Below are 67,310 nucleotides of genomic sequence, written 5' to 3'. Positions count from 1 at the left end.
GCAACCCATCTTAGGAAAACATCCAAAGACACTCATTCACACTCATACACTAAAGACAATTTAGCTTACCCGATTCACCTGTACCGCATGTCTTTCGACTGTGAGGGAAACCGCAGCACCCAGAGGAAACCCACACGAACGTAGTGAGAACATGCAAACTCCACACAGAAACGCCAACTGACCCAGCCGAGGCTCAAACCTTCAGTGACCTTCTTGCTGTGAGGTGACAGCACTACCTACTGCACCACTGGGTCTCCTATTGTTATTATTGTTTATTATTATTATTATTATTTTGTATTATTATTATATGTTGCTGTTTTAAACCAAGTAGATTTGTACATTTTTGACTAATATATTTAGTTTAACATGTCCTCGATGTTTAACAGAGCAAATAATTGTTCATAGTATTTCCTATAATATTTTTTTTTCTTCTGGAAAAAGTCTTATTTATTTATTTATTTTTCTTTCAGCTAGAATAAAAGCAGTTTTTAATAATAATTCAACAGTATTAGCCCCTTAAGGAATAAAATTTGATTGGCTACAGAACAAACCACAGTTATACGATGACCTCTAACTTTTCCCCTAAATAATCTTTAAATGGCTCTTGAGGTTGAATACTACACTGTACGACCCAAACAGTTAAGTTAACTCAAACCATTTAAGGAAACCGATTGCAACAAACCATTTAACTTCAAAAACTAACCCTAATGTGTGCTGTGGACTTAATCCATTTGAGTAAACGAAGCAATTTGAGCACAGTAAAACCCAATAAATGAAGAGAACTCAAACCGACTGTAAAACCCAATAAGTTAAGCCAACTCAAACTGTTTGAGGAGACCAATTGCAACAAACCATTTGAGTTAAACTTATCTATAAGAGTTCTGTGAACTTCCTTCATTTAAGTTGAAGTAATGAGGTATTTAATTAACTCAATACCTTCAACACTGAGTTCAAAACTCTTTTCAAATGAGTAGAATTAACTTTCAGTCAATTTTGAGTCAACTAAACTCATTTGGTAAAGCTAAATCTGACTTCATCTGTATTCCTGCTCCATGTTTAGCATGTGTTTTCTCTCCCTCAGTTTGAGTTGTTAGTTGTCATCAGTGTTTACTTGCATTGCGATACTCCTGTGTTTTTCCTGTGCTCCTGCGTGTCTGTTGATTTGCTTTATCGTTAATGAAAGTGACTCCTGCACATAGATCCCGTCTCTCTACTCTTCTTGCAGCAACCGACTGTGACAGATTATTGGTATCAGTATTTTCATAACAGCGCAATTGTCTCATGCACAATATAACCATGAACGTGCGTTGAGAAAGTAAACAGGATTGATTTTGATTTCACGTCGAGTTTAGAAAAAAATCCCGAACACAGCTCCTCGGGGCTAGATTCATCAAAGCTCTTCTGTGAACTCGGTGTTGTTTATATGTGTATTTTTAGTGCTGCGATTAATGCAGGAGTTCAGGAGGTTACACAGAGAATGAAGAATGAGAATGAATCTTGAAGGGGATCTATTATGCAGTTTTTACAAGATGTAACGTGTATAAAGATGTAGACGTGTGAATATTTTAACATTTCTTTGCATCATTCGTGTGTGACATTCACTTCCCAATAGACACGGATTGGTGTCATGGGCAGGGCTTGTGTCTGCCAGGTGACTCTAGTTTCGTTGCTAAATGGCTAACATGGATTTTATTGAGGGAATACCTGTGTTTATCTGCTTTAGGAAGGATGAAAAACACCATAAATATTCATTTGGCGTGGTGTCTGAGTCCACTTGATCCTATCAGTGGTGCACCCTGCTCTCTGAGTTCATCATCTCCTCCAGAAACAGTTCCTGGATGATGGAGGCTTTCAGCCGTCCTTCTGACTGAGCCGAGCTCAGTTGATGAGCTGTTGTCTGGTGTCGATTAAAGGATTTCCCCTCGGGACACCAACAGCAGGCACTAATCACGCTCCTAAAGGAGCCCATAATGGGCAAAACGATTAACTCGTGTTGATTCGTTCGCAGCCCCAGCTTTGTTTCCTTCTTCAAAACTCTTCTAGGAGTTGTTGTCATAGCAACAGTTCTGGTAGCTCAAACCTGCTCAGGAGCAGGCTCATTTTATATAAACAGGATTAGATTGAGTCTTTTCAAGCCAAGGTAATAAAGAACGTATGTACCAAATGCTGATATGTTCTTACAGTAGTAGTTATATACACTTGGGAATATAGTAAATAATAAAAAAAATTAAATAAATAAATTATATATATATATATTTATATATATATATATATATATATATATATATATATATATATATATATATATATATATATATATATATATATATATATATATATATATATATATATATATATGAACACGGATAAGAAAATCAAACACGGTGAGTCTAAAAACTAGGGGTGTCAAAATTACAGTGTAAAATGCAGACACGCACAATTTGGTTTCGACCACTGCTCCCCTTAAAGTGCACCTAGGTTACCCCTTTTTTCAGATTTAATATAAGTCTTTTGCGTCTCTAGAATGTGTATATAAAGTTTCAGATCAAAATACCCATCAGATTTTTCATTATACCTTTTACAAGATGCTGTTTTATACTGATTTCCAGCAGGGGGTGGTTTTGTCGTACTGCGCCTTTAAGACGATTCTTTCCCGCCCACTGTTTCTACATGCCTCCTCCCTCAGCTGCGCCAGACAACAGACAGACAAAGGAAGAAGGTCTCACGTAGCGTTTGTGAGATACTACAGTAAGAACTAACCTTTACTAATCAGTATTGTGAAGTTGCATTGATGAGTCACACACAATATCGTTACAAAGTTAACGCGCGCACACACACACACACACACACACACACACACACACACACACACACACACACACACACACACACACACACACCACACACACACCACACACACACACACACACACAGGCAGGCAGACAGACAGAGCGTGCTTAGCTTAGTTAAGGCTAACCTCAAGTACTGTGTGGATATCTGTTATGCTAATGTACAAAATAAATCTGATTTAACTTCCACAAACCGGGATTGAAGCGTCTTCTTTTATAATTGTTCTGACACGCGGCTGTGCTGATGAAGTAAAGCTGAAGTAAAACGCTGTAATTAATTACACACATACTCTGTTTTAAAACACTTTAAACATGTGAAACTCACTCTTAATCACATTTGATGATGATTGCTGATCCTAGCGAACAGAACAGAGCTTTTATTCCCGGTTGCTCTGCGCATGTCTGCCTGGTCTTGTTGACATATTCACGCGACTACCGGAACATGTTAATGCGTGCAGCTGTCAATCAATTCGGTGGGCGGGGGGATCGCACACCTACGTAATGGTGCGATCGATTTGAAAACAGCTCCAATTGGCAATTGAAAAAAAAAGGACTGGGTGTGTTCATATCCCCCAAGTATGACGTTCTATACACTATACCAACACACAGATCTGTCCAAACAGCTTGAAAAGTAGATTTTTTACCATTGGTGCCCTTTAAGGCCTCCCAATAAGCGTTAACACATCTGTTTAGCTGTGCCTTTACTGAATGAGCACTGTGCTGCGTCTGACAGATTGCACTATCATGTTTTTCTCTTCTTCTTCATTCTTTCATATCACATTTTACCTGTTTTTATGTTTTGTTTTGTTTTTACGCATTTTTATTATTTGTTTTTATTTTACTTGTTTCTTTTATTCTTGTTTATGTAAAGCACTTTGAATTGCCATTGTGTATGAAATGTGCTATATAAATAAACTTGCCTTGCCTTGCCTTGCCTTAGCCGGGAGAGATCGCGCGTAGCGGAGCTCTCAGTAAGGGACCGTCAGAAAAGTGCTACTTTTTTTCCGCTCTGCTCAGCGCAAGCTCTCCCAGCTAAACACACCTCCCCTCCCAAAAAAAAAATAACACTGTGTATGTAAAGCATCATCAATGGACCGTGATGCACTGAGATATCGAATCGAACCGAATCGATGGCATGATAATCGTAACCGAACCGTGAGACCAGTATAGGTTCACACCTCTACTAAAAACCCCTTTTTATTATTAGGAACTACTTTCTTCCGTCATTCATTCACATCTGCAGCTGACATCAGAACAGCAGAAGCCGTTACTAATTCACCAATGAATGATTCTCTATAGCGTAATGTCTAAAGTGAGGACAAAACAGCTGATTTTGCTTAAGATTATAAGGCTGAACGTAACATGAAATGCCATCCATCTACAGAGATATCTTCTTACAGTGTTACACTCAACAAAATTTCCCTCTTGCAATCGGGATACCACAATAATTAACTTCGAAAAAAGAAAAGCAATCCCTACCAGACTGCTGTTGTGTTTGCGATAAAGAAAAACGCTAAACACATGCGGACATGTTCTTTCTTTCTGCCAACACAACACACATTCCCGATATGCGCGCAAATCTGTATAAATACAGCACTACAACATACTCTGAAAATCCAAGAGGCCGGGGGCAGGGGGTGGGGGGGAAGGGTTGGTGTTCAGGGAGTAAAACATACTAGTGTAAACAAGGCCTCAGATCCAGACATTTTAATCTGATTCACAAACTTGTTTGAAGAACCAAATTAGCTAGAGATAAGTTATCAAGACTAAAAGATCCAGGATCTGCCAAATCATCTTACATCGTTTAAGCGAGGTACTGTACAAAGAACGGACCCCAGATCTGAGAATTTAAATGAAAACAAACAAGAAGAGCATTTTCAGATTTTAATTTTGGACTACAAGGGCAAATTTTTTTCTTAATGACACACACAGATGAATTGTTCACCAAAAAACTAGCAATGTGGGTTCACAAAACCAATATGTTTAGTTTTGATTTCATTTGTACTCTAAGGTGAATCACACTCAAAGCGAACCACAAACAGTTTCTGTCTAGTGACGGCAATCCTGATAAATGGCTGGTTTACTTTGAAGCCGTTCTGGACACCCGGTTATCTTGATCAAAGCCTTGAGGTCATGTGCTCTGGCCCGCGTCTGGAGTCACGCGTGACGGCTATTCTGTGTGACATGACACTTCTTTGACATTTCATTTCACCCATCAGATAATAGCAACGAGGGGGATTGCAGCTCATGTGCGGCACTTTGGAATAAATCTGTATAGTAAAGGCAGGTTTGGTGGGATTAAAGCGGTTTCAGTCACTGAAACAGTGCACAGTTGAGCTAAATATGGCTCTGGATGTCTTTTGTTGAACAAGATCAGTGCCTCAAGAAATTTGCAGGGACATTATATATACATGTCTGTGTTTTTGAGGCTGTTTGCTCATTCATTCATTTTAGTCTCATCGGTTATATACCCGATCGCTCAAACCACATCAGAAGGTGATCTAGAACGCATTCCAGATGAAACTAGACAGGTATAATCATTTTTTAGACAAAATTAATATAAAATAAATAAATTATGACCTGGAGAAAATCTGGCCTGCGCCTGAAACACCTTCACAGCCAAAATTCTATTAAAACATGTTTACTATAAGCATAAAACATGTGCTCTAACTCTACAGGCCTATAGCCAGGGGGGTTCGGAAGACGAGGCCCTCACTGACAAAGGTCCAGAATTTGTCCCATACATGAGCTCATTTGTCCTATTTTAACTGTTATGCCATCAAATATAATGAAAATAATCCATCGAAAAAGGCTTTAAGACCAAACGGAATCCTCTGCGGGCTTTTGCTTCGGTGGGACTATAATCTGGTGCAAGAGAAGTCTTCTTTCACTACTGTATTGTTTTTAAACAGAGAAAACATTTTACAGATCACTTTTATTATAAATCTTGGACCTTATTCCTGAAATAAAAATGAGCAAGAAAAAGGTGTGAAGCACCAGAAGCGGACCATATTAAATTAGTTTGAAAACATTTTGGCTATTGTTAACATCCAGGAATTTTTTTCTTTTTTTTTTCCTCCAAAGTGGCTAGAATAAATCTGAAGAATTCATTATATTTGTTTTATTATTATGTTTTAATTATAAATGTATGCATATATATATATATATATATATATATATATATATATATATATATATATATATATATATATATATATATATATATATATATATATATATATATATATATTTATTTATTTATTTATTTATTTATTTATTTTTAAATTTATTTATTGAAAGGGCCAAATTGTGACTGAGGACAGTTGAATGTGCTGGCCAGATTGTTTTTTGTCTAATAAATGAAGGCTACAGTTTTTTTTACTTTAAAACTTTAACAGATTGCTATTTTTTTCCTATTGATATATGATGTATTTTGTATTTTAAAAATTAGTCCTGTTTTAGATTTTTTTTATTTAAATTTTTCAGGAAATACTTTTAGTACATCAAAAAGTGTGCTTATGATGACATCTGACTAGCAAATCTAGCAAAAAAAAAAAAAAAAAAAAACACTAATATGCAGTACTTAAATCTCATAGTTATATAGAAACTGTGGTGTATAACTGCAAAAAGGTCCACTTTTTGAGAAAAAATAACCACCCCTTTCACCAGGCTGGCTACGGGCCTATATAAATATTAATATATATCTTTTTACTCAAAATATAACAACAGCCAAAATATATTCAAATTAATTTAATATGGTATATATATATGCCCAGTTGAATACAACTCAAAAGTATTCACCCTCTTGTGAATTTGTTTCTTCTTCTTCTTTTTCAAATATTTTCGAAATGATGTTTAAAAGAGCAAGGATTTTTTTTTCACAGTATGTCTGATAATATTTGTTTTATTTCTGCTAGAATAGTAAGAAAAGTTGTAATTTTTTTTAAAAAACCATTTAAAGTCAATTTTATTTGCCCTCTTAAGCAATATTTATTTTTGACCGTCTACAAAACAAATGTCAAAATTAAGCAAAATTTTCATTAAAACAAATGAAATAATCCCACAGTGGGGTTGACAATATAAGATTTTATGATTAGAATTTTTTATTGATTTTCTTATTTGCAAATGATGGATATGAATATTAAATACAGAGCATTAACATAAAAACAGAAGAATAAAATACATCAGATATCAGCTCATTCATTTTCTTTTCAGCTTAGTCCCTTTAATAATCAGGGATTGCCACAGTGGAATAAACCGCAAACTTATCCAGCATATGTTTTACACAGAAAATGCCCTTCCAGCCGCAACCCAATATTGGGAAACACCCATACACACTCATTCACACACACATGGCCAACTTAGTTTATTTAATTCATCTATAGCGCATGTGTTTGGACTGTAGGGGAAACTGGAGCACCCGAAAGGAAACCCACACCAAAAAACAAAACAAAAAAACAAAACAAAAAAAAGAAGAAAAAAAAAATTTAAAATTAATATCATATAATTGCATGTTTTTTAGTACTTTTTCAAATGTTATAAATGCCACCTCAGAAATACAAATAAAGCGATGCATGTAAAAAAAATATTTAGATCTTTGTCTTATTAAGAGGAAAGGGCAAATCCCAGATACATACACAGTAATCTGCACGTTGGTGGACAATAAATGATCTGGCATTTGTGGCAAACCTTAGCTGTGCTGTTTTTAAAGAGTTGTGAGTCATCCTTCTCTCGCAGGACTAAAAATAGATCCAATCATTTGGCAGTTCTGGGCTTTGGATCATTTAAACAATAAAGCACTAAATTAAACATTACTGATGCATGCGAAGGCGACAAGAGGGTCGCAGAGAAAACTGGAAAATGGACAAAAACATCTGAAGCTGAGCAGAATACTTAATTATTCACAATGCACTTTAACTGACGGGTTTGTTGGATTGTAACAGCGTCCTAAAGCTAAATTAAAAGAATTAGTTGGTATTTACAGTATGGTTTTATTAATTAAAGTTAATGCGTTTATTAACATGAGCTAAAAAAGAACAATAATAGTACAGGATTTATTCAATAATAGTACAGCAATACTAGCCTAATCTCACAAGGAAACATAAGTTACATTTTGTCAGTTTAGTGGCTAATTCGTACGAATTTAGTTGTACGAAAATGTACGATTTTAAAAAGGAGGCGTGGCACCAAACCCCACCCCTAATCCCAACCATCATTGGGTGATGAGCAAATCGTTCTAAATAATACGAATTAGATCGTACGAATTCATCCGAATTAGCCACTAAATCAAAAAGTTACGAATTGCCGTGAGATTGTGTTGGCAATATTGATGCATTATTAAAAAAAATATTAACACTTGTAAATGTAGTTGTACACTGTTTGATTATGTTATTGACTAATTAACTACATTATATAATGACAGGGCGGTTTGGCGGCTTGGTGGTTAGCACTGTTGCCTATGTTAAGTGTTGAAGGTGTTTTAGTGGGATGCTGTAACATTTAGGTGAGACAGGTGTAATCTATGCGACAGATCAAGGATGAGGCAGGAATCGATTCTCTTATTTAAGCTTTTAACTTAATAGTTGAAACAATATGAAACAATAATAAACGGGGAAAAAAAGAAATAAACATTTATAATTATTATCTTTAAACAAAAACAATGAGTGTAAGCCAAATCAAAGAAATCAACTAAACCAAACAATCCTTAAATCTCAAGTCTAAACTAGGCGACAAAAAGAAATACAAATAAAAACCGAGACCTTCAGTGTATACGACACCCGAACTAAACTAATTAAACTACAAAACTCAATGTACACAGGTGGCAAAACACTCAAACTAATCTAACAAAACATCAATCTAAACTAAAACAAACCGGATAAGACGGTCAAAGCTTTGTTTAGAATCACACAACAACCATCACATTAAGTTACTTAAAGCCAACGAAGTTCAACAAGCAAACTCGAATTACCACAGTAAACTGAGATAATAGATCACTGAACAGACGAAGCATTGCACAATCAAATTGTGTGGAGCACAAATGGTACGCTGAGGCAGAGCGCACACCACACACTGGTCTGTCGGAGCTTTAAATCCTTGCAGCGCGTCTGGGGATTGGTGGAACAGACACTGTGATAATGATGATGGACAGAATGGTGAACCAATAAGAAACCTAAGGGCAAACGGAGATGAGGGTGAAAAAACATAGACAAAGAAAACATCAAAGGTAACACCTAACAGTAAAAGGTCGCTGGTTCGAGCCCTGGCTGGATCAGTTGAGGTTTCTGTGTGGAGTTTGCATGTTCTCCCTGTGTTGGTTTCCCCCAGGTGCTTCAATTTCCCCCACAGCCCAAACGCATGCGCTATAAGTGAACTAATTAAGCTAAATTGTCTGTAGTGTGAGTGTGTGCAAGAGTGTGTGGGAGTTTTCCAGTGTTGGGTTGTGGCTGGAAGTGCATCCATTATGTTAAATGTGCTGGATAAGTTGGCAGTTCATTCCGCTGTGGTGACCCCTGATTAATAAAGGGACTAAGCCGACAAGAAAATGAATGAATAAATGTATATGCATATTAAATATTAAATGTAAGTGATGTTAATATACCAGTTTAAATAAGTGTAACCAAACCAAAACACATATAAAAAAGAGAGTGGGGGGGGGGGGGGGGGGGTTGCCAATATCATACCCATAATTGTTATATTTTTGTAATAATATCCCTCCATAAATAACGAAGATGAATGTGAAATACAGAGCATTAACATAAAAGCACAGCAATGCAATATAAATAAATAAATAAACTAGTGGTGGGCCGTTAACGTGCTGCGTTAATGCGAGACTCTTATCAAGTGATAAAAAAATATCACTATAATCACCTAATCTATTCTCAAAGTTGGGTTGGGAGCTGGGTCTATTCTACGCAAGCTATCATGACCTTGATATTTTAGCGCGGATGTATACCTGACCCGTGAGCCGTCTGACAAAAAAAGTGCCCTTCAGAATCAAATCAGCAGGATTCTCTTCTGGATCTTTCACTTACTTCGAAGACACTACTGACTTTGCTCACATGGACATCTGTAGTGTAGTTATTTGCCTTAATAGACAATAATATAATTAAGGTGTTTACGTGAAGTGCTTTCATATAAGAGTTTCCTGTGATTTTAGGTGACTTTAACTGCAGTTCGGCAGTTTCACTTTCACTCATGAACATTCATCCATGCCCCTGTGACAAACTGGGGTATTAGACGCAAATAATGAGTAAGGACTGGTGAGAGTGTTATAGAATTTAATAACGCACATCAAATGGAAAGAAAAAACTTCTGCATTCCGCAATGTGTGTGTGTGTGTGTGTGTGTGTGTGTGTGTGTGTGTGTGTGTGTGCGGTCTTTTACTGACAGATATGAGTGTGGATCTTGTTGGAAAATATAGCGAATCAGTCCTACATTACGATAATAGCTTGATCGCGGTGTTTACTTCAATAATGACACTAACTTCTGCATACTCCACATGTCTTAAATCCATTTCTGTTTTCAGTTATGACTTTAGTTGGATTAAGGTGATCAAAAATCGCTGTTTGGAGCTCATGTAGGCCTACGGTTCAGCATTCATGTTTACCTGAATAAATTGTTAGTATACAAAAGTAAATCTTATTGAACATCATATATTTTTATCACCAATTATTATTGTAGAGGAGTTCCCAAGCAGTTTGTGAAGCATTTTGGAAACAGGAGATGAGCCCTGGTCTAATGCGCCACCTGGCTTGAGAAACCTGTTCTCAAAGACTTACTTTTAGTCATTATTTGGGTAGCGCACATATTCTGAATGCCTTCGGCAGAATTCAAATGAGCCATTTTTAATCTAGAATAAGATTAATTCCAAGATTACAGTGAGATTAATCTAGAATAAAAAATATATATCCATGCCCACCTATAAAATAATCTAACATCTTATTACCATAATTGTTTTTTGTCTCGTTACATGTTTGCAAGCATTGTGGGTCACAGAAGTTTAGAAATTTACCCCATTTCTTATTCTTCTTCCTTAATTAAAAAAAAAAAATATATATAAATAAGAGTAAAAAAATTATAAAATAAATCAGTATTTGTTTAATAACTTTAAGACTCTTATGACTTTCTTCATGCAATACAAAAGCTGTATTTATAACTTTTATGTTGATTTTTTTTGCCATTATTTTCTCCATTCACCATCATTTCAATAAGAATTTAAAAAGGATATTCTTACAAAAAATAAATAAATAAAAACATCTGATCCATATCAAAGAGAGCGTTTTTAATGTGAACCGAGCCTAATTGATTAAGAAACCTGCGGATTATGTGTCTGCATCAGATTCACGAGTTATTCTCAGCTCATTGTGTTCCCTTTTAAAATGAGAGCACAGCACGTCCGTTTTGTGCACTTTGTCTTCAAACACCTGATAGCAAACGCTCCAAAAATGCACCTTTGAAAGTAAAGGGTGATGCAGAGGGAGGCAAACCGCTGTGGCTTTTCATCATTGTTCGCCATCTCTGTCCACCGAAAGCTCTAAAATTACTGAGGGTGAATAAGGCCAGCTTCATGCAGACAGAAACACAGACAATGCTGTGTCAAACCTGGCTTAATGCACAATCCCTGTGGAAGACTCGCTTTTAAAGAGCCACATAAAGAGGATTAGCTGCTTTTTGTTTGGAGATATTTGTTCTCCTGTGTAATAATTCGACTCAAAGTGAGACACTTGAAAGTGAAAATGACTTTCTGAGAGTGTTAAAGTACAGAGTTCTGGAGTCTGCTTGTTTGTGTTGGGTGTTAACGATGAAAGGAGTTTTTCAAGCATCACAATATACAAATGTAATGCTTACTAACCCCCAGGGCCGTTTATATCGAAGTTGATATTTAGCCGCATCATATTTGGTGTTTCATAACTTCTCATTTTTACGAGCCCAAGACTCAACTCCCAGCCTGGGGTCCGTTCTTTGTACGTGGACTACTCAGTTAGCTGGATTTGGATATTGACGATTTAACATGATTCAAGATCGTTTCGTTCTTCAAAACTCATCCGAGAGTTGTTGTCATAGCAACAGTTCTCGTAGCTCAAACCTGCGTAGGAGCAGGTTCATTTTATATAAACAAAATTAGATTGGGTCAGTTTAAGCTAAGATGATACTGAAATGTACCAAATGCTGATAATTTCTTACAGTAGTTGTATACACTTGGGAAAATAGTAAATATATATTTTTAATTATATATTCATTCATTCATTCATTTTTTTGTCGGCTTAGTCCCTTTATTAATACGAGGTTGCCACAGCGGAATGAACCGCCAACTTATCCAGCAAGTTTTTTACGCAGCGGATGCCCTTCAAGCTGCAACCGATCTCTCGGAAACATCCACACACACACACACTACGGACAATTTAGCCTACCCAATTCACCTGTACCGCATGTCTTTGGACTGTGGGGGAAACCGGAGCACCCAGTGGAAACCCACGCGAACGTAGGGAGAACATACAAACTCCACACAGAAACGCCAACTGAGCCGAAGCTCGAACCAGCGACCATCTTGCTGTGAGTTGCTGTCTTGCTGTCACTGCTTCGCCCTAATTTTATATATATGTATATGGGGCATGATGGGTGGCACGTTTGCCTCACAGCAAGAAGGTTGCTGGTTCGAGCCTCGGCTGGGTCAGTTGTAGAGTTTGCATATTCTACCCATGTTTGCATGGGTTCCCTCCGGGTGCTCCATCCCCCCCAGTCCAAAGCCATGCGGTAGAGTTGAATTGGGTTTGCAAAAAGTTGACCGTAGTGTGTGTGTGTGTGTGTGTGTGTGTGTGTGTGTGTGTGTGTGTGAGAATGAGTGTGTATGGATGTTACCAGTGATGGGTTGCAGCTGGAAATGCATCCGCTGCGTGAAACATGTGCTGGATAAGTTGGCCGTTCATTCCGCTGTGGCGACCCCGGATTAATAAATGGACTAAGCTAAAAAGAAAATGAATGAATAAACATTTTTATTATTATCATTATTGTTATTATTATTATTATTATTTTCAGGGGCAGACTGACCATAGGGAACACCTAGACATTTCACGCCCCTAATTATTATATAATGATAAAAACAGAACCGGTTGCAGCTGGAAGGCCATCCGCTGCGTGAAACATATGCTGGAAAAGTTGCCGGTTTATTCCACTGTGGCAACCCCAGATTAATAAAGGGACTAGTAGTAGTAGTAGTAGTAGTAGTATGCATATTTTATATTTATCAAAAACATGGTCCTATTTAACTTTTACTAATTTAAAAAAAACTTTTAAAAGTAAAATGTTTTATATAAAATTTTCTAAATTAATGGATTTAATTTAGGAAAGGAATAAATGGTATTATTAATATCATGCAAATTAAATACCTTTGTTTTTTTTTTTGTTTTTTTTACAGATATGAAAATAGACAACTTTCTGTACATCTCCCAGTGGAAATTGCTAAAAGTGAAATGCTTCGCATAAACTCTCTTAAACGGTATTATTAATGTACATGCAAATGAAATAGCATTACATTTTTTAGGATATACATGAAAATAACAAACCCAAGCTCATTATAGATATATTATTGATACATACCCCTAGATACATATCCGGAGATCACGAAATATGTCCCAGTGAGGTTTTTTTTGCAATTTTTGTTTTCGTGAATCCACCAGAGGCAGCTGTGTACGTTTTTTCAGATCTGAAATTTCTTTTGCAATTGCCATTCGCGCCTGCTGATTTCTGCTGACCGACCAACCAACAGATAACACACCCACCCTCTTCCCTAAACCCAACCAATAGTGTTTTCAAAAGCAATCCTGAAAAACAAAAGCCCTTATGGCGGCCTTATTTTTACCACGTTTTAGATCTTACCATCTTCTCTTTTTACTTGTTTATTTTATTTTTTGCATGTTGTTTCGGTTTTTGTCAGCTTTCTGGAAAAGATCTTCGCCAAACTTGAACCCTGCCATCGTGGTCAACTTCAACAGAACAGAAGCCGTCAGTGGCATCATACCGCCTCGTAGCATTTGTTTTAAAGACAAAATGCAGCCATATGTACCTCTGGCTACATAATTAGTGCTCTCCAGAAATGTATACAGGGGTACGTTTATACAATGAGCGAACTTTCACAACTTTCTGTGCATACTATGCATGTGAAAAATCATTACAAGTAAAATGCTTCCCATAAACGTTCTTAAATTGTATTATTATTATTATTATTATAAATAATATACTTGCAAACTAAAGAACATGACATTTTTTAAATATATACAAGACAATAGCCAACTTTCTGTGCATGCCTGTGCAGAGACCTGAAGTCATTGTCTATTCCTGAGCTCAAACTGATGCATGTAGCACCGCAGGCCACAGTCTCATGAGAATAATTGTAGTTTTATCAAGGTGTCTCACCGTCAGCTCAATGCCACTCATTCTGACAGCAGACCCGTGGCCTCGCAATCCCTGTATTTGTCTTCTTCTTTGACAGTCTGCGAGAGGCCTTTCAGCGAATGTTTTATCTTCAGGAAAGAATTGTTACTGTCAAGGAGTTTGAAGCCATGGTCAACGGTCACAATAGTAAGACCCACATTAGACTTGAGCGCTTTCAGATAAGAGAAATGACCCTAGTGTAATATAAAATACAATATCATTTACTCGACTGTCCTTGATGAAAACGGTCGAAATCAAGAAGGACGGCTTTTTGGATAGAACAGGATATTATCATTTGCAAAATGCTCTGAAATAGAGCTTATCCTTGCAATGCAACTATTGCGGATTCTGTTTGAAAAGCCATAGAGTGAGTGGAGCTCTTTTTATATTAGAGCCAGTGTTTTGTGCCTTTCAACACTTTCTGGCAAAGGTAAAAAGACTTCTTTTTACACACGTCTCCTTTACTTGCCCTGCTCCAAGCAGCAGGTCTTTGAAAACCTTGGGAACAAAAAAAAAAGGGGGGGAAAAAAGGAGTAAAAGCCCTTTAAAGCGAATACCCACGGAATAGTGGCTTTCTGAGAGAATCTAGGTAAGATAAACCAAGACTGAGACATTTTCTCCCTGAAGTTTTTAGCCTGAAACTTTAACTCAGGAAGGAATATTCAGAAATGCACCTGCTTTCAAGCCTATTTCTGCATGTGTTTGTGTTTTAATGTAATTTTACTTTTAGCTCCCTTTTGCAATTACGCCTGGAGACTAGTTCCCGTCTTGTTTGTCTTTGACTTGCATCAGACTGGAAAACAAGGCAATTCTTATTTTATTATTTTTACACACACACACACACACACACACACACACACACACACACACACACACACAAAGATGCTGAGGGAGCGACATAAATTCAATTTTGTGCTAATCTCTTTGATTTGACAAATATGCCTTTCGGTGACAAAAAAACAAAAAGCAAAAAGTAACTCCATTTTCCAAAACTCAAGCTTTTTCTGAAAACGTACCCCTATATGCACTCTGGAGAGCGCCAAATACATCTCAGGAGGTACATTTTTTGTTTTTGTGAATCCACCAGAGGCAGCTGTGCATGCTTTTGAGATCACAATTTTCTCTTACGAGTGCCTTTCGCACCTGCTGTTATTGTGTAAATCCACCAGAGGCCACTGTCGACTGACTGACTGACTGATCCACTGACAAACACAACCGGCAGTGTTTTGAAAAGCAACAATTGACTCGACTACTCAATTCTCAATATCCAACTGACAATGTTTTCAAAAGCACCAACTGACCCAACAACCGCCTTCCCTAAACCCAAGCGGCAGTGTTTTCAAAAGCACATATTGACCAGTGCCCATCAACTTCTCTTAACCCAACCGATTATGTTTTCAAAAGCACTAATTGACCAGCGCCCACCGCCTTCTCTAAACCCAAACTATAGTGTTTTCAAAAGGACCGATTGACCAGTGCCCATCCACCTTCCTAAACTTAACCAATAGTGTTTTCAAAAGCACAGATTGACCAGTGCTCATCCACTTTCCTAAACCCAACCAATAGTGTTTTCAAAAGCACCTATTGACCAGCGCCCACCAACTTCCCTAAACCCAACCAAGTGTTTTCAAAAGCACAGATTGACCAGCACCCACCTCCTTCCCTAAACCCAACCGAGTGTTTCCAACATCACCAATTGACCAACGATTATCCACATCTCTAAACCCAACCAATAGTGCTTTCAAAAGAACAGATTGACAAGCTCCCAGCTACCTCCCTAAACCCAAGCGACAGTGTTTTTAAAAATACTGATTGACCCGCCCACCCCCTTCTCTAAACCCAACCAATAGTGTTTTCAAAAGCATTGATTAACCAGCGCCCACCTCCTTCCCTAAACCAACCAATAGTGTTTTCAAAAGCACCGATTGACCAGCGCCCATCACCTTCCCTAAACCCAAGAGACAGTGTTTTCAAAAGCACTGATTGACCAGCCCACCCACTTCCCTAAACCCAACCAATAGTGTTTTCATAAGCACTGATTGATCAGAGACCACCCACTTTCCTAAACCCAAGCGACAGTGTTTTCAAAAGCACAGATTGAAAAGCGTCCACTACCTTCCCTAAACCCAACTAATAGTGTTTTTAAAAGCACCAATTGACCAGCGCTCACCACCTTCCCTTAACCCAAGTGACAGTGCTTTTAAAAGCACCGATTGACCAGCGCCCACCCAATTCTTTAAACCCAATCAACAGCGTTTTCAAAAGCACTGATTGACCCACCTACCCATTTTACTAAACCCAAGCTATAGTTTTCAAAAGCACCGATTGACCAGCGCCCACCCACTTCCCTAAAACCAACCAATAGTCTTTTCAAAAGCACCGATTGACCTGCCCCCACCACCTTCCCTAAACCCAAGAGACAGTGTTTTCAAAAGCACTGATTGACCAGCCCAGCCCACCCACTTCACTAAACCCAACCAATAGTGTTTTCATAAGCACTGATTGATCAGTTTATTTTATTTTTTGGTTTCTGTTTTAGTCTTACCAGCTTTCTGACCGGACTCTAACCCTGTCATCGTGGTCAACTACTCACTGCATCTCATGTCCGCCAACGTACATGGCGAGCTACTGGACAGTCCACACAGAGGTAAGCGGTCAGCTGGTAAGCGTGAAAAGGAACACATCATACCGCCTCGTAGCATTCATTTTATAGACCAAATGCAACCATACGTACTTCTGGCTACATAATTCATGATCTTCAGAAATATTTCTAGGGCTACATTTTCAGAACGAGCCTATGTTGATTTTTCATCTCCAATCAAGAAACACCTTTCCACCAACATTTAATTGCACTTTACACTTCCTCGAACAGTTCTGTCACACTGCAGCACGCTCTCTTAAGCCGCAACGTGGTGTGAAATAGCACGGATCCTCAGATTATCTGGCCAAACTCAGCGAGACAGTCTTAAAGTCTAGAGTTAACCTTACATGACCAGAGGATGAACAAAAAAGAGCATTTTAGAATTGTCGGGGTTTGATGTTCATTTTTTCCCCCCTTACTGTGAGCACACACACCACACACACACCCTTGCTTTGAAATGTTTTTGACCAAGTTTCTTTCACAGGAAGCGCTGAGGTCAATACTCGTCTCTCTTATCCAGAGAAAATCTCCTATTCCTTTTCAAATGTGCCTTGTAAATCCCTGACCCATATCTCATTCCCTTTCAATCGCTGCACACTTCTGTAGTAGTAAAATAAATGAATGTGAATGCATACACAAATAAGTCAATTGAGAGATGAATGAGTTTCATTAAGGGTAATAGTTTGTGAGGTAGAACTTTACTTGAAATGGTGACAGCTTTATAATCATGACATGACACTTTATAATGCATGCTTGTGACAACTGTCATTAAGTGTCATTTACTCACTTAAGTCATTTTAAATGCAAAGGTGACACTGTTTGAGATGTCTGTTATGATTACTTGACATAGTGTGGTTTATTCATAAACTAATTCGAGAGGATCACGTGCTTATGATCAACACTTCTGGCTCCTCATTAGCTCCGTAATCTGCCCAAAACCAGAGTTTTTCACTCCAGCTATCTGCGTCTTGAAGCTTCCACACCTTCCACCCCTACTTTCCCCCCTTTTTTTCCGATAGGGCGGCACGGTGGCCCAGTGGCTAGCACTGTTGCCTCACAGCAAGACAACCGCTGGTCCAACCTCCTATTGGTGTTTCTGTGGGGAGTTTACATGTTCTCCCTGTGTTCGCTTGGGGTTTTATCCGGGTTCCCCGGTTTCCTCCCACCATCCAAAAACATAAACCATAGCAATCGACTAAACCAAATTATCACCTAAGACAACCTTAATTTACACTTCTCACACGGAGACAAGCAGGGGAGTTCTCGAGACCTACCTGAGCCCGAACTCCATTCTCCCCCTTCTAACGGGAGGGAGCCCCTGGCTCGAGGATATTACGAGCTCAGGACTCTATCCCGGGACAGCATGCCAAATACGCTTTATTGGTTATCAGTTAACTCTTGAAAACAAGTTCATCATACAATATCTTTGTGTTTTAAGGTAGGAATTGTTTTTAAAGGGGCAACTGGTATGGTCTGATTTGGTTTTCCCACTAAGTGACAAACATGACAGGAGCGAACATGCTTAGAAATGTCAGACTTTAACCCAGGCCAGAAAAAATATTGCATAAACAGATGGAATGCTTTTGTTACTCCAAGACGTCCTGATAGAACACTCTCATGAGCTAACTGTAGAACATGAGGTCGATAAACAGCAGGCAGAAAAATCTGGCGAACTTCTTGCCACTTTTCGCTATAGTGTAAATGTAACGGAGGCCAGCTAGTGTGTGCTGTGCAGGTAAACCTCACTCCTCTGACCTCTAAAGGTGCTCTAGCGACAGACGCTAGAGGTCATGGTCTTTATCCTCCTTGGTAGAGCAACCGACTCCCATGCGGAAGGTCGCCGGATCAAGACCAGCTGGGAGCGGGTTGGGTGGCGTAGGACCGGCGGGGTTACATTGGTGCCGTGACCCAGATGGGAGTGAGGTTTAGGGGAGTAAGTGTAACGGAGGCCATCTAGTGTGTGCTGTGCAGGTAAATCTCACTCCTCTGACCTCTAAAGGTGCTCTAGCGACAATCGCCAGAGGCCATGGTCTTTAGCCTCCTTGGTAGAGCAACCGACTCCCATGCGGAAGGTCGCCGGATCGAGACCAGCTGGGAGCGGGTTGGGTGGCGTAGGACCGGCGGGGTTACATTGGTGCCGTGACCCAGATGGGAGTGAGGTTTAGGGGAGTAAGTGTAACGGAGGCCATCTAGTGTGTGCTGTGCAGGTAAATCTCACTCCTCTGACCTCTAAAGGTGCTCTAGCGACAAACGCCAGAGGCCATGGTCTTTAGCCTCCTTGGTAGAGCAACCGACTCCCATGCGGAAGGTCGCCGGATCGAGACCAGCTGGGAGCGGGTTGGGTGGCGTAGGACCGGCGGGGTTACATTGGTGCCGTGACCCAGATGGGAGTGAGAATTAGGGGAGTAAGTGTAACGGAGGCCAGCTAGTGTGTGCTGTGCAGGTAAATCTCACTCCTCTGACCTCTAAAGGTACTCTAGCGACAAACGCCAGAGGCCATGATCTTTAGCCTCCTTGGTAGAGCAACCGACTCCCATGCGGTAGGTCGCTGGATCGAGACCAGCTGGGAGCGGGTTGGGTGGCGTAGGATCGGCGGGGTTACATTGGTGCCGTGACCCAGATGGGAGTGAGGTTTAGGGGAGTAAGTGTAACGGAGGCCATCTAGTGTGTGCTGTGCAGGTAAATCTCACTCCTCTGACCTCTAAAGGTGCTCTAGCGACAAACGCCAGAGGCCATGGTCTTTAGCCTCCTTGGTAGAGCAACCGACTCCCATGCGGAAGGTCGCCGGATCGAGACCAGCTGGGAGCGGGTTGGGTGGCGTAGGACCGGCGGGGTTACATTGGTGCCGTGACCCAGATGGGAGTGAGGTTTAGGGGAGTAAGTGTAACGGAGGCCATCTAGTGTGTGCTGTGCAGGTAAATCTCACTCCTCTGACCTCTAAAGGTGCTCTAGCGACAAACGCCAGAGGCCATGGTCTTTAGCCTCCTTGGTAGAGCAACCGACTCCCATGCGGAAGGTCGTCGGTTCGATACCAGCTCGTAGCGGGTTGGGTGGCGTAGGACCGGCGGGGTTACATAAAGGTTTCCATTTACGCATGAGTATTCAGTCTTCCCAAAATTATGCAATCCTAATGTTGGGTACTTGAGTAATGTCAACAGCAACATCTCTTCAAGTAGCCAAGGAAGGATCAGAATTTTGAGCAGCAGCTAACTCCGACCTACCCAACTTAGAAGAAAGACTGATTACCAGAGATGGCTCACTGTCCTCTGCTACAACCTTGGATTCTGGTTCTGCCACCTTCCCTAGTGGAGAGAATATCACAGTGTCAGAAAGATCAAGAACATCTTTGAACTTCTGAGATTGGGCACGAGTTAGAGCGCAAACAGGAAATACAGAAGTGATTTGTGGGTCAAGTTCAGGTGTTTCAATCGTGAGTAGTCGCACTCCCAGCTGACCGCTTACCTTTGTATGTACGGCTTTTTCGATGTTACCAGTTTTCCCAGTGCCTCACCATGTACGTCGGTGGACTTGAGATGCAGAGAGGAGTTGACCACAAGAACGGGGTTTGAGTCTGGCGAAGAACAGTTCCAGAAAGCAGGTAAAGCAAAAGCAAAAAAAATTTAATATAGAGGTAACTAACAGGGAGAGAATGTGGTAAGATCTGAATATGGGGTAAAAATCTGGCGAGGGCTTTTCTTTTTCTGGAATGCTTTTGAAAACACTATCGGTTGGGTTTAGAGATGGGGATATCGGTGAGTCAGTCAGTAGGTCAGTCAGTTGACAACAGGCTCTGATGGATTTACATGAGAACAGCAGGCGCGAATGACACTCGTGAGATTAATTTGAGATCTGAAAAAGCGTACACAGCGGCCTCTGGTGAATTTGCGAAAACAAAACCTGCAAAAAATTGTACCTCCTAGGACACATTTCATGATCTCCAGAAATGTATATAGGGGCACGTATCAATAATGGGTTGTTAATAATTGTGTTATCTTGTTTTTTAATTAATTTTGTTTTGGTATTATGAAGTTGTGATAATGACAAACATCTCAATGTCATCTTTGCATTTAAGTGAAGTTTATTTATAGGCTAATTTCGAGAGGATCACATGCTTATGATTGACACGGCTGGCCCCGAGTCAAGCTAATGTATGATCTACCAATCAGACGATTCCTAACTTAGCATAAATATCCAAAGCATCTTACCTTAATCATCTTCGCCTTGAAGAATCCCTCCTCTCCTCCTCTTTTTTCTTTTTAGGGCAGCATGGCAACTCAGCACTGTTGCCTCACAGCAAGAACTCCTCCAGCTCGGGTCTCAACCAGGCCAGTTGGAATTTCTGTGCAGAGTTCATGTTTTCCTCGTGCTTTCGTGGGTTTTCCCCAGGTCCTCCGGTTTTCTTCAACAGTTCAAAACATGAGACATAAGCAAATTGGCTAAACCAAATCAGCACCATAGTCAAATTTCACCAGCAGCACACCCTTATAGCAATCCTTAAGCAGCAGGAGCGGGAGGGAGGGGGGTTCTCAAGATCTACCTAAGCTCAAACTCCCATCTCAAATGGGAGGGAGCCCCAGGCTCGAGGATCTAATGAGCTTAGGGGTCTCTAACAGGAAAACTAGCTCTTGAAAACAGAACTGAGCGAATGAGCATGCGTCATAAGCGTAAAATCTGGTTCATATTCATAAAATGTGTCGTGTTGTGATTATAAAGCTTCCATGACAGTCTTATGATCACCCCCTCCAAGTAGAGTGTTAGCATTATTAACTTTGTCATGCAAGAAATTGAAAATCATTACTGCAAAAAAAAAACACCAATACTTGCATTAATCAGTAGTTTGAACACAATCCAAACTATTTTTTGACTTGATCAAACTTTTCTGGCCTCTGGAACATCTGGAGCTGCCTGTTTTACAGCCAAACGATGTTAAAGTTTTATCGGAATATAAGATTAGCTCTCTACAACATAATTATGTAGATGGCCCCGACTCCATCGCTGGAATTATTCAATTTTCAGGCTGTGATCAAGACAGATGGCTTACAGCAGCGTTTAATCAATATCCTTCATTTATAATAGAACGTCTTTGAAGAATATGTGATAATAGTTTTATGGTTGATCGTCTTTGCCTGAATAAATGACCAGTGAGCTTCTCTGCCTTTAGACAACAAGACAAGCCTCATTGCCTGACTTTGCTGGATATTAAAATGAATTAAACCCTGTGTGTAATCCTCAGTATTAAAAAAAAAAATTCAAAAAAGTTTGTGTGTTTAAATAGAAGGACTTTAGAGGAGTCAAATTACTGTGTTGCACATAATTCCTTCATGTTGTGGCAACAGAAATCGATTGAGTTAATTGTTTTCAATTGTTGTACTTAATTGTTTTTTTTACAAATTTAAGTGGATTGAACATAAAATCATCAAGTTTTCTAAAGAATTAAGAAACTCAAGAATTGTGCTGATTCAGCTAATTTTAAACAAGAAAATTCATTTTCTTTTCAGCTTAGTCCCTTTATTAATCTGGGGTCGCCACAATGAAATGAACCGCCAACTTATCTAGCATTTGTTTTACGCAGTGGATCCCCTTCCAGCCACAACCCAACACTGGGAAACATCCATACATACTCATTTCACACTCATACACTACAGACAATTTAGCTTACCCAGTTCACCTATACCACATGTGTTTGTACTGTAGGGGAAACCAGAGCACCCAGAGGAAACCCACGCTGACACAGGGAGAACATGCAAACTCCACAAAGAAATGCCAACTGGCCAAGCCGAGACTCGAACGATCAACCTTCTTGCTGTAATGCGATTGTTTTACTCATTGAGCCACCATGACACGCTTATTTGTAGTTATTTTATTTTTGTATTTTATTTAATTAAATTTTTTAATTTAATTGAATTTAATTGAATTTAATTGAATAATTTAACTTAATGGATGCGTTTCCCAATCAACAACGTAACTCACGGCTGAACTATCAAAGTACGATGCATCGTTTGGGAAAAGAACGATATAGTGATGAGTGTTTCCCAAAACCCGTAGATTCTCTGTCGCAGATCCAGGAGGTAACTTAATTATTTTTACAAATTTAAGTGGATTGAATATGAAATAATTAAGTTGTCTCAAGAATTGTTTTGAGAAATTCAGGAACTGTGTTGATTCAGCTCATTTTAAACAAGTAATTTGAACAAGCAGCAAGAATCTTTGTTGAGGGTTGCATTTTCATCACAATATATCCTATGTTATGCAAAAATGAATATGAAAGAAAATACAGTCTTTAAACAACACGAAGGTGAATACAGTGTTGGGGTAATGCATTACAAGTAACATGAGTCACATAATAATATTACTTTTCTAATTAACGAGTAAAGTAACACGTTACTTTTAAAAATTAAGTAATATTTGAGTGACACCCTTATCTTATTTATTTAATTTCTTTTGCTTTAACAGAACCAGATTTGGTTTGGTTCTGGCGTGCATTTCCCAAACAACGATGTAACTTGCAGCTGAACTATGACAAATGATGTTTAACAGAGCAATGAAATTTTTACAGTATGTCTGATAATATTTTTTCTTCTGGAGAAAGTCTTATTTGTTTTATTCCGTCTTGAATAAAAGCAGTTAATTAATTTTTTAAAAACTATTTTTGGTACAAAATTATTAGCCCCTTTAAGCTAATTTTTTTTCGTTAGTCTACAGAACAAACCATCGTTATACAATAACTTGACTAATTACCTTAACCTGCCTAGTTCACCTTATTAACCTAGGTATCGGGGGGAAATCGGGGGGAAAACAAAAAAACAGGGGCGCTAATAATTCAGGGGGGCTAATAAATCTGACTTCAACTGTATATACAGTTAAAGTTAATATTATTAGCCCCCCTTTAATTTGTTTTTCAAATATTTTCCAAATTATGCTATTTCCTATAATATGTTTTCTTCAGGAGAAATTATTTGTTTTATTTCAATATTTATAAAAGCAGTTTTTAATTTTATAAAAACCATTTTAATAGCCCCTTTCACACATACAGATCTTACACACTTAAAGATCTGTATGTGTGAACAGGCCCTTTTTAAAAATTACCGGTAAATTCGTTTAGGCTATTTTCCGGAAAGAGTAATTGTAACATTACCGGTAATTTGCCGGAATGCTGCGCTGTGTGAACGCAGAAGGAAGATTGCCGGAAAGAGCGTGATCACGTCTAGAACGTGCTGACGTGAGACACCTGCTTTAGCCAATCAGAACAGTCAGACGCATTCACGTCCGAGCGGTTAATGAAAATAAAAGCCTCTAAATATTTTTCCAGACACATTTAGCTGCTAAATGTTAGTCAGACAACGTTTATATGTTCCTTCTTAATGCCAACTGTGTAAATAATTATCGATAATATGCTTATGGGTAAGCCCTTGTTTATCCTAAAGCTCTGCTTCTAGTTGCTTGACGTGTCGCGTGTGCCCGTGAAGCAGCTGGTGAGCGCCAGCACACACACGTCATGTACATCTCGACATGCGAAAGTGTTTCTCTGTATGTTTTCATCGAAGATGTTCACAATACTGATCCATCCAGAGTTTGTAATGTAGACAAATACAAGTGCAGCCGTTCAGAGCTCATTTCAGAATAATGATGTCAGAATTGACAGTATTTTGGAGAGGATGTGTGAATGCTCTTATCTGGAAAAATTCCGTAACATCCTCGCCTGTGTGAACAGCGCTTTTTTTCATTTACCGGTAAAGTCCTCCTGTAAATTTTCCAGATATTTACTGGCATCGCTGTGTGAAAGGGGCTAAGGTCAATATTATTAGCCCCCTTAAGCGATATTTGCTTCGGACTTTCTACAGAACAAACCACTGTTATAATTGTTTGTTCATGTTAGTAAATACATTAACTAACGGACCACTGCAGTCTAATTGTTTAGTGACCTCAGAAAGTGTGTTCTCAGGAGGATCCCACATGAGTGTAGATCAGCAACACGTGTAGATCTGCTCTGAGTGAAGCTGTAGCGGGTCTGGATGTGCTACATGCTGTGTGACCTGAATTGCACTTAACGCTTCGATTGATTAAATCCTGGAAGCTGCTGAAACTCGTCTGCGGAACGGAAGGTGCTCTTTCAATCACCCGGAGAATTTCGTCATGCTTTGTGTGTATCAAGCCCCAGCCACAAGAGACTCGCATGGACAGAATTATTCAGGCTCTGGGGGAAAGTTTGCGATGAATCCGAGTTGACTCCGATCACCCGCGCAGGTTTGATTCCTTCATTAAAAGCACTCGAGTGAATTATGAGCAATTACAGTCATAGAGGCCAGTTAGAAAGCGCTTTTTTGGAAGCATTTGGTCTGTCTGGAGTTTTGGCAGTCTTTATAAACAGCGGCTGGTTTTTGTTGGAGAGATCTTGAACTTGCTTGATTTGAAAACAGGTTAAACTGATTGGAAAAAAAAAAGCTACAGTACACTGAAAAAAAAAATTAACGTAAGTGGTTGCAAACAGTTTATATGGGCTGAATTTAATCAAACAAATTAAATTTAGTAACGTTCAGCTTATTTTGTTTGTTTAAATTCAGCCCATATGAATTGTTTGCTACCACTTACCCTAAAAAAATAGAGTAAATCCAAAGAATCAGGGTTTTTTTTTCAGTGCAACTAAAACTACACAGACAAAATGATTTAAATTCCTTGCATTTACTAAATTAATTTAAGTTAATTGGTTGTAAGAAATTTATTTGGATTAAATCCAAACAAACAAATTAGGTTGAACATTACTAATTTTGATTTGTTTGAATTTTAAATATTTAAATTAAATACATATAAAATGTTTGCAATCATTTTTTGTCGTGTAGACATGTTGTAACTGTACAGGTTTAATCTCTTTTTTTTCACACCTTAATTAAACTGTGGCTTTTAGCTGTGATAATAGGTTAAAAAGCCTGTAACTGCACTCAAAAAAAAAGATTTGTGCTGCTTCTCCAAGCTACTTAAGCAACTTAAATTTGTAACAACAACAATTAAGTCAACCTAATCGATTTGTGTTGGTACAACAAGAAAACATTGGGTTTTCACAGTGTGCACTTTAAACTGGAGTAAATGATTAATTGGATTTACTAAATGTTTTTAAGGTACTGTAAGGGGTTATAAACAATTTGTATGGGCTGAATTTAAACAAACACATTCAATTTAGTAATGTTCAACTTAATTTGTTTAAATTCAGCCCAAATAAATAGTATGCAAGCACTTACCTTAAATAAAATGAGTAAATGCATTGAATATTTTTTTCAGCGTACATGAAGACTTTAAAATTATTGAGTGAATTAAATTACATTTAAATAAATTATATTGAAATTACTATTTTTATTTACAAAAATAGGCTCATGTACGCAATAAAATAAACAAGTGAAAATACTAAAACTATTAATTAACATTTGCTTAGAAAGAGAGCGAGAGAGGTCTAAAAATAACAAAAAATATATAGTGGGTTAAGTAAACTATTATTAATATATATATATATATATATATATATATATATATATATATATATATATATATATATATATATATATATATATATATATATATATATATATATATATATATATATACATACATATATATATATATATACATACATATACATATAAATATATATATATTAATAATTATATATATATATATATATATATATATATATATATATATATATATACATATATATATATATATATATATATATATATATATATATATATATATATATATATATATATATATATATATATATATATATATATATATATATATAAATATATATATATATATATATACATATATATATATAATATATATATATATATATATATATACACACATATATATATATATATATATATATATATATATATATATATATATATATATATATATATTAATAATAATTTACTTAACCCACTATATATTTTTTTTTATTTTTAGACCTCTCTCGCTCTAAGCAAATGTTAATTAATAGTTTTAGTATTTTATGTTATTTTAAATAACTAGCTTGAACAAAAATATATTTGTGTTGTTATGATTTGCTTACCCTAAATATATTAATTCAGATAATTAAAGTGCACATGTTGTCCCACCACAGTGATGTATTAGTTGTTTCAGTTCATTTTTAATAAGTAGTTTAAACAAACAAAACTGTTTGAATGTTGTTATGATTTGCTCACCCTAAATGTGTTAATTAAATAATAAAAGACTGCATGTTGTCCCACCACTGTAGTTTAACAATCATTTTAAGCAATTAGCACACCATTTAAAGTATTAAAAGCTTATTTTATTTCACACTTTCTTCACACATTCTTGCTAAACCCAGATGTGTGCAGTTATCGTAGCTCTTGAATAACGAAAACACGTGTAACTTGTCACAATCTTGTCACATTATAAAGTTTCTCCTGCAGAAAACAAGACCAAGCAAACAGATAAATCTGACTGATGTGCAGCGGAGCGATGTCTACCTCCTTGCATCATTTCCGAGGATCTCTTCCCAACTACAACATTATTAATGTGCAGCAATTCCTCTTTTTTTTTTTTTTTTTCAGTAGATGTGGAGACTCGTGAATGCACATTATTTATTTCTGCATAATTAACAGTGTGGTGTCTAATAATGTGCAAATGTATTGCGGTGTGCCTAGACTAATAATATACACTTCAGCCAGCATCACTTGTGATAACAGTGTCCTCTAATTGGGTCCATTTCTACACAAGTAAGAGCACGGGAAGGTTTGTCAGATCTTATTACAACAAAACCACTGATGACTCACAATTATAAACTGCTCGCAATGCCTTGTGAGAAGCACATGCCCATGTTTTTCATTAGTTTACTTAAATAACATTAGTAAGATGTTAATTGGATTAAAATAGGATTGTTCTATTAAAATTAAACGTTGTTGAATTTATTTATTTAATTTGAAATTAACCCACTCGTATTTACACTCACCGGCCACTTTATTAGGTACACCTTACTAGCCTTAGGTTGGACCCCCTTTTGCCTTCAGAACTGCTTTAATCCTTCGTGGCAGAGGTTCAACAAGGTACTGGAAATATTCCTCAAAGATTTTGGTCCATATTGACATGATAGCATCATGAGGTTGCTGCAGATTTTTTGGATCATTCTCAGTTAACCGTACCAATGGTTGTGCGTGAAAATCTTAGTAGATTAGCAGTTTCTAAAATATATAGACCAGCCCGTCTTCCACCAACAACCATGCTACGTTCAAAGTCACTTTTCTGCCCCATTCTAATGCTCGGTTTGAACTGCAGCAGATCGTCTAGTCCATGTCTACACGCCTAAATGCATTGAGTTGCTGCCATTATTGTGTTATTAGCTATATTAAATGAAAATTAGAACTATTGAGTAGTCTTCTAACTAATGATGTAATCTGATTGACTGGAATAAGAGGGTATATATATATATATATATATATATATATATATATATATATATATATATATATATATATATATATATATATATATATATATATATATATATATGAAGTCAGAATTATTAGCCCCCTTCAAATTTTTTTCTTCTGTTTTTAAATATTTCCCAAATGATGTTTAACAGAGCAAGGAAATTTTTACAGTATGTCTGATAATATTTATTCTAATGGAGAAAGTAATTTTTGTTTTATTTCGGCTAGAATAAAATCAGTTTTTAATTTTTTAAACATCATTTTAGGGACCAAATTATTAGCCCCTTTAAGCTAATTTTAAGTTAATTAGGTTAACCTGCCTAGTTAACCTAATTAACCTAGTTAAGCCTTTAAATGTCACTTTAGGCTGTATAGAAATGTCTTGAAAAATATCTAGTAAAATATTATTTACTGTCATCATGGCAAAGATAAAATAAATCAGTTATTAGAAATGAGTTATTAAAACTATTATGTTTAGAAATGTTTTGAAAAAATTAGCTCTCCGTTAAACAGAAATTGGGGAAAAAATAAACAAGCGGTCAATTAATTCAGGGGGGCTAATAATTCTGACTTCAACTGTATGTATGTATGTATGTATATATATATATATATATATATATATATATATATATATATATATATATATATATATATATATATATATATATATACTCAAATAATATTCTGATTAGCTCCTTTTTAATTAAATTTTTAAATTATATATATATACACCTGAATAGAAAAAAAAAACTGAATTTCCATAGAGTTACTAATTTTAAATAAAAAATATTAAATTATATCAAAGTAAATAATCCAGAAATGTATTTAAATGAATAAAAAAATTAAACACTGGCACATGAAAATAAGACAATGGATAAAAAAAAAATAATGATAAAATAAAAGTACAAAAGAATACAATACTCAAATGAGTAAAAAAATTATATAATGCAACCCAATAGAAGCAATATGCTTTCATTTTATACTAATATTAATTTTTCTACACAGATGAAATATATAAAGTTTGATACCTAGTGGTTGATCTAGGTATTGCACACCTGGTTCAAAACAAGTGCAAGCACGGGTTGCCAGATTGGCGACACCAACAGCAGTGTGTCTTCTACGGCTTCAGTTTCTCGCAGCTGAACAACAGAAAACTAAACAATGACACATCAGGTAAACCTCATGTGCTTTATTCAGTGTTAAATGCTAATAATGCGAGTTTGCCATTTTACTTGACTGTTTTTTGCCAGACTACTGAAAGCAGCAACGGATAGTTCACCTCAGATCTAGAAAATAAAATAAACCATTTGACCATTTATCTATATTTAATAAGGTTAAAGAGGTTTAATATGTTTTAATTAGATTATAAACCTTACCATTTCGCTGGAGTGTAGTGAGTGCACTATTCTGTGCTTCTGAATGACTTTATTTACATTTCTATTGTGTTTTGTCTGGTGCAAACAGTCCAATTGCTTCAAGCCTCGTCACGTAGTGTGTTGTTAGGACACGCAGTTACAATGTAATCTGCTTCACCTAATGTTTACGATTGTAATATTGATATTATTTGCTTATTAAATATCTGACTTAAGCGTTGTTTTTCAGATAAACAAGAATGTTTCATGTTTCTTAAATATTTGCGTATTATTCAGAAATATCAAAAACTTACAGCACCTTTAAGTCATGAATAAGTTCTTAACTAATTCCTAAAACGAAGTCTAAACGGTGATGGTGTATTATAAGAACAGAGAGAAAGGGTGAATGTGGTGTGATGTAAAGGGCTTGAAAAGATAAAGCATGTGTCTTTGAATGGATCTGTATTGCGTCATACGTATGATTTACCGTATAAAACCCACCATATGGATACCTATGTAGGTCAACAAACACTCAGGTGGCTCTTTTGAAGTCTGTGTCTGCTCTCCAGCCCATGAAACATTACATGGTTTTTACTCAAAGTCAGACAGTGTGAAGTGTGTTCTCTTGCATCAGTGAATGTGCACACACCGGCCATATTATTAGGCTCAGCTTTCTAGTACTTTGTCGAATCCTTGTTTGAGTTCTTTGTGGCATAGATTTAACAAGCTGGACACGTTTCGGAGATATTTTTGGTCTATATTGATATTGCAGCATCACACAGGTACCACCGATTGGTCAACTGCACATCCATGATGCAAATCTCTCATTCCAGTACATGAGAAACCTGCTCTAATAGTTGGAGATTTGCTGTCTGTGGACGTCATTTAAGATTAGTGAGGCTGGTTTGAGGTGATTTGAGCTTTTTGACATGGAAATATATCCTTAAAGAAGCCATTATAAGAGTTGGTCTGGAAGAGATGCACACAAAGCGGATCTGTAATGTCAGAGGTTTCATTGCTAAATTTATCGAGAGCTCCACATGGTTAATATACATGGACGAACTGCTACTGTATAGCCATACCTTTGGTCACTCATGCTAATGCCAAATGGCAGTTTCAATGGAGCCAGCAGTGTAAATCTTGGGCTGTGGGCAATGTAAAACATGTATTGTTCTCTGATGAGTCGACCTTCAATGTCTTTCCCACATCTGGGAGAGATGCCCCCCCCCCCAAAAAAAAGTATCACCCAATTGCATGCCCAGGGTGAAGCATGGGAGTGCATCAGCAATGGTTTAGGCTGCAATATCATGGCATTCTCTAGGCCTAATACTGGTGCTCCATGCCCTTGAAGGCAGTGCCGTGTATTAGGATGATGATGCGGCAATACACACAGCAAGACTGGTGACAGAGTGGTTTGATGAACATGAAAATGTGGTTAAACATCTCCCATGGCCTGCACAGTGACCTGATCTAAACATTGAGTAACACTGAGGTTTTTTGAAGGAGCAAGGAAACGTTTTCCTCCAGCAGGATCATGTAGTGACCTGGGGTCCGTTCTTCGTACGTGGATTACTCAGTTAGCTGGATTTGGTTATTGATGAATTGACACGATCTAGGATCGTTTCGTTCTTCAAAGCTGATCCGAGAGTTGTTGTCATAGCAACAGTTCTGCTAGCTTAAACCTGATCGGGAGCAGGTTCAATTCATAAACAGGATTAGATCGGCTCAGTTCAAGCAAATATAATACAGAAAGTATGTACCGAATTCTGATACTTTCTTACAGTAGTAGTTATATACACTTGGGAAAAGAGTGAATATTTTTTAAACTATATATATAAAGTTATAGTTATTAATAAAATAAATGAATATATTATAAAATATGAATATGAATATATATATATATATATATATATATATATATATATATATATATATATATATATATATATATATATATATATATATATATATTAATAAAACTGTAATCTGCACTCTCGAAATGAAAGTAGCCTACAAAGACTGCCACCTGGTGGTGCACAGAGAAAACTTATTGATATGAACTTTTTAGATCGCTTAGTACATATTGTTAATAATAAACATGCACAATTTGTGACTTTTTTTTAAAGCAATAATACATTTATGCAGTCATGAACATGTTTTGACAGATAATATGCCGGTGATTTGATGCTTCACAAAAGTTGTAGACGCCATCACAAATATCAAAATGCTTTTGTAAACAACAAGTTTTTCTTTACACAGATTAATAAAACGACTACTATAATAAAGAAAATCTTTTCTAAATGTAGAACTAAATACATTGATATGCATTGAAATACATGATGAATACTCCTGACACATCAAAGAGTAAAGCCTGCAGCTCACAACAAATGTTGAAGGTTATTGCGTCATATTTAACAAACCGTTTCCTGCTAATTTGATGTAATTTTGCTCGCATGGATAATTGAACATTAATCAGGTGATGTCATTACGCAGCTGTGCCATCAGCTAATCGTTGCATTGCTGATCATGATTTCGAGGATCGATAGATCTGTCCTCCATAACACACGCAGCGATCTCAGATCAGTTTATCCAGACAATCTAATCTGATTGGCGAACTTGTTTGAAAAACCAAATTAGCGAGAGATCAGTTATCAAGATGAAAAGATCCAGGATCTGCCAAATCATCTTAGATCATTTAAGCGAGGTACGAAGAACGGACCCCAGGACAACAGGTCCTGTCTACATAAGTAATTCACATAGGGCAAATCACTAGTGATGTGGCGTTGTGCGCCGAGGCTTCGAAGCATGCATAAAAAAAACATGACTGCTTCGAATTTTAATTAAAAGGTATAAACACCCTAATGTGTAAGTAAAGTGAGAGATTGGGCATCAATTACATACATTTCTACTGTTTCAATGCACTGCACCGGTCCCACACACCACTTATTAAACTAAAATACAATAGTAATTTAAAGTAAAAAGGTTTTGAACCATACTAAAGTGTATAAGTGTACGTTTTTACAACGATTTTTAAATAAAACCACTACATATCGTAGTATAGTGTTTAACAGAGACCAACTGGCGAGTGCAACTTGACGGCATCTCATCTAGCTTCCTCCTTAGAGCACCTACCATGCAGGAATCGCTGGTTCGATCCCCACTTAGAACAGGACTAGTTGGACTATCATTTACATTTACATTTAGTCATTTAGCAGACGCTTTATCCAAAGCGACTTACAAATGAGGACAAGGAAGCAACTTACACAACTAAGAGCAACAATGAATAAGTGCTATAGGCAAGTTTCGGGTCTGTAAAGTCTAAGAAGGGAAGTATTAGTAGTATTAGAATTTTTTTTTTTTTTGTACAGTTAGTGTGATATTCAAAGAGGCAATTGCAGATTAGGAAGTGGAGACTAAATAGTTGAGTTTTTAGTCGTTTCTTGAAAGTAGCGAGTGACTCTGCTGTTCTGATGCAGTTAGGGAGTTCATTCCACCAACTGGGCAGATTGAGCGTGAGCGTGAGCGAAAGTGATTTCTTCCCTCTTTGGGATGGAACCACGAGGCGACGTTCATTCACAGAACGCAAGTTTCTGGAGGGCACATACATCTGCAGAAGTGAGAGCAGATAAGAAGGAGCAAGGCCAGAGGTCACTTTGTAGGCAAACATCAGAGCTTTGAATTTGATGCGAGCAGCAACTGGCATAAATGTAAATGGTTTTGAATATCTTGGATTTTACTACAATCATCGGTGGTGTAATGTGACTTACCTTATGTGTAAAAACTACATTAATTGAGCAATTTGTTTATATTACTGTTGTTGTATATTACTACATGAATAAGTTGGTCAGAAGTGAACATTTGACATTATTGCAACACGGTGCTTTCCTACATCAGAAGAGGTCCTCATCAAGCTCTGATTTAGAAAGCTGCGAGTAACAAAACTTTTACCGATACAATTAAGTCAAACGCTTCACTGGTTCAGAAAGCTTAATTTCTCCATCACTACAAATCACTAGGGATGGCTGACGTGAAACTGACGTTTCGACACAGTGTCGAGATCCCGAAGCGCAAGTGTTTCGAAACACTGCACCGAAGCATGATCCGAAACCCCCAGGTCATGTGACTAAAGTGTTTCGAAACACCTGGTCACGTGACTAAAGCGATTCAAAGCATTGATAATTTCAGAAGCGTTTCGAAACTTGGAGAATTTGCATTTGACTAAGATGGTCAAGTTCAAATTTCCATCTCATATGGCCTAGTGGGCTGTGCGTGTGCATGTTGTAACATTGTTTCAAATTAATTTTGGGTTCGAATCCCGACTAGTACAAAATCACCAAAAATGATTTTATGTATTTTAATCATGTTACTGTTTTATGGTGTAGTCTAGATAGGATACAGCTGCGGATACACCATCAATTAAGCATTATTTTTGCAACACTGCAAAACAATAATTAATATTTTTACAGTACAGTAATGGGTTTAGGTTTTGAATAGACGTTAATAAAATACAATGGGAAATGTAATTAATAATATAAATAATTATCGTTAACTTCTGGACACAACTTTATCTGATCTAGCAACAACCCTGTTTTATGACCAAAACAATACAAATTTATTTACAAGGTGTTTATTCGGATGTCAGAGCAATGTTGAAACAAAACGATACAAAAACAAAGCATTACCAACTGGTATTAAAGCATTTCAAAAAGAATTGTATCAGCCTGGATTCGAACCTACTATCCCCGGATGGTGATCACGAACTCTAACCGCTCGACTAAACGACTATAGGTTCAAAGCTACAAAGTGGGATTTCATACCTCAGTTTGCTCAACTGTTCTTTGCTGAAGCTGTTTCAGTGTAATACAAATAAAATGACCACTAGGTGGCACCGTAGAGTGGTGTTTCGAAACGTTTCGAAGCTTCGATACAGTTGCTTCGACTGTTTCAGTGTTTCACGAAGCCTCGCTTTGCCCACCACAACAAATCACAACTAAATATCGAAAATGCTCTCAAACTTAATCACGTACTCAATACTTACATTTGAGCAGCAACAATATTGTTCTCAAAAAATGTCAGCAGCCTTAGTTCACCATGCCGCCATTCCCTCTAACAAACACAATTCACTTGCTCTATGGTGACCTGGAATATATCCAGTTACCACTCCCCTCTAGTGTAGCCTAGTGGCCTGTAGTAACATTGCAACCGCTGCTTCAAACAATGAACCAACACAATAATTAAAGCATGCGACGTTTGTTCACTACAAGCTGTATCCACTTTGAAGAATGTACTTTTGTATTGCCTTAAAGTACATTTCAATGTGTATGAAGCGCCAAAAGGGAGAGAAAAATATGCAATTTTATATGAATAGTTCAATGCATGGTTCAAACCGAATGTCAACATGAATGTGTAAAGAAGTGATGGGTTACTGGAGTTCTGCAGTGTTACAATATCATCATTATCACCATCTTTGACATACTGTTTGCTGCGGGCATCTGTTTCTGTCATTTGCAGAGCAAACCTCTTCTGATGACCTTCTTCCAAAGCAGCTCAGGGGATTATGGTGAAGCTTATATTGGCCACAGGTCAAAGGTTATCTGTTTCAGTCGACTTTCGGTCCACTTCTCCTGACAGCTGAGAGCTTATGCTATATGATGTGAGGAAGCTATAACAGGATTACCTCATTTACCTGCATAATTAAAGATTGTTTTATTGTCTGTACTCACTAAAGAAGACTCATTTGTTGGGTTTTGGTTACAAGTTACAATTCAATTTGAGCTCTGCTGGGCGCTTTGATGTTGATTACCACAAGGTGAAAAATTACTTTAAGTAACCTGTGATTGGGGTTTTTGGGGTGACATGGCGGCTCAGGGGTAAGCACTGTCGTCTCACAGCAAGAAGGTTGCTGGTTCACGTTCCGGCTGGGCCATTTGTCATTACTTTGAGGAGTTTGCATGTTCTCCCCATGTTGACATGGGAATCAACTAAATTGGCCGTAGTGTATGTGTGTGTGAGTGTGTATGGGTGTTTCCCAGTAGGCTACTGGGTTGCAGCTGGAATCCGCTGTGTAAAACATGCGCTGGATGAGTTGGTGGTTCACTATGGTGACCGCCGAATAATAAAGGGACTAAGCCGAAGGAAAATTAATGAATGATTTTGGCTTTTTACCATGATTCACAGAAACAGTCACTAAAATGTGATGACTGAAACAAGCTTATACAGTATGTCATGTCAATAATATTCAGAAAAAAAAATATTTGGTCTCTTAAACCAAATCATGTATTTACTGATTTTGTTGAATTGTTTTAATTTGCCATGATCCCTAATTTATTATCATTAATTATTATTTAAGGTGTTTTATTCCTTGATAGGAAAATCATTGAAGTACTCATTGGAAAAAACTCTATAGTTGAAAATAATAATAACAATAAACACCTATTCACCTTCACATTCACACACATACACTATGACCAATTTACTTCATTCAATTCACTGACACCGCATATCTTTGTATTGTGGGGGAAACCATATAGATATATATGCAGTTCAAAGCAAGCATCAGATAGGGGAAGAAAGGTGATTTAAATCACTTTAAACATGGCATGGTTGTTGGTGCCAGACAGGCTGGTCTGAGTATTTCAGGAACTGCTGATCTACTGGGATTTTCACGCACAACCATCTCTGGGGTTTACAGAGAATGGTCTGAAAAAGAGAAAATCCCCAGTGAGCGGCAGTTCTGTGGGAGTAAATGCCTTGTTGATGCCAGAGGTCAGAGAAGAATGGCCAGACTGGTTCCAGCTGATAGAAAGGCAACAGTAACACGAATAACCACATGTTACAACCACGGTCAGCAGAAGAGCATCTTTGAACATACAAGTCCAACCTTGGGGCAGATGGGCTACAGCAGCAGAGACCACACCGGGTGCCACTCCTGTCAGCTAAGAACAGGAAACTGAGGCTACAATTCACACAGGCTCACCAAAACTGGACAATAGAAGATTGGAGAAATGTTGCCTGATCGTTTTCTGCTGCCAAATTCAGATGGTCAGGTCAGAATTTGGTGTCAACAAAATGAAAGCATGGCTCCACCCTGCCTTGTATCAATGGTTCAGGCTGGTGGTGGAGGTGTAATGGCGTGAGGGAAATTTTCTTGTCACACCTTGGCCCCATTAGTATCAATTGAGCATCGTGTCAATGCCACAGCCTACCTGAGTATTTTTGCTGACAATGTCCATCCCTTTATCAGCACACTGTCTCCATCTTCTGATGACTATTTCCAGCAGGATAACGCACCATGTCATAAAGTGTGAATCATCTCAGACTGGTTTCTTGAACATGACAATGAGTTCACTGTACTCTAATGGCCTCCACAGTCACCAGAACTCAATCCAATAGAGCACCTTTGGGATGTGGTGAAACGGGAGATTGGCATCATGGATGTGCAGCCGACAAATCCACAGCAACTGCGTGATGCTATCATGTCAATATGGAGCAAAATTTCTGGAGAATATTTCCAGCACCTTGTTGAATCTCTGCCACGAAGGATTAAAGCAGTTCTGAAGGCAAAAAAGGGTTTAACTCAGTTACTAGTATGGCGTACCTAATAAAATGGCCAGTGATATATATGTTAACTATAACCATATATATATATATATATATATATATATATATATATATATATATATATATATATATATATATATATATACACACACACACACACACACACACACATATACATATACATATATATATATATATATATATATATATATATATATATATATATAATTTTTATTTTATTTTTTTTTCAAAATAAAGACTTGAAATTACCGGTCAGAATAATTAAGCTGTTCAATATTTACAGTTATATATTTGTTACACTAAATGTTGATAGAACCTTATTTTACATTTATATTGACAAAAAAATAAAAATTATGAGGTGTTAAAAAGACGAATTGCTTGCATTTACTATAAGATAATTTTAAATTATATAAAAAAAATGTTATAATTTGTGCTGTTCATTGAATTGCATCTGACCTTTAATATTCTAATACACAACAAATAATGAGGGTCCAAACATGCAAGCATGCTAAAAAAAAATCAAGTTGAAAAATCTTAATTTATTATAATTCTTAATGAGTCCTCCTCTACAGATCTCCACATGTGTCCTTGCTGGAAACATCTCTATTAAGCACTTGCCAAATCGACGTGTTAAACTTATTAAAGATTAAATTAAGATGAATGCGAACGCACATTTCCCTGTCCGTTCTGTATCCTGCTGTGCCATTAAGCATTCAGCAGATGCAGACAGTCAAATTATTCAGTGTTTGGTCAAATTATGTAATGGCGGTATCACAGATTGTGTTGCTTTGGCATACTGCAGGTGTTAATGAGACGACGTGATTTCTCTAAATCTAGAAAACAAAGGAAACACACATCGATAATCACAGGCTTAACAATTCCCCATACGCCACCGCAAGCCTCTTCCCTCCACACTCTTCCTCCTTATCCTGTTGAGGTTTCAGACTCATTATATCCAATCAAAGCCACGAGACAGCAACTGAAATGAGCAGCGGCTCTCGTGTGGAGTAATGGATCCGGAATGTTTCAATCTCGAGAAAAAGGTGGAAACACGGGGGCTAGATTGAACAGCCCTGAACCGTTTCGTCTTGGGTCATTGACGTCTTCCTTACAAATCCGAATATAAAGCGCCTCTCCGACCCGTTCACAATCACCATTCAAACACCTCTTTAGAAATCAATTTGTCTCACAGTTCTGTGTCTCGTTTGTGATTGTTAATTAAGGAAACTTGTAGCAATCGCTTTGTCGAATTAGACCTCGTCAGCCTTCTGCGCTTGTAATTGTTGCTCTCGACGCTTTATGCTGGCGTAGTAGCCCTTGATTACCTCTTGCATATGCATTTGGACGTGAATTACTTTCACAGCACAACCCGCTTTTTGATCGGGCCCGGCGTAAGTGGCGTCTCATCCTGTGTGGCTATTTGCATGCTAATTCCATATTGACTTGATTTCCAAGGTAATTAGAGACACGAAGCGAAGGCCACTGGCAGATGCATTCTTTCACTTTTCTTTTCATTGAGGTTTCTTTTATTGTGTTCAATGCCGAACAGGGAAACTGATACTACTTGAAACCTCCCTGCGCCAACAGACATGATAAAACATTCACCTTCCATCACATTATCCTGTAAATGAGGGGTGTTTTTTTTTCTTGTGTTCAATTACAGGACATGATAGAGGACTGCATTAAACATTCATTGATACTTATTGGTATGCAAGCGCTGCTTGTTTGCTGATAATCTCTAGAAGAGACTAAAGCCTCGGTCACACTAGAGTTTAAGCCCCATAGACTTCTATTCATACTTGGATTGGGCGATGTAGACCAATTTGGCATTGTGCGATGTCTAATGTAACACGATGCACGATGGCATCATCGTTGAAGGCGGGGGGTGGGGGTTGTTGTTAAATATCAATCACTATTTGTTAAACTAAATGTTGATAGAACCTTATTTTACATTTATAATGACAAAATAAAGAATGTTAAAAAGACAAATTGCATGCATTTACTATAAGATAATTTTGAATTATGTAAAATAAATGTTATAATTTGTGCTGTTCATTGAATTGCATCTGACCTTTAATATTCTAATACACAACAAATAATGAGGGTCCAAACATGCAAGCATGCTAAATAAAATCAAGTTGAAAAATCTTAATTTATTATAATTCTTAATGAGTCCTCCTCTACAGATCTCCACATGTGTCCTTGCTGGAAACATCTCTATTAAGCACTTGCCAAATCGACGTGTTAAACTTATTAAAGATTAAATTAAGATGAATGCGAACTCATCATTTGTTCATTGTTAAATATCAATGAATAAATGATTATTTAATTAGTTGTAGTTGTTTTCACTACCTGACTCACGTGGTCTTTGCTTTACCCAAAACCAAACCATAAATAAAGTTACACACAAACCAGTCAATCACTTTTTTACGGGACTCTTGATACAGTAGTGATGGGAAGTTCAGATATTTAACGCGGATGTTAGGACTCAACATACCATACTTATGTAGTCAGCAATAGTAATTTCAGTCAGTTAAAACGTCACCATGATCTGAAAAATGACTTACAGTAAAAGTTTGCAACCTAACTGAAGAATGATTCACTTATTTAAAATTCCATTATGATTGTCTGTTATAAAATAAACTTACGTTTTTCACCAGATCCTCTCATTTAAACTCTCGGTTCACCCGCGCTGCAGTTGTTCAAGATTAGTTCAGTCACAGTAGGAGCAGGCTGGCTGCCGAGCACTGTTTGTGTTAGGTTCACTGAATCACGCATGCGCAGTATTATCGATTCAACGCTTCTTAAATTTGCTCTCAGTGTAACGTTACTGTTCTAATAATTGAATAAGAGTATAGATTGGATTATTCAGAGTCAGAGGGGGGGTATTAGGCTTGTTAAAAAATGTAAGTAGTTTGTGGATAAATGCTTACTGGAGAAGCGAATCGTTTCAAATGATTCAGTTCGATTTGGTGAAGAGTTCAAACAGTTCACTAAGAAGATCCGGTTAAAAAGATTCTTTTGCGATTGCGATACATAAATAAAACCCATTATTGGGCACAAATGTTTTGAAGTTATAGTTTTAAGTCTCTGTATTTAATGCTGTCGCCTTGCTGCTGTCATGTCCACTCGTTTTGTCGCGGGAGCAACAGCGAGGACGTCTGCCAGTGTTGCCAGATTGGAAATGTCAATGTATTGTACACGAAGCAAACGGAAAGAATACAGCTATTATCTAGACAAATGGCGTTTTGACACAACGTGCAAATTACCAAACTACTTAAAAAAACTTAAATAAAAAAGGCGTACCTTAGTGGGAAGGTTTAAAGTTTACCTCCGTGTCGCTGTCATTGGATACCTGCGTGTTGCCAGATGTTTAGGGATTCATTTTTGCTGTACAAATTGGACTGCAACATAGTTCTGCTTTGCTTGAAAGCAGTGCACCTTCCCGAATTTTTAACACACTGGTGTGCATGAGCCCATTCACAGTATCTGTAATGAGCCGATTGTGTGGCTTTGTTTTGATGAGATTTAATTTGGAAAACACGTCCACATGAAGCATTTGAATGAGGAAAATGAGAAGATCAAGGGCAAACTCCCTGTCCTTCTCACATTCCTTTTTAGCATGTTTTCAACTATGTTTTTACTTTAACACTTGAACAATCGACCTCAACATGAAAACCACTGACCTAAGTACTGACCATTCTCCACATTGATTGGCTGAGAAGATGTGAGGTAAGATGACATAGAAAACGTGCTCAATTCCACACAGGCAGTAGACAAAAATGCAACAAGATCAATAAATATAAAAGCCCTATGATTACAATGAAATTCTGTTTAAATGCAATAAAACTCGAAATGTATGGAATTATCGTACATTATATATATTATTTTTCATTACTGATCGTACATCGTAGAGGTCGAAATTAGCCTATTGTACAAATACGACAATTATCGTAGATCTGGCAACACTGACTGGAGGAGAACTGGAGGAGAACCGGCTTGATCTGGCCAATGAGGTGCCATACAGTAAGATTATGCATTAAATGCATTGACAAAGACGAAAACGAAGAAGGTTTTTGCAATAATTGTAGTTAGGTTCAGTTAGTTTGTACAAAATACAGTTTCAGTTCGTTCTAGTTAAAAAAAAACTTAAAAAAAACTCTTGTTTTTTATTTTTATTTCAGTTAACGACAATTATTTTAAATTTTAGTTGTTATTTTTTCGTTTGTTTTCGTCAACTATAATAACCTTGGGGGCAATATGATTTAAGAAACACTATTCGACAAGAAACAAAGAAATGGTAACTTTTGAAAATGGATTTCAAAGTAAATCCAGCATATGTTTTACACAGTGGATTCCCTTCCAGCTGCAACCCATCACTGGGAAACACCCATACACTCTCATTTACACACACACACACACACACACACACACACACACACACACACACACACACACACACACATAAACCACAGACCATTTAGCTGACCCAATTCACTTATGGCACGTCTTTGGATTGTGGGGAAATCAGAAGCTCCAGGAAGAAACCCACGGCAACATCAAGAGAACATGCAAACTCCACAAAGAAATGCCAACTTGCCAGCCAAGGCTCGAACTAGCAACCTTCCTTGAGTCCTGAATGGACCAGTTGGCATTTCTGTGTGGAGTTTGCATGTTCTCTCGGTGTCCGCGTGGGATTCCTCCTGGTGCTCCGGTTTCCCCCACAGTCTAAACACATTCACTATAGATGAATTGAATAAACTAAACTGGCCGTAGTGTAAGAGTGTGTATGGATGTTTCCCAATATGGTGTTGCAGCTGGAAGGGCATCCGCTGTGTAAAACATATGCTGGATAAGTTGGCGGGTCATTCCGCTGTGGGAACCGCTGAAGAATAAAGGGACTAAGCCAGGGGTGTCCAAACTTTTTGGGCCGAGGGCCAGATGCAAAAAAAACAACGTTGTCGCGGGCCAAATTTTACACACATCACACAGACACGCATACTGTGTATATATATATATATATATATATATATATATATATATATATATATATATATATATATATATATATATATATATATATATACTTGACCTTAAATGGTTCATAAAAAAATTAAAACCGCTTTTATTCTAGCCGAAATACAACAAACAAGTCTTTCTCCAGAAGAAAAAATATTATCAGACATACTGTGAAAATGTCCTTGCTCTGTTAAACATCATTTGGGAAATATTTAAAAAAAGAAGAAATAAATCAATGAGGGGCTAATAATTCAGACTTCAACTGTGTGTATATAGATAGATAGATAGATAGATAGATAGATAGATAGATAGATAGATAGATAGATAGATAGATAGATAGATAGATAGATAGATAGATCATAACAAGAACTGCTGCTTAATTGAATGCATTTAATAGCGACACCCGGTGGTTATTTATTGAATTACGTTCATTTTTGTATAGCGGGCCAGATTCTATTGATATTTATAAAAAGCCTCGCGGGCCGCCACAAAACTGATTGCGGGCCGCAGATGGCCCGCGGGCCGTAGTTTGGACACGCCTGGACTAAGCCAAAGAAAAATGAATGAGTATTTATTTTAAAATATTTTATTTGTGGAAAAAATCTCGCTCAATATGTCTAATTTATGATATTAAGGCAATGTATAACCATATGTGGCATATTTAGTCAGTGAAATATGGCACATTTGGTACTATACAAAAAAAAACAACAACTTTAAAAGCTGACACAAGGGGGAGCAATGGATCTTTTGGGCAATTAAACATGACACCAAGAGGAAATGTGACTTCCTGTTATTTAAACTTCACCTGACCTTTTCTAATACTCAAACAAGTAGTCCTTTAAGACAGGTTATTATATTTGGTCAAAGGAGGTCATTTTCCCCACAGCGGGATCCAGGATTTACGTCTGAACTGATCTGCGATGAAACAGAAAATGGTGGAATTTATTATGAAATTAGTCTGCTCAGTTTCTAAAAACAGCAGCCTGGTGTTTTAGAGCATCAAGAGGCTCTCAGGATGTCAAACATGAGTCTTACTGGACATGAACCTCTGAGGTAAGTCTATTTTTGAATGCTTTCTGAGTAAATAGCATGGTGCATGTGTCCAAAGGAGATACAACAATACACAGTGCATTCTGAAAACGGAGATGTTGGAATGTTTAAAATGGGATTTTTTACCTTTAAAGGTGTGCAGCAGTTGCGCTGGAGGAGAGTGTGTTTAGTAGGTGTGATGTTTGGTCTCCAGGGCTGTGTTTAGCAGTGGTCTACATTAGCCTGGAGGCTCAGATCTCTTAAAGCTCATGATTCACACAGTGGTCTTTAAGGGGACTGGTCATTTTGTGTACAAACATGCCTAGAAGAAGCTCTGTAGGAAGCAGGTGGCCTGTGTTCTCAACCATAAAACTTCAGCTTAATGCCTTTTTTCTCAGCCACCGGTGCTGTGTGTCACTGATGTGGCCGTCTCTGTGAATCACTGAATCACTTACTGGTATTGTTTGGCTTTTGAGTTGAGTTATTCTGATTAGAAATGCCTGTTTATAAAATAGATGGTAACAATATCAGCATCTAGTTCTTTTTTTTTTTTTTTTAAATCACCATCTCTATGGATGAGTCTGAAAAATAAAACATTTACAAAATAAAATGGATGCATGTCACAGCGCAATTCACATTTACAAAATGTAGTTTGTTAACTTAAAACACAATTCATAAATTTGACACACAATTTGTAATAAATTATGTAATTTGTAATAAATTATAAATATTTTCACAAAGTGAATTGGATTTATGTATATTTTCAATTGTGTTTTTTTGAATTTACATATTGGATTTATGCATATTTTTAAATTGTGTTTAAAAATTGGATTTCCATATTTACAAATTGTGTTTTCACCTGTGTATTACATTTGTGTATTTGCGAATTGTGATTTCAACTTACAAGTTGGATTGATATATTTACAAATCATGTTTTAAACGTATGCATTGGATTTTTGTATTTAGGATTCGTATTTAGAATTTACAAATTGTATTTATATATTTACGAATTGTGTTTTGAACTTATGAGATGGATTTGAGTGTTTATAAATTTTGTTTCGAACTTACGAATTGGATTTATTTATTTAGGAATTGTGTTTTGAATTTACGTATACGTATGAATTGGATTTGTGTATTTATATATTTTGTTTTGAACTTGCGGATCAGATTTATATATTTACAAAGTGTGTTTTGAATTTAAGTATTGGATTAATATATTTATGAATTGTGTTTTGAATTTACGAATTAGATTTGTGTGTATTTGAATCGAGTTTTGACTTTGTCAGTGGGATTTGCATATTTACGAATTGGATTAATATATTTACGAGTTGTGTTGTGAACTTAGGAATTGGATTTGTGTACTTTTGAATCGTGTTTTAAATTTATGAATTGGATTTGTGTATTTAGCATTTGTGTTTAGAATTTACAAAATGGATTTATATATTTACAAATTGTGTTTTGAACTTTTGAATTGGATTTGTGTATTTATATATTTTGTTTTAAACTTACCAATTCAATAGATATATTTACAAATTTCGAATTTAAGAATTGGATTTGTAAATTATTGAATCGTTTTAGACTTTACCAAGGGGATTTGCGAATTTACGAATTGGATTTATATATTTACGGATTGTGCTTTAAACATACGAATTGGATTTGTGTATTTTTGGATTTACAAATTTGATTTATATTTTTACGAATTGTGTTTTGAACTTACGAATTAGATCTGTGTATTTCCGAATTGTATTTTGAATTCATGATTTGGATTTGTGTATTCACGATTTGTGTTTAGAATTTAAAAATTGGATTTATATATTTACGAAATGTGTTTTAAAATTATGAATTGGATATATATATATATTTCAATTGTGTTTTGACTTTACGAAATGGATTTATTAATTTACGAATTGTCTTGAACATATAAATTGGATTTATATATTTACAAATTTGTATTTGTATTTACAATTTGGATTTTTGTACTTTTGAATTTTGCTTTAACATTACGAATTGGATTTGTACATTTACAAATTGTGTTTTGGACTTTTGAATTGGATTTGTGTATTTTGAATTGTGTTTTGACATTATGAATTGGATTTGTATTTACAAATTGTGTTCTGAACTTGGATTTTGTACATGTAAATTGTGTTGTGTAGTACTCACCGCATAGTGTGCTCCAACACAGTAACAGAAATTGCATTTAGATTTCTTGCAGTTTGTCACTTCCAAATAAATCGACCTCATACTTCAGACTTTTCATCCAATCTTGACCAATCAAATGTTCTCTAGTATCTGACATGCCCGCCCCCTTCAAGTTTTTTTATTTTTTATTTGATGCGCTTTACTCAACCACTCTCATTGGTAGAGCTGTGATGAAAACCAAATGCCATTGGCTGTTTTTAAAAAGAGGAGGAGCTACTCTGTCCCACCCTCTCTTCATTGTTCAGTTGAGATTACATCAAGCATTGAATAAAAAAAAAAAAAAAAAAAAGCTCCATGGTTCGAACTGGAGACCTTCTTGTTGTAAGACAACAATGCAAAACCCCCAAGCTGCAGTACCATGCCACCCTTAGTTTGTTGGTTCATTAGGACTGCAAAAGACCACTGGTTTGGTGTGGTTTTCATTTTTTCTTCTTCCCCTGTGCATTTGTCATTGAGAGACTGTGAGTCAGAGCTGGAGATGTTGCCACTCTAAACTGGTTGGTATGCGAGAGTGTTAAAACTAATGGCCACATCTGTCAGGAGCAGGGAAGCAGGGCCAGCTTTTACCTGTCAGTTAAAAAAAAACTGAGCAGAAGCCAAATAAACAGCTTTTTCCATCTGTCACATCACCTCTGACTGTGTGCTGTGGGCAGGGTTCAACTAGTGGACAGCAGCTCTTTACACTGAAGGCAGAGGTGCTGATGGAGGGATGCCAGGTTTACTCGTCCCACAGGTGCCAGAGCAGCAGAATGACCAATGAACAAAAGTTACCTGCCTGATCCCATCTGCAGAGCTGGAGAGCCAAATATGACATGCACATCTTTAAAGTCAAGTTGAATGCTTGGAGTCAGCGCTTTTGGGATTGTTTTTTTTTTGTTGTTGTCAGGACTCAATGATTGGGAATGTTGACAAAAGAGCTGCTTGCTCAAATATGAACCAATGCTGTGATAATTGAATGCTTTTATTATGACATGTACATCAGCAAATAGCAGCAATGGCTTAATGTGGAGCTTTCTTGTGATTTTGTAAAACATTTGTTTAATAGATTGAGAAATTTTATAAGTGTTTTCCGTTTATTTACGGATGTGAATTACTTTATGGGATGTTGACTCTTTAACAGTGACTTTTATTATTGCCATGTTAGTCGTTTGAATTAATATAATGTATAAGAAATAATATATGGAGAAATAGTCCATAAATAACAGAAAATGTAGTGCAGTTTATTACAAGGTTTATGTAGTGCAGAGCTGTTCAATTGGCCCTCCAATAGGTTAACCAAGACATCAAAAATAAATTGAGTTCAGTCGTCTTTTAGATTAGATGTTAAACTAAAGTCCTGACTCTCATTAAAAATCCCAGGATGGCCTTCAAAAAACAGTAGGGATTAAACCCCAGCTTCCTGGACAAGTTTTGTCGCATCATACAGGTGGATGCTGCACACTGATGGTGGATGAGAAGATTCCCCCCAAACCTGTGCAAAGAAAAAGCACTATCTAAATGTAAGGAATTAACGTTAATTATTATTAATAGTTGCTAATCAAGAAACTTTTCTGAAGAAAACCACAAAATGACAACCTGTAGTGCGTTTCCCAAAACCATCGTTAGCCAACTAAGGTCGCAAGTTTTGTCTATACAAAATCAAAATCGTCCAAATCCGTCGCTCCAACAAACATTCGCACTCTGCGTCGCAAACTTAAGAACTCGCAACTACTCCTCTGGAGCTGTTGTTAGAAACATAGTTCCTGGCTGTGTTCTATTCCATCTTATCTCCCCTATGCCCTATTTGTTTAGAACATTCTAACAATCAAAGTTGGAATTATTAAAAATAAAAAGCATTAAGGTCATCTCTCTTAGGTGTAATTTGCTTCCAAACTTTTTTTACAGTTCAGTTTTAGAGATCTTCATGTTTACATTTGTGCTCCCTTTGCAGTGCACTTTGAAAACATTGATGTCATTTTGAACACAGCCTCATGACGAAAGTTATAGGTGATTTATTTAAAGTATTTATTTATATGGCTAATATTTAAAATGCGGTATTTATGTTACGTCTCAAATAGCTTGTCAAAACAAAAAGCATACGTTAATTCTTTTAATTTATAGTGGGTTATTCATTAAATATCTGGACTGTATATGACATGGGCCTGCTGGTTACATTTCTGCAGTGGTTTACATGTGTCAAATTGTAAAAGTAGACTTTTCTAAAAAATAAATAAACAACATCCTACTTAATAATGGTAATAATAATAATAATAATAATAATAATAATAATTAGTATTATTATTATTATCATTATTATTATTATCATTATTATTATTATCATTATTAGTATTATTATTATTATTATTATTATTAATAATATTATTAAAGTATGTTTTTTTTCATTTCTAATAAATATTAAATATTACATTTAATTTCTTAATAAATAGCCTCATTATTTATTTATTTATATGATTTATATATGATATTACAATACGTGTTAGCTTTTGTATATCTTTTAGAATAGAATATTATAATGTTTAACACAGGCCCTATGTGCCATTTACATATATTTCAGTTAATATGGAAAGCGAGTGCATGTTTTTACCAAATCTAATATTGGATTTTATTTTAAATGTGTGTGCTTGTAAAACAATGTAATTCGCACAAAGAAGTTATTGGTTCTTCTCTAAAGTAGTAGTTATTCCACCCAGTTTAGCGCATCATTATGGCTGTTTTATGCTATAACTAATGGGGTTCAAGCGATGGATCTGCGATAGAGAAACTACAGGTTTTGGAAAACACTCGTCACTACATAGCTTTTCCCAAACGATGCATCGTACTATGATAGTTCAGCCGAGTTACATCGTTGTTTGGGAAACGCACCCCTGTCCAGTAGTTAAATGAGTATTGAATCTGAACTACTGATCTGCAGAAAGCTCTTTACATTGTCCTTCAGGTCGATCAAATCAATCAAATCTGAAAGGTGAGGCTAGAATTGTGTAGTATGCATCAAATAGAGTAACATCTCTTCAGACTGTGGCCGTAATCTCCTGAAGGACCCTCACACCTTCCGTTCCTCTGTTCTGAAATGCCTCTTAAAGCTCGCAAAGATGGAAATAAAGCCGTTTCAGCTCATCTCAGGTCACGCCACTTCAGGCTCAGCACAATGTGACGTAGCGGTTTTCACACGCGCCGACTATGATAAAGCAGTTCTCCATGAATTCTTAATGGAGCCACATGTTGTTGAACATCGTCTCAATTAGAGCGCAGCTGTACAGAAAGTGACTGCTCATCCATGAGCACAGCCTCTACAATATTCATGCTGCTCATACATCACCACATATTTGTGTCATGGAAATCGGGCGTTCTGGGCTTTTGACTGGACTGTAGTGTCTGCGCTTAATTCGGGAGCAATTTGCACGCATGAAGAATAGCATCATGTGTATGTGCAACATGTGAAATGCATCAAAATTGGTGTCATCGCTTTTAAATAAGGGTACGAATATATAATCGTTTTGTTAGTGGAGTTTTATAATGCTTGACATAAACTGGTTGCAGGTGGAGCGTTATTTACAGTGAAGTACAAATGGAAGCGAGGCATCAGTAATTCACATCTCTTGCATGCTGAAAGCGTCGTTCTCTCTCACCTCTAAAGCAAATGACATGCTAATGCTCTTCCCTCAGGCTAAAATCTTTCCCCGAGTCGAATGCAGTTGCTCATATTTTCATAAAGAATAAGTTCATCTGATAAACCGCTTCATTTCCATGTATACAAATTCAGCTTTTTTGGTGTAAATACTTTTCGAAAGATGACATAAAAGACTGTTTTCAAATTCTAGTTTCTGTTCAACATAGGCTCATTCTGAAAGCGTAGCGCAATTTTAATTTCTGGAACTCACAAATTATGTAGCTAGAGGTTTGTATGGCTGCATTTTGTCTTTAAAATGAACGCTATATGGGGTGGAATTGTAACACGGGGAGTGACCACGTTCAGGTTTATTGAAGTAGTCAGGCAAGCAAACTTCAACACAGGTGTAAACAGATAAATAAAGGCAGTTTAACTAGTTGCAACTAAGGTTGCAGTTGTTGTAGTTGTAGTAGTAGTAGTAGTAGGCGTAGTAGTAGTAGTAGTAGTAGTAGTAGTAGTAGTTGAAGTAGTAGTCATTGTAATAGTATCGATTGTTATTGAGTAATTGTTACAGAGATTATTGAAGTAGTAGTTCATGTAGTAGTAGTAGTAGATGTCATTGGTATAGTAGTAGCAGAAGTAGTAATGGTGTGGTTGTTATAGTAGTAGTAGTAGTAGTAGTAGTCGTTGTTGGTGTAGTAATATCAGTAGTAGATGTTGTTGATGTAGATGTAGTAGAAGTAATTGTAGTAGTAGTAGTAGTCGCAGTAGACATTGTTGTATTAGTTGTAGCAAACGCTATAGTAGTATCAGTAGTGGTAGTCGTTGTAGTAGTATCAGTATTAGTAGACACTTTAGTAGTAGTAGTCGTGGTTGTGGCTGTAGTAGAAGCAGTAGTAGTTGTAATATAAGTAACTTTCTGTAGTAGTAGTTGGTGTAGCACTGTGATTTATTATTATTGTTGTCAGTTATTACTGTTGTCCTTTCTCTCTTTTTACTCTCATATTTACTATCATACATTAATAAGCATTGTTGTTACTCCCTACCTCTGACTGGTTTCTTTCTATATGTTTTATCTATACCTGTGACACTTGCTTCATTTATTGACTGTTATTGTTCCTAATGTATGTACTCTGACTTGTCCATCAAGTTACCTGTACATGCATACACATACTCACACACTCACGCACATACCAGTACCTCACTATATTGTTGTTGTTTTTGTTTTGTTTAGTTGCTTTTTATTTGATATTTGTTGATGTTTTCTTGTATTTGTTTTGACGTTTCGACACAGTGTCGAGATCTCGAAGTGCAAGTGTTTCAAAACAATGCACCGAAGCATGATCCGAAACACCTAAGTCACTTGACTAAAGTGTTTTGAAACACTTGGGGCCTCATGTATCAACGCTGCGTACGCACAAAAACTTTGCGTAAGCCAGGTTTAACGCTCAGAATCACTCACGTTTGGATTTACTAACAATGAACTGAACGTGGGAATGTGCGCAGCTTCACGCCAGCTTTTTTATTTCCATTGGCGACTCCTAGAGGCAGTTGTGTTAAATTGCTCTCTACAAAGTGTCGTTGAGCCGTGCAATGGCAGCTGTATGAGACGGGTTCATCTATCAGGTACATAAGCTTTCCATACCATACTGTTAACCAGCCAAACATTAAAGCGCAATTTGCAGCAGTCGCCTGTTTTCCCAATGTAATGGGAGCGATCTACTGCACGCACATTGCTATAAAGACACTGTCTGAAAATGAATTTGCATACGTGAATCAGAAACATTTCCATTCAATAAATGTGCAAATACAATATGATGTACAAACTTATTAATGATTCCTACTTGTCTTCTTTTTGATAAATAGTAGGCAAAATCTGATATGCAGTGGGGGGAAAAAAGGAAAATGAGTTCATCAGACACTGGAATCGAACAGAGTTCATACTCAAATGTGTCAAAACATGTTGACAAGCGTTTTACGAGCTGCGCCACAGAGACTGTTAAGGGTACTGCAACATTGTACACATATAAATCACACTATTTCCTGTTTACTCAACTCAGTGCGATGTTCAGACTCAACTGCGTTAACCGCATCAGCTAAACTCTCCCACTCAATTTTTTTCTGTTGTTATTAATTCCGGTGGAATTAATGCATGTTGCGCTCAGTTTCACTTTCATTCGGATGTACAAAAGAATATGCGTGAGATTCGGCGTATGCAGTGTTTCATACATCTGAATTTTTTTCTGCGTATTTACAGCTTTGTGTGTACGCAATGTTTTAGTATGATTTCCATGCAAGTCTTCGTACATGAGGCCCCTGGTCACGTGGCTAAAGCGATTCAAAGCATCGATCAGTTCAGAAGGGTTTCGAGACCTGGCGAATTTCCATTTGACTGCCAGGTCTGAAACAATATCTGTCTTATGCAGCCCAGTGGACTGTGCCTGAGCACACTGTTACTGTGCTTCAAAAGACTTTTTGGTTTGAATCCCGACTTGTAAAAATACTCCGAAATCATGGTTATATGTATTTTAATCATGTTTCTGTTTTATGGTGTAGTCTAAATAGGATACAGCTGTGGATACGCCATCAATTTAGCATCATTTTTGTAACACTGTAAAACAATAATCAATATTTTTACAGTACTGGGTACAGTTGTTGGGTTTAGGGTTTGGGTAGACGTTAATAAAATACAATAAATGGGAAATTTAATGAATATAAATAATTCTTGTTAATCTCTGGCCACAACTGTGTCTGATCTAGCAACAACCCTGTTTTATGACCAAAACAAGGCAAATTTATTCACAAAGTGTTTATTTGGATGTCAGATAAATGTTGAAACAAAACGATACAAGAACAAAGCATTACCAACTGGTATTAAAGGATTTCAAAACAGCTGTATCTGCTTGGATTCGAACCCACTATCGCCGGATGGTAGTCGGAAACCTTAACCGCTCCACTATATCAACAGAAGATTCATATTTACAAAGTGGTGTTTAATACCTCAATTTGCTCAACTGTTCTCTGCTGAAGCTGTTTTAGTGCAATACATAAAAATGTAGAGTGGGGTTTTGAAACGTTTCGAAGCTTCGACACATTTGCTTCCACTGTATCAGTGTTTCATGAAGCCTCACTTTGCCCACCACTAGTATAAACACAGGCAAGACGGTCGGAAGGCAGGCGGCAAACAGAGACAAAAGGATAAACTAGACTAGGGTCAAGAAACAGGAAAACAAGACTAAGATAACGCGTTGTAATGTCACTATACAGATTAACAAGATTTGGCAATGTGAATGAGTGAGTGTGCTGTTTAAATAGTGTGTGTGATCAGTCTTAGACAATCCTCAGGTGGTGCGAGTGTAATCAGTCAGAATCTCCAACATGTGTGAACAGAGTGCATGTATGTAGTTGTAGTCCATGAACTGACGGATTTGTAGTTTGTATAATTGTGAATGCTTTCCAGCGACCTCTGGTGGTTAGAGATTGCTGGTGATCATGACAGATATGTTCCTATTCACGCTTACCAGATGACCGCTTACCTCCATATGGACGGCTTTTCCACTGTTACCAGCTTGTCTAATGGCTTGTAGCATATGTTGGTGGGCTTGAGATGCAGAGAGGAGTTGACCGTGATGACGGGGTTTGAGTCTGGCAAAGAACGGTTCGAGAAAGCAGTTTAAACAAAAGCCAAAAATAAAATAAACAAGTAAAAAACTGTGTGAGAGTGTGGTAAAATCTGAAAACATGGTAAAATCAGACTGCTTTTCTTTTTCTGGATTGCTTTTGAAAACACTATCGGTTGGGTTTAGGGAAGTTGGTGGGTGGATGGATCAGTCGGTCAGTCAGTTGACTGTGGTCACTGGTGTATTTATGTGGGAACAGCAGAAGTGAATGGCACTCGCAAGACAAATTTGAAATGTCAAAAAGCGTGCTCTGCGGTAGATTAGCGAAAACAAAACTGCAAAAAAACGTAGCTCCTGGGAAGTATTTTGTGACCTCCAGTAATTTAAATAGGGATACGTTTTCAGAAACATCACCTCGCAGCAAGAAGATTGCTGGTTCGAGCACCGGCTGAGCCAGTTGGCATTTCTGTGTGAAGTTTGCATGTTCTACCCGTGTTGGCGTGGGTTTCCTCTGGGTGCTCCGGTTTCCCCCACAGTCCAAACACATGAGCTATAGGGAAATTAATGAACTGAATTGGCCGTACGTAGTGTATGAGTGTGAATGAGTGTGTATGGATGTTTCCCACTACTGGGTTGTGGCTGGAGAAGTATTTGCTGCATAAAACATATGCTGGATAATTTGGCGGTTAATTTCGCTGTGGCGACCCCAGAATAATAAAGGGACTAAGCTGAAGGAAAGTAAACGAATGAATGTTCAGATAGAGAGCGGCACGGTGGCTCAGTGGCTAAACTGTTGCTTCACAGCAAGAGATCGCTGGTTCGAGTCCTGGCTGATCAGTTGGCATTTTTGTGTGGAGTTTGCATGTTCTACCCGTTTTGGTGTGGGTTTCCTCCGGGTGCTCCAGTTTCCCCCACAGTCCAAACACATGAGCTGTAGGGGAATTGATTAAATAAATTGGCTGTAGTGTGAGTATGTGAGTGTTTGGGTGATTCCCAGTACCAGGTTGCCGCCGGAAGACCATCTGCTGCATAAATTGCATATGCCAGAATAGTTTGTGGTTCCTTCTGCTGTGGTGAGCCCTGATAAATAAGGGACTAAGCTAAAGGAAAATAAATGCATATGTTTTACGCAGCAGATGCTCTTCTAGCTGCAACCCATCATTGGAAAACACCCATACACTCTCGTTCACACACATACACTGGTCAATTTAGCTATCCCAATTCCCCTATTGCACATGTGTTTGGACTGTGGGGGAACCGGAGCAACCAGAGGAAACAAGGGGAGAACATGCAAACTCCACACAGAAATGCCTACTGACCCAGCCAGGATTCAAACCAGCGACCTTTTTGCTGTGGGGCAGCAGCGCTACCCACTGTGCCACCACACTGCCATGAAGTAAACAAAATGTGATTAATATTTGGAAAAGGAGGACTATTCATCAATTAGTTTTCTAAATGTCAATTTATAGAAAGCACAAAATGAGATCTATTAGCTGGATATACAGTCAAGCCTGAAATTATTAATACCTCAGGGAAATTAGGGAAAAAAGGGGCTCAAAGTTTTATTTAATCAGCATTTTTCTTTTTTAACCATAAATGACACAGGCTTTTCCTAAAATATAGTAAGACGATGTACAAGAGGCATCATTGTGGCAAAAAAATAAATAAATAATAAACTCTCAGCCGTTTACATTTGAGCAAAAAGTCATAATTAAAGTTTCTATTTCAGAGGTCACCACAGTGGAATGAACCGCCAACTATTCCAGCATATGTTTTATGCAGCGAATGCCTTTCCAGCCGCAATCAAGTATTGGGTAACACCCATACACACTCATTCACACACACACACATATACTATGCACAATTTAGTTCATTCCATCCACCTATAGCGCATTTGTTTGGACCGTGCCATGCCTCGCCACCTTTTTGTTTACTTGTTTTATGAAATACAAGGTTTATTAAGGGGATTGTCATGGATTTTCTCTGCTGTCATTAGAGAGTGAGTCTGCAGATCATACCTTCAATCATCCATCCCTGTTAATGTGTTTAAACATGAGGGGAAAAGGCCAGATGAGCACTTTATTTCCCTTTACGAGTGTCCTTGATTATTCATTAGACAAAAAGAAGCACTTCTGATGGGACTTTCTCTTGGTATAAAGTGTAAATGAAGGGTTGCTGTGATGGTTTTTATGCTATAATGTCCAGTTCGCATGTACTGAGGAGATGAAGAGTGGCTCATCTCAATTGAGCGGAACAAAACAGACAGGGTTAAGGACCTGAGGAGCCGGGATTTTCATTTCAGAGCTGTTTGAAGAAGCTGCTTTAAATCTGAAATAAATCACTTTACCCAGACTCTTTCGGGAGAGTGAGCATGGAGGGCAATGAGTGGAAAAAACGAAGAAGAAAAAAAAAAGCCTGCCTTGTCAAAACGTGGTGAAATCCAGGTCTGGGACGGCTCATCCTGCTCTGCTTTCTCGGGAAAATACTCCATTCCGTATGCAAGTCAGCGCTTTGATCGGATCCCCCCCGTGATTTGTCTCTCATTCGTTTCTGCTTTGTTCCATCAGTTGTTTTTCGCATATTTGTTTGCTCATTTTTTACGACTTCAGTAAAGCTAAATAAGGATTTCAGCAGACGTGATGATGTGAGTTTGCTATACGAGCGCTACGGTGTTTAGAGATGCGTGTAGTTCTGTGCTGACAGAGCCCATGAAATGAACCAGAACCGAGCAGATAATGAAAATGTATATCATTGCAGCTAGATGCGCACTTTTCAAAGGCCAGTGCGCTTTTATGATATATGATGATATTTTATGTTGTATTATGTTACGATGTGTTACAGCAATTGTGCTTGTTTCAACACTGTAAAAAACTATTTGATCTATTATGAAAACATATGCTTTTAGTTCATAGTAGCTTATTAAATTAAGTGAATCATGTTTTAACTTAATTTTATAAGTTGTGCAAGATGTTTTAAAGAGCCCCTATTATGCATTAAAAAGGTAATATTTTGGTTTTTGGGGTCTCCAACAACAGTCTGATATGCAAGTAAGGTCAAAAAACACGAAGCAGTTAAACTCTGTAGACCCGGTACTGTCATCGACTTTCACTTTAAGATTTAAAGGGCTAGCATTGCACCAGACCCCCGTAAGTGGTTTCGTTTGAAAGTGTAGAATCTATATTTTATGCACATATGCATCACTTTGGTTTTTATTTTACTGTACAAAAGTAATTTACACTTAAATACACAGTATTTTGGATACCCGAGCTGGGTATTGAACATTGGTTCATTTTCATATTTTTCATATGACACATGTACAAGTTATAGCTCAAATGAAAGCTCTTGCCGGTGCTCATACAGTTCTAGCATTCTTTTTACTGAATTATATTCACATATCAAACAGTTGTCGAATGAATTGTGGTGTTTCCATGGCGCAGAAGTGAAAACAATACATTTATGATCAATAAGCAGCCCCAGATAGCACAGACAGCTGTCATCTCTTACCTTATACTGTGCGCTTCAGGGCCATTCTCCTCTGTTTTTGAGGTGATGTGCATAGGTAATCCTTTTATATGTCTGACATGGTCCAAACACAGTGAATTATGTTTGATCAAACAAAAGAATAGTGAAATATGAAAACAATGATCTGTCTCTGTGGCTTGCACAGCACCTCTCATTAGTTGGAATACAATAACTTTTGCATAGATTATGGAGGAGACATTTTTCTTTTTCTCTATTACAGACATGTGCAGGAACCACCAACATTAATTACAAAACCCTAGACCACACAGAACTTAAAAGGTACACTTTCAAATTTGAGTAAAAAAAAATACAAAAAGCGTCTCTTTTTAGGAGTTTATTATAACACAGACAACACATACAGATATTTTAAACACTTTCAATAGTGTTTTATGAAAATTCAAAGGGTTTTCTTTAAAATGATACCAATGTTTTGCATTTACACCTCTGCATGTGGATTTGGGAAGCTTTTAGATTTGGGTAGGCAAAATCCAGGTGGAAATCCTAAAACAGCAGCAGAGTTTAATTGGTTATAATTTTTTTTTTTTGATACATCAGTCAAAATCATTTCTAATAAAACAAAGTGTCTATGTAAGCATACCACTGCATCTGCTGGGTTGCACATTTTAGAAATACATCCAAAAAACTATGAGATTGTAATGCAGGAGCAAACCAAACAACAAACTTTTCCATGCAGCAGAGATTTGAGTTGAGTTCCAGTCCTCATTAAGCACACCTGAAGAGGTTTACAAGGTCTTCAGGGTTACTAGTTACAGGCATGCGAGTTTGATCAAGGCTGGTGATAAACTTTGCAGAAAAATAATAATAATACTGTAAAGGAGCAGAGCTGAGAATCGCTGCCATTAAGCTTCTGCAAAGATGTCATTGACTGTCATTGAATGATGGAGCTTTATGTTTTGTCTTCATTGAAATTAAGGAACTGAGCCAATCATGTTAATTAGAAGAGGTTGTTTATATTCATCAAGAGATGCGCTGTGTTTATAAGCAGAGTATAATGAGGCATGTCTGCGCTCATGAAATATGTGTCTGGAGTTTCCAGTCCTGCTTTAATACATTCCTGCTTGTACGTTTTTATATTGAGCTCAAAGACCTTGATTAGCAGGTGCACTTTTTATTTTTTATGTTTTGTGGTAAATTTGAGGTATGCTTTATTGATTCTAATGTGAATTTCATTATGTAAAAGAAATATTTTGCATGTAGTTATGCCGGTTTCAGGGTCGCTTTTGGGTTTCTTTTTAGGATTCATCAGAGATCCTCTTTGAAAATACAGAAGCGCAGTGCTGATTTTCATGGAAATAAGGGACACTGGTTTTTGTTAAAGTGTCATTATATAATTGCTAATTAATAGGGTTGTCACGATACTGCAATTTGGTACCAATTGATATTGAAATTTTAAAAAAAGGTCCATTTCCCGCGTACATTTGAGCGCTGTTGAGCGCGTTCTTAAACAGCACTGATTTGCCATTGTGTTTACGCGATCAACAGAAATGATTGTGATTGGCTGTGAAGGTCATCAGTTCAGCAAACTCACCACTGTTTACTGAGTGTAACCACAGATACAGTACGCTGGAGCATTGTATGTCAGCTAATAGACTAACCAGATGATCTACATGACTTTGAAAACAGTGGGCGGGGCTTGTTTTTTTCAGCTGTGAGCTGATTGGATGTAGTGAATTAGGTGCTTTATTAATAAAGACGGGGAAAACGGTTTGGGGAGAGCTATTACAGGCTAACAGACTCCTTCTGCTCACCATTACTGATTGTTTTCAAAACTGAGAGCTGGTAGGGCATGGTTAAGTATGTTAGCAATGCCCAATAGCACAGACAGACCTAATTTGGGGTGCATTTCCCAAACAATGACGTAACTCACGGTTAAACTATCGAAGTGCAATGCATTGTTTGGGTAAAGAATACTGTAGTGATCACGTTAGAATCACGTTAGAATCACGTTAGTTATAATGTAAAACGCATAATGATACTCTAAACGGGGAGAATTAACTACTTCTTTAAAGAAGAACCCCAAAATTTCTTTGTGCAAATGATATTGTTTTACACGCGCATGCATAAAAAAGAAAAATCCATTGTTAGTTTTGATAAAAACATGCACTCGCTTTCCATATAGGGCCTGTGTTTGCTTTACTAATATTATTGAGAACATTACATATTCTATTCCAAAACATATCACTTACAAAAACACTTATTCTAATATCATATATAAATCATATTAAAAAATATACAAAAATAAATAATGAGGCTATGTAATAAAAAATTAAATTTAATATTTATTTATGAGAAAATGAAAAACAAAAATCTTAATTTACTATTAATTTAATTTATTTAATTTACTGCTTATTATTCATTTTATTATTATTATTATTATTATTATTATTATTATTACGTTAATATTCTTCTTTTTATTATATGATTATAATTTTTATTATTATTATTATTATTATTATTATTATAATTATTATTATTAATTATTATTTAATAATCTTAATTTACTATTAATTTAATTTATTTAATTTACTTCTTATGATTCATTTTATTATTATTATTATTATTATTATTATTATTATTATTATTATTATTATTATTATTAATATTATTATTATTATTACGTTAATATTCTTCTTTTTATTATATGATGATTATTATTATTATTATTATTATTATTATTATTATCATTATTATTATTATTGTTATTATTATTATTATTATTATTATTATTATGATGTTAATATTCCTCTTATTGTTATATTATTAATTATTATTATTATATATTTTTATTATTAGTATTTATTATTATTATTATTACTATTATTATTATTATTATGTTTATATTCTTATTATTATATTATTAATCATTACATTATTATTATTATTACTATTATTACTATTATTATTATTATTATTATTATTATTATTATTATTATTATTAACAACTTGCAACCTTAGTTGGCTAACGATAGTTTTTTGGAAATGTACCCCTGAGAATTGAACTGAAAAGAGGAAGTGCATTTTTAGATTTTAGTTTCAGATTACAATGGCAAACTATTGTATTTTTCTTAATGAGACACGTACAGATGAATTGTTCACCACAAAACCAATATGGTTAGTTTTGATTTCATTTCCACTTTAACAGTGTAGTTCACCATGGTTTCTCCTCTTCACATATGCTTTCCTAACAAGTCAGCTTCCAGCTTTCATATGTCGTATCTCTTTGCCTTTTGGGATCTCCAAGTCACATTTGCTGCGATCTGGGATCAAGGAAGGAGATGAAGCCTGGGCGCATAATGAACTGTGGCCATGTTAAGAGGTTAATTAGATGAGAATCTCCCCGTATGCTGTCATGATTTCTGTTCTGTTCGTCTTTCATGAGCCACCAACCCGGCCAGTGTTTCCTGCTTGTTCCTTCGCTGGCACAGGATCATTAAAGCAGAGATTTGCTATGCTTTTATCAAGGGTGCAGGGTGTTCTGGGACAGCGCTGCATGGCTTCTCTTTAGGGGTGTCACTGTGACAGCACACATCAGCACCACCGAAGAGCACAATATGACCAAAGCACAATGTTTGTTTTGTTTTTTCCTTCAGTTTTTGTGCAATCAGATTTAAAGGGAAGGGTTTTTATGCACATTTTTAATTTATTTACTGTAGCATGTTCTGAATATGCTTTTTTTTTTTTGCTCTTATATTTGAAACACGATGTACAGTGAATAAAAAAAACAAAACTACATTTTTTTAAATGGTTGCAAACAATTTAGGGGCTGAATTTAAAAAACAAATGCATTTTTTAATTCATTTATTTTCTTTTCAGCTTAGTCCCTTTATTAATCTGGGGTTGCCACAGCGGAATGAACCGCCAATATATCCAGCATATGTTTTACGCAGCGGATGCCCTTCCAGTTGGAACCGATCACTGGGAAACATCCATTTAGTCTCATTCACACACACTGCACCCAATTTAGCTTACTCAATTCCCCTACAAGTGTTTGGACTTGTGGGGGAAACTGGAGCACACAGAGAAAACCCATGCCAACACGGGGAGCACATGCAAACTCCACTTAGAAATGTAACTGACCCAGCTGAGGCTCGAACCAGCAAACTTTTTGCTGTGAGGCAATTGTGCTACCCACTGTGCCACCGTGACGCCCCAAATTACTTTTAGTATTGTTAAATTTTCAATTTGTTTGTTTAAATTCGGCCCATATAATTGTTTGCAACCACTTAACTTAAAAGCATTTTGTAAATCAAGGCAAGGCACGTTTATGTAGCACATTTCATACACAGTGGTATTTCAAAGTGCTTTACATAAACAGGAATACAAGAGACAAGTAATAACAAATAAACAAATGGTGTAATAATAAACATACGCTGGATAAGTTGGTGGTTCATTCCACTTTGGCGACCCCAGATTAATAAAGGGACTAAGCCGAAAAGAAAATTAATGAATGATTGAATAAACAAGATTAAAACCGATTAAAATGTGTTAAAACGGGTTTTAAGAGAATGAAGAATCTAATAAATATTTTTTTTTCTGTGGATCAGGGATGTCAAAACAATAACTGACTGATTTAAAATCTGCAGTTATTTTTATTTAACATTTTTACATCAACATTTTTTTCCTAAAGCAAATACCTAAAAAAAATACTATTTGAGATCTGGTAATAAAATGATTTAAAATGCTAAAAATTAAACTAGACATCACAACATTGTATTGAATAGTTTAAATAATAAATAAAATTATTTAAATGTAATATTTTTCTTTTTTTTTTTTGCTAAATATTATAATATAACATTATTACTGTTATTAATATAAGAGTGTTATAAAATTTACTGTTTAATAATATAGCAATATAGCAATTTAAGCCATATAAATGTAAATATATGGCTTTGATTTAAATATCAACAATCACCAGTGGTCACAAAACTTGTTCCTGGAGGGCCGGTGTCCTGCAGATTTTAGCTCCAACCCTAATCAAACACAAGCCAATCAAGGTCTTACTAGGTATACTTGAAACACCCAGACAGGTGTGTAGAGGCAAGTTGAAGCAAAACCTTGCAGGGACACTGGCCCTCCAGGATCGAGATTGGTGACCCCTACTTTACACTGTGAAAATGGGTATCACAACATTATAATGTACAGTATCAAACAATTCTTTTTGAGACTGAATTAATATTGTTAGCTAAATTTAAAAGCCAATCAGGAGAGACCAATATGACAAATCCCTTATGCATCTGCTATTCTCTATGATATTTTAAAATACATAATTAATTTAAAAAAATGTTCATTCACAATTTTTTCCTCGGTTTAGTCACTTATTTATCAAGATTGGCCACAGCGGAATGAATCGCAAACTTATCCAGCATATGTTTTACGCACTTTCATCCACAAGCCATTACTAGGAAACACCCAATCACACACTACGGCCAATTCAGTTCACCCAATTCCCTCATAGCGCATGTGTTTGAACTGTAAGGGAAACCGGAATAAAGATGGAGGAAACCCACACCAATACAGGGAGAACATGCAAACTCCACGCAGAAATGCCAACTGACCCAGCCGGGACTCAAATCAGCGACTTTCTTGCTGTAAGGCAACAGCGCAAACCACTGATCCAGCGTGCCACCCCTTCAAAAAATGTCATACTGTTATGTACATAACAAATAGATCTTGATAAGCAGTCGTGCACATTTACAACTAAATGATGATTCAGAGCACTTTTAATGGCAATCCCCATGGGTTTCGAGTAGACCACGGTCACATTGTAGCACAAAAAAAAAAAAATCAGGTGTACTCCCAAAATTAAGCCTATTTGAATAAATGAATAAATAAATGAACAAATAAAACGGCATGCATATTCATCCTACAGGTGTTTCAGCTAAAGCGCGATCCCAACAAACACACAACGATGCCTCAACGTAGCGACCTTCCTACAACGTTGTACCAACATTGCAAAAAGGTTGAGGATTCTACGTTGTTTCTAAAGGTTGTCACAACGATGTCATAAGGTTGCCATTTAAACATCATATGATGTCGCATGCTTTAGGTTGTGCTTAGGTGGCGTGGACGACCACTGTACAACATTTACTGGTCACAGCTGAATCAGTTTAAATTTCAACAAGCCGTCGTCTCATTCATCAACGACCGAGGAGACGTGAGTATTGCTTTATTTCTTCATGCTAAATAAGATACATAAATCGTGAATATTCAAACAAACCTATGATTTCGACAACAATCTGTTCCAACATTACACACACACAAAAGCCGTAATGAAGTTATTACGAGCGAGTAACATTTCGGCATTCCGTTAACGGACGGCAACAACATTAAAATCATTATGTTAAATCTCTCGATAAAACATTTCCTGATTATTTACCTACGCCTTGTCTTTAGTCAAATGGACAATAATGTTTTTGAAGTTCAGTTTTTTCCATATCCATCGTGATCAGTTAGTATGATACTTCATCACACAAGCCGACCCACTTTTTACAAAACACAAAACAACTTTTAAAAACAAAACATTTCTGTGCAGATTGCGTCCCGTTAAAGGAACAGTTCACTCAAAAATGATATGTACTCACGAATTATTTGCCCTGTAAATAATAAGTGATTCCAAACCTTTAAGTTTCTTTATTCTGTTGAACATTAAAGACTGTAAGCATTTGCTTTCATGGTAGGAAAACACTATGGAATTAAATAGTTACAGTTTTCCAGCTTTATTTAATACATCTTCTTTATTGTTTAGCAGAAAAAAAGCTAAATAAGTTTGGAACAAATACAGAATGAGGCTAAAATGGCAGAATTGTCAGTTTTGGGTGAGCTATCCCTATAAGTTAAAGTATATAAATTGAGGTTCATATGCCTAATTAATATAGATAGTAATTAAAAGGTCTGCTAGTCTAAATTTCTATTTTGATTGGTCTTTTGATGTTTTATTTAAAACCCACTCTTCTCTTTGCTCAACAGGCTATTTTTACATGGAGGTAATCTTCTATTGATAATTTCTGGATTTTAATTATGCGTAAGTTGCATGAAACTATTGTTTAATCACTCACTGTTGTTTTCAAATTACTTATGTAACTTGTCTTTCAGAATGTTTTCAGCTGTTGAATTCACCTCAGATCAGTGTTGCTGTAATTCCTGATGGAAAGAAGAATTGAATGAGGTAAGAAGTATACTATTCTATTTACTATTAAATGTAGTTATGTTACCTAAAACAGCATGTCCATAATGTGGAAAATAGATCATGCTTATGAAAAATTACTTTATTATTTTGTACAGCTGTTATTGAAATGACACTAAGTTTAACATTTCATTTACAGCGAGCAACGCCACAACTACAGGACCTCTTCTTTCTCTTCTCATAATTTACAGTAAGTAAGTATTCGGAGACTAACTCTGACTTCTGTTAACTCAAACCTGTTTTCCCTGTATCTCTAAATTTATTTAATTGTTTGTAATTTTGGTATATGATATATTATTAAAACATTAAAATAAAGTAGGCTACATAATTACTCTGGAGATTTTATATGTAATGAAATTACAATAAATGTCTGAAACTTCAATAACTTGCTAGTCATAGTCATTTCCTGTGTAGTGCTGTTGTGTCAAGCTCTGATCTGTCCTCTCTTGTTCACTGCCTATTTTGACTTTTGTCTGCTGTGGATCTCTGAAGCTGGATTATCCGTTGAATTTGTTTCTTCCTCTGACTGCTTTCTCCATACCAACAACTACGACTGGTCTTCAGCTGCGCTCCCCGGTCTGCTGTATTCTCCAGTCCAGAGCTTCACTGACCAGTGTTTGAATTTTAATTTATATATTTATTTATATATTTATTTACATTTTAATGATTTCTTGTTTACTTTTCTTGTTTGTTTACCCTTTAGTTTAAATATATATATATATATATATATATATATATATATATATATATATATATATATATATATATATATATATATATATAATCTAAACTTTATTTTATACTGTTTGCTTATAATTAGATACTGTATGTGTACTGTATGTATTAAATGTTGTGAAATATATAATAAAAAGTTTGATTATATTCATTTGTGTGGCATTTTTACACTTTAAAGTTTACACATGCAGTTTTTAAATTAAATAGGAAAAATAAATGAACAATATTTCATATTAAGCAATACTGGAAAAGAATTGCTGCTTATCCTGTATTCTAGGCAGTAATGATAAACTGCCACAAAAAAATATTAATACAAGTAGTAAGAACGCCGCCTCGCGGTTGCTGAATGTCGCACGACAACGTTGCTACAGCCTTCTCACGTCTTACATTTCTACGTTGTGACAATGTAGCAAGCACGTAAGCGGCAACGTTGCCTTTGAAAAAATACAACGTTGTGCAGACATCGCTACAACGTAAATGTGTTTGTTGGGATGTCTCCTGTGGCTCAAACTGTGCTGACATCGGCATTCCAGCTGTTCGCCACCATCACGCTGACTTTCAGAGCTTTGGAAGTCAATAACGCCGTCATTTATTTATTTATTAATTTTCGGCCTTTCGCATCTGTCATGATTAAAAGACGTATGTGTTTACTGCAAATGTACTTTGCGGTCGAAAGAGTCAGAGAGCGTGCACAAAAAAAAAAAAAAGAAGAAGAAGCAGCAGCATCATGATTTAATATGCTAATTATCTCTGTCAGCTAATTAGAATCAAGCATTTTGCTGGTGTAAATAGAGACAGACATGGGCACCTCTGCTGCTGCAAAACGTCAAGCTGAGAGCGTCGCCATTCACACACGCGGCTCCGGCCTCATTAATTACACTCAGTAAGAGTTGAGATGCCGTGCTAATGACTGCGAGTGGCTCTGAATGAAATGAAGTACACGAGCCGGCTCCTTTTTTCTTCATCTTCTTCTTCTTTTATTCCTGAGAGGTCTTTTTATGCATTGAAAACCTTGACTCTAATGGATTTCACTACACTGTACTCGCTGCATGCTGCCATTGTCACTTAGGTACAGATGTGTGTGTTTTGTGAGTCGAGGTTTCGTGTTCTCTTGATATGTTTTTGGAAAATTTGTGTGCGTCTAAACATTAGCGGAGTTTTTATTATAAACAAAGTTGGCACAATGGAATAGTTCACCCAAAAAATTGGGGATGGGGGGGCTTTAGGGGCTTTAGCCAAATCGTCAAAAGCCCCTGGAGCCTTATGTACATAGACTTGTGTTGAATTAATACTGAAACATTTTGTACGTCATTCAGATTTATGAAACACTCATTCATTCATTCATTCATTCATTCATTCATTCATTCATTCATCTTCTGGCGCTTTTCCGGGGCCAGGTCGCGGGGGCAGCAGTCTTAAGCCTGGTTTATACTTCTGCGTCAAGTGACCGGCGTAACTCACGGCGCAGGCAACGCGCGTAGCTGTGCATTTATACTTCTGCGCACTGTCTCTGTCGGTCTGCATTAACACTTCCGAAACGCTAGTTGGCAGTGAGGTGTAAATATTTATCTGTGTCGAGTTTCTTCGCTGCTTTTTTGCTTTTCCTGAACACTGCCTGGATGTACAAGTGGCTCAAACTCGCTCATTTTGAGGCAGGAACCGGCGGACGTACAGCAACTTTAACTATGAGGTAAACACAAAACAAAACTTTCCATCCGGAGCTCCTTCATGGTACTCCATACTTGTAAACAATCGCTCGCGCCATTCGCGCGGCTCTCGGTCCCGCCCAGATTCGTCTGCGCTACCAAGCCGACCAATCACAGAGCTTACGCTACACGTCGTTGTGACGTGTAGTTACATTTTTTGAGAGGTGCACGTCAGTGACGGCGACGGCCACGGTGAAGGGCTATGCATCAGCGCCGTAGCATACGCCGGCGTTTGACGCAGAAGTATAAATCAGCCTTTAGGAGAGAACCCCAGACTTCCCTATCCCCAGACACTTCCTCCAGCTCCTCCAGCGGGATCCCGAGGTGTTCCCAGGCCAGCCGAGAGACATAGTCCCTCCAGCGTGTCCTGGGTCTTCCCCGAGGCCGACTCCCGGTGGGACATGCCTGGAACACCTCCCTAGGTAGGCGTCCAGGAGGCATCCAAAATTCTGGCTGGGAGATGACCAGCTAAAACCAGCTTGACCAGCCTAGCCAGGCTGGGAGCCCAGCCAAAATCTCCAGCTTAAACCAGGCTGGTAAAGCTGGTTTTAGCTGGATTTAGCTGGTCATTTTCCAGCCTGACCAGCCAAGACCAGGCTGGAAATGGCTGGAAACCAGCCTGGAAATGGCCAAAACCCCTCTAAAACCAGCCTGGTCGACCAGCTAAAACCAGCCAACCAGCCTAGGCTGGTTTAAGCTGGATTTTTCAGCAGGGCCAGTTCCCTTTAGAAAGAACCAGTTGCCAGGATAATTTGTTGGTACGATACTTTGTAGTGTGCAATTAATCATCGTTACCTCTAGGAGTCGCTAATGGAAATAAAACAAACACACGCAAGAAATACACGTACACCAGACATGAAGTTGGCGTGGACCAATAAACATTGTCACTTTAATTTCATCGTTAGGAAATCCAAAATTAACGTGAAACCTGGCGTAGTTTTTGTTTTACAACTATTTTTGATATTTTCTCTCTTTCATCTCGGTCTCATTTAAATGTAATGAATGCCAGCTAGCGAAGTGCTACACAGGTAAAATGAAGTGTTCCCACTGCACCGCTTTGAGCTGGGATCGAACCATCGATTCTTTGCATTGAAGACTATTGCTCTAACAAGGAAGCTAAAGACCATGGTCACTAGAGCACCTTTGGAGGTCAGAGAGTAAGGTTTATCTTCGTAGCACTCTGCTAGCTGGCCTCCGCTACAATCAGCCCCTAACCCTCACCTGCATAGCACTTAGCACTTATCCTCATTTGTTGATAAGTCTCACTTCAGCTAAATTGCAGTTTAGTTTCGTAGCTTCATGCTGTCATTTAGATGAATTAATAGATATTTCGTGTCTCTCTTCTATTCCTGTCTTAAAAGAGACG

General features: G+C 37.0%; 2 long non-coding RNA genes across 6 annotated transcripts; one reads left to right on the top strand and one right to left on the bottom strand.

Moving 5' to 3' along the window:
• Positions 1-6,822: 6,822 nt before the first annotated feature.
• On the bottom strand, positions 6,823-40,462 carry LOC141379180 (uncharacterized). 2 transcript variants are annotated; one of them, XR_015945476.1, is made up of 4 exons: positions 39,952-40,462; positions 36,928-37,275; positions 21,126-21,319; positions 6,823-9,018 (listed from the first exon to the last, which is right to left on the bottom strand). It is a non-coding gene; the product is annotated as an uncharacterized LOC141379180 (long non-coding RNA). The 2 variants fall into 2 exon arrangements; XR_015945475.1 differs by lacking the exon at positions 36,928-37,275 and having other exon boundaries at positions 39,952-40,083.
• Positions 40,463-62,238: 21,776 nt separating this feature from the next.
• LOC148679864 (uncharacterized) lies at positions 62,239-64,385 on the top strand. Of its 4 annotated transcripts, XR_015945266.1 has the most exons (6): positions 62,239-62,279; positions 62,367-62,474; positions 63,287-63,341; positions 63,413-63,485; positions 63,643-63,693; positions 63,996-64,385. It is a non-coding gene; the product is annotated as an uncharacterized LOC148679864 (long non-coding RNA). The 4 variants fall into 4 exon arrangements; XR_015945269.1 differs by lacking the exon at positions 63,287-63,341; XR_015945268.1 differs by lacking the exon at positions 62,239-62,279 and having other exon boundaries at positions 62,393-62,474; positions 63,287-63,303.
• Positions 64,386-67,310: the final 2,925 nt, after the last annotated feature.

This window comes from Danio rerio, chromosome 19 (assembly GCF_052040795.2).
Source record: "Danio rerio strain M-AB ecotype USA chromosome 19, GRCz13ab, whole genome shotgun sequence".
In the NCBI taxonomy this organism is placed as follows: domain Eukaryota; kingdom Metazoa; phylum Chordata; class Actinopteri; order Cypriniformes; family Danionidae; genus Danio; species Danio rerio.
This window is presented reverse-complemented; position numbering and strand designations above follow the sequence as displayed.